Source organism: Ascidiella aspersa, chromosome 2 (assembly GCF_963924565.1).
Source record: "Ascidiella aspersa chromosome 2, kaAscAspe10.2, whole genome shotgun sequence".
NCBI classification, from domain to species: domain Eukaryota; kingdom Metazoa; phylum Chordata; class Ascidiacea; order Phlebobranchia; family Ascidiidae; genus Ascidiella; species Ascidiella aspersa.
The window spans coordinates 2,789,593-2,850,540 of NC_139448.1; the positions used below are offsets into that span (position 1 = coordinate 2,789,593).

A 60,948-nucleotide genomic window follows, 5' to 3' on the forward strand; every position below is an offset into this window, starting at 1 on the left:
TCCAAACACTAATCAAATCAATTCAAAACACATAAAAGACTATAAATAATACTATAAGTTGATTTGTAATAAATAACCTTCAAGGTTCAAACTAAACAAAATGAAAATTTTTGTCATTGGAAAAGCTCAGTTATCATATGATCTTTAGGCGGAAAATGTAATACTTTTATCAAGTTTTCTATTGAAAATACCTCTGCTTGATGAGCTCTCCCTAAAGCGCGGTGTTCGCCAATTTTTTTGGGCTTCCTGCTAGAAGTAATAAAGTGTGGCTTTGCTAACTTAATCCACTTCACTGAACCGTTTGAGCGTCCAATACTTGACGTAAATTTTCTTTGTATTGCTCGCAATTTTTCCAAATGTGTAAATTGTAAAATATCGGGGCTTTTATTTTGTTTATTTGTGATTCGACTAGAAGAGCCACAAAAACATGCCGAAGAGCCGCATGCGGCTCGCGAGCTGCAGTTTGCCCACCCCTGGCATAAACACTGTAAGTATAACAATAATGATGCAACCTATTGATGATATAACGCGAGCGGCTCGGTTACATGCAATTGTTAACCTTCTATTTTTGGTTACTTCACCTTTAAGGTAGAAAACGCTGATTTGGATCCCAAATCTTGTGTAGAATTCCAAATTCAATTTGGCATCGGATCGGCTTCGATCCCATAAATACCGATAATAACAGTTAGCATTGAGTATTGGCCCCGATTCGATATTATCGGACATCCATAATTATAGGTCTTAATTGTGTCCTCTCCAATTTATTTTCAGTTCCACGCAAGGGATTCTTCATCGGTTTAAAGCGAATTGCAAGTGGTGGTGAGTTCCGCTGGTTGGATGGAACAGCTTTGGTGTATACGTCGTGGTGGAAATCGCAACCTGATAACGGAGGAAGTGCTTTTGTAGATGAGAATTGTGTCACCATTGGAATTTCCTGGATTACCAGTTTACTGTGGTTTGACATTCCTTGTGGAACAACATTCGGATACATTTGTCCGAGAAGCCTGGGTTAGTGAATCTTAGAAGAAAAATACCTTTACTTTATAAGCAGTGTAAAATAAAAGATTATTTTTTAATTTTTTTACGGTTAATACGCAACTAAAACATGCATTATCAAAAGATAGATTTCTATTTGACAAAATAAATTAACTCATCATGCAAAAACAAAAAGTTAAAAATACATCACAGTTTCTAACGTAACTGTATATTTTAAAATATTATGCCGGTTGTTCCGACGATAAGGTTCAAATTTGTAAAGGTTTTTTTAATCCAATATGTTACAGAAAACGTAGCGACTACAGCAGCGGGCCCCGAAACCACTGCTTTATCTTTCCACCCCACAACTACTACAAAGAAAGTGTCAGCTTTTACTTCGTCTCATTTCACCAAATCTACAATGACGCAATCTACTCATCAATCATCGCCTGCTTTGTCAACCAACACAAACAACGTAGAACGTGTGGGTGTAACAACTCAATCTCAACAAACAGAAGTTCTGACAACATGCAACAGTAAGTTAAACTTGTATTAATGACAACAACAATATTAGTAGAAGTTTTTATATATGGCATCTCATAAATTACAATGAGAAAAATTGAAGTGACATTTTTATATTGCGATTTACTTGTATTTAAAAAGTGAAATAAATCCGAGCGATAAATTAAATATTTTTAAAAACTAAAATTTTCAACTAATGTCAAAACCCTTTAAAAAAAGAATTTTATTTTTTGCAAACTAAATGTTAACAACAAAGTCTCGCCCTTGCAAATTATTCACGACAATAACTCGTAATCAAAGTGAGATTTCCTCGACAAATCTAAGCAATATTTGCTAATCTTAACCCTAACCTTGTTTAGGTTGCTGTGTGTCAGCTTCCCAAAGCAACACACCAATTGCTTTACTTGTAGCAGCTCTTGTGATCATCTCCGTTCAACTGGTCGCTGTTGTTTACTACAGAATGTAAGTGGGACTCAAAAATATGTGTTTGTTGTTTTCAACTGACTCTATTATACACGTTTAAACATTTTTAAGCCATTTATTTATTACATTCAATATAAATTTATTTTTTTAGGAAGTTGTAGAAAAAAATGCGATCCGAACCAGCACAAGAAAGTCATCAAGGTTAAGAATAAACAGCGATATTTTTTTTTGGTTTCTTTTCTCTCAAAGTCTAAAACACACATAGATAAACCACTGATTGTTAAAAAATCTACGAGTAAAAAGAAACTAAATTAATTTCTAGAACAATTGTAAGGTACTTCGTCGACCGTACAATACTTTTATATGAGCTTTAATATTGTAACTACGTCTTACCACAACCTCAAAGCATTTTGCTCCAAATAATTGTTTTTTATTTCGATTATATACGGTTGATTTTGATTTACAGAGCTTCATATACAATCGTCACAATACGCCAACGTTGATTTGGGCGTCGAAGAAAGAAATCACAATGCCGAATATAGTAAAATTGGTGACGTCATTTCACCACAAGACATGGCTCGTTTGTAAAACTATTCGCACACGTAACTCATAGACAGTGGATTTTTTTATAATTTGATTGACATTTATAGTTTAACCGAACCAATGACTTTTTATTTGTGTATATCACTTTAAATAAAAAATTGGTTGTGGTAAAATTGGTGAACTAGTTTCTCCAAAGTAAAACCAAAGTAAAAATATGAATTGACCAAATAATTATTTTACTGAAACTAATTTTACAAACTAAAAACAAACATTATACACAAACTAATTTGATAAACTGAAAAAAAACTAATTTGTCAAACTATCTGGCACAGGTATTTTATATAAATTGTGCAGTATTTTTTTAATAAATTGATTTACTACGCAAAGTTAGATCAATGTAATGAGTTTTACTATGTGTAAAGCCATATATAAATTAAACAAAAAGCTTACTTCAACATATTTTAGTTGAGTCTTTTTAAATATATTTTATACGTCGTAAATAAGGATGTCGGATACTTTTTATCCCAAAACCGATATAATTTTGTATAAAAATCACTTTTAATACCAAATAATTCATTTCTATGTTTAAACAAATTGAAACGTTCAATTGTATTTTACCGCTGATTAGGCCACAATTTGCTTAAACGTTAAGAAGCTTAGTTTACTTCAATCTACTATTTTATACAAATTTATATTTTAAGATAAAGATTCTTGTGTTGGATCGCAAACCATGAGCTAGAATTTCAATATTAACTTGATATTGGAAGCGATACAGTATCGGACATGTACCGATATTGTTACCTGGTAAGGAGTATCAGCTCCAATCCATATTATCGGACATCCATACTCGCGTGTATAACTTTTATCGCCAACTAAGCCGGTTGTATTAGGCTCCCTCTATCAGTAAGTAATACAACGGCGTTCTTGTACTTATTTCATAAACTTTTCTTCCGTAAAAACTTTCACTTGTCATCTTTTTCGTCATACTGTCCTGTTAGTAAGTCGTAGTGTAATATAGACATTTAAAAACGACTTAAAGCAAAGTCAAGCCTTTTTAAAACATAACAAGTCAAGGTCCAGTCTAAGTCATACGTGCGTCAAGTAAACCCATAAATCATTAAAATTAGAAAACTATCCCGAATATATGACCAATAGCAACCAAAACAAAAAACATTTGGGTGCTAGCTAGAGTAAAACTCCGCTATAGTTGGTACGTGTCTATAAAAGGTTGAAACGTCTGGGTAAAAGAAGTGCCGCAAACCAGAAAAACACAACAACATGGATTTAAATTAAAACAACAAAACAAGCTTTAAATATGGATTCAAATCGTAGCAAACCGAATAAATATTTCACACAGTAGTTTTTATTCATGACTTACACTTAGTTTGTTACCACAGTATTTTTTATTGGTTTGTGGAAATAACCGCATCGAAGTTTGAATTATAACTGAAAATACTTTTATTATTTTAATTACTTATGTATAATATCTTCCAGGGAAAGTCGATCAATTTTAGTTTACAGTTTAAGTTCACCAGGATAACGGACATATTCGTTAAACGCTCGTTAATAAAATAACATAAACTCACAAGACTGAAGTTCATTCCGGTTTCAAAATTACATTTGCACTCACAAACAGGTTGTCAAACTCAGGCGACACTTTTGTATATACAGCGGAGCCGAAAATAGTAAACGAAAAAGTTTTCTGCGTTTAGATTCATTTTTGTTTATAGTTTACATTTACTGCGTTTGTGAGTTGCTTTAAATAACATGTGGTTGTGGGCCGCGTGTTAGTCGCACATTCAGTGCACTATATTTTAAAAGTTGGTGTGGCTACGATTTTTTATATTGTCTCATCGTGGTTCAGGCCCACTTGCCAAATGGCTTTGAGAGCGCCTGTCAAACTGTATTTTTTGTCAACTTTAACTATATGTTAACGCAAAATTTTCACGCTTCGTGCGTATATTCTTCGTTGTATAGTGTATGCTTTACATTATGGTATGGCGTATTTTCTGCATTAAGGCGCCGTGTAGCATTTCGCCTTTTCTCGGTGTCAAGAGCCTAGGCTGACGATGTGTGAACTTAGACTCCCTGCTAAATGCAATTTCTACCAAAATATATCTAGTTAAATTTAATTTTCCATTTAACTTTGCAATATGGCGATTGTAACATGAGTAACTTCTATTTAAATTTTAACACAAGATTAACGTAATGTATCCCTCTTACGTGTTTCTTGCGAACGTATTACATGATTGCGGGTGCCGCCATCCAACCAAGGAGATGATATAGTGTTAAACTTTTATGTATTAGGTACACGTCTAAGGCAAGCGATTATCAACTAAAAACAAATAGACGCAACGTTTTTAGTTACTTGTGACGTCACATGTAAGGATTTTTATGTACTTTAATAAGTTTTATACTTAAATCTATTCAGCCGAAAATCGATGTTCTATAATTTCTTGCGTCGTGTGACCCATAACTGTACAGTCCAACTTCTGTTAAATTATATTATAAATTCCGTTATTTTAACAAAAATTCGACTCCTTTGTGGGCCATATACGTCACTTACCTTTTAATCGAAGTTTTGTAAATTTAAAACTCGTCAATCCAATTTTTTATTTATTTTTTTTTATGCGACAATTTTGCGCACGAGTTCGTTTGAGAAAAACAAGTGTTTCTAAGTTTGTGACGTCATTATAATGACTCTAACTTAAAACATATATCCTGACACTGCTTTCATAGTGGTTTCATGTGGCTGGCCTTTAATAGCTCCGAAAAAAGTATTTGGGCCGCGACGAAAAAAGTTCGACCACTGGTCTAACCGGTTTTAATCATCCATGCTGTGTATGATTTTCTTTCTCGCGTAGACTTAAGTGTCTGCACAGGAAATCCAAGCTTAAAGAAAAAATGAGTTTAGAAGAGTGCCGGACACAGCAGTGAAGTGTTTGAATGATTCGGCATCATGAAACTGAAATTCACTTTTTGGGGACGTGTATTTTAACACAACCGCAATTTTTACATTAAGGTCGTGGGAATATGTGTTTCTCGTAGGGCCAGAGAAAAGCCACCTTTTTGGCGGAAAGGTGGCTTTTTCGGAGGCAAAGGTGGCCAGGCCACCTTTGAAGCGGCCATGTGGAAAGTCTAATGATGTCACACTTTGCGACTTCATCGTTAAAATTTTCACGCCTCGCCCTATACAAAAAACATTAAACTGCCGCGGGCCCCTGTCAACGCAGCATTAAAATTTTCTTGCGCACTAAAAAAAATGTTTGCGCAGTGGAAGATTTTCTTAGAAGGAACACCGGTTCTTAATGTTGCATCTTCCAACAAACATTTTTTCAATACAAAAAGTGGTAATAAAGCTAAACCTTAGAAACAATTTATTAAACAAGGTTGTCTAGTTAAATATTTTACCAATTGGTTTATAAACCAGAGAAAATTTGTTCACGAACAGCCTAAAAAATTTATCAGCAATCAAAAACTCACACGTTTCGCCAATTCGTTATAACGAGAAATATTTCGCAACTAGGACGTAACTAAGGCATTCTTCACGTGCAGTCAACCGTATCATACGACCAAAACAAAAAGCATTGGTAACCGCTGTTTTGTTTAAATCTTTGTTATATGTTCAAAAATCCAGTAAGGAAATTTAATGATGATAGTGACTATGGAGTTCCCACTCATTTGTTTAAATATTTGTTTTATATTCACCTGTAAATCTTTCACGACTTGTACATTCTTCCTTTAATAATAGTTTGTGAGCAATGTAAGACATAACAATGATGGCTTGTGGTTAATTGATGAAAAGTTAAACAACCTTTCAAGATGGCTGACCAGGTATGTTTTGGTATTAACAGTTTGTTTATTAGTTTAAAATCTTCAATAATCCTGCACTTTTGAATCACAAACAAATGTTAAGTTAAAGCCTTTAGAACACCTTTGTTAATCCTTTCACAACTTTTCTACAAATTAAGCCTTTAATACTAAGATGCAACAGGACCCAAAACAAAAAGTGCACTTTGTATGCAAATTATGCAACATAAAGTGTTTTAATGCTGAGTATGTGGTGCACGTTATGCAGCAACAAGAAAATACTTTATATTTAAACAATTTTTGGCACTGGTCTAGAATCCAGCTTTTTTACAGTAATAAAACAAAGGTATACAGCTACTGGGTTACTGCATATTGTTAGTAAAAATACATCCAATTTTCACCTTGGTCTATTCTTTGAATCTCTTCAGTATTTAACTTTTTGTATATTTGTTTCAATTGTCCTATTCAGTCCGTGCTGTTAGATCTGCTTTTATGCTGTCCTGTGTATACGCATGTATAATTAACTAAATTCACAGGTTTTGGGGATGCTAATTTTTGACGGTTTCTCGGTATTGCGTCATTTTATTTGTATTTGCTTCCTAATATGACTTTGAGCTTTATTCATTTACAACCTCTGTTGTACAGAGGGTGCAACCAATCTAATTATATTTGCTGCCGTCAAGCAGCAACTGTATTTTACAAAATGGTTTTAAATCTTTGTCACATGTCTCACCATGCCAAAATGCTTCAGTTCACATAAAATCAATCTAATAGGCTTTAAATCCTCCAGCTCATATTCCTTGCTGCCCCTCAATGTGTTTTGTAAATTTAACTATTGTTAATGATTTATTTGAGGTATGGCATATCTCAACAAGATCTCGCAGGTACACGGCCAAAAAATAGTGGGTTGTCAAGACATGTCACAAAAAAATTTAGGAACCACTGGCTTAATTTATCCATTGCATAGACTTCAATAAAAAACTATTTGTCAAATGTAATTTTTTTTATAAATAAGGGTATTGAAGAGCAAAGGTTGGTAGGCAAACTCAACCTTAATAGGGCTTCGTCTCTTTTAAGTATTTGATTGGTATCATTAATGATTATGAAACTAACATGGCAACATTTGCATTTACAGAACCTGTCATTCTCTTCCAAACTTCCAGTATTTGACCCAAGTGAGTTTTTAACCAGCAAAGATGAAACTCACTACATTGGCTGCGGAGGTTTTGCTCATGTTCGAATTTGTGAACATCCAAAGCTCGGAAAAGTTGCGGCAAAGTGTTTCGCAATCACAGGAACAAAAGATGTTATAAACAAACGCCTCAATGAGTAATACCATTGTATTGTCATCCTTTAATGCTTTTGTTGTATGTTTTTTTCATAAAAAACCCAAAATGCACACCCTATATACAGTGGCGTATCCAGGGGGTGGGGGGGGGTTGGGGATTCGGACCCCCCTTTTCGTAAGTGACATTATAGTTTTTGTCGAAGTTTTACTCACCGTCCGAAGCTGCGTGCCCCTGCCTATATATCATTTCTACCAAAATGCAAACCTTCTATTTCTTTGTCAAACCATGTTTCATTTTGTTGCTCAGCTTTAAAAGAGAAGCAGAAGTGTTGGTTCGAATGACTCATCATCATATTGTAAAATTATATGGCATCGCAAACTGGAGTAGTAACATAGTTGCCATTATCTTGGAGTATATTGAGTGTGGAAATCTTGATGGTTTACTCCAATCAAGTGAGGAGATAAGTTGGGATCAACGACGCCTAATTGCCTCCCAACTTAACTCAGCTCTTAGATACCTTCACAACCATCCAGATGGTAAAAGTTTTTACCATGGAGATATCAAGCCAGTTAATGTGCTTCTTGACAAGCGCTTAAATGTAAAATTGGCTGACTTTGGTTCTGTAAATGTGGTCACAGCTAGTGTGTGGGACTCTACAACTTTAGATGTAGCGGCAACAACACAACATACCTTGAGCTATTCAGCCCCTGAAGTGATAAAAGGTGGAAACATTGGACCTCCTGCTGATATATACAGGTGGACAGGTTATTAAGTGTGTGTTAGTTACAGTAGGAGGAGACTTGAGTATGTTACATACAGGGGCGTAGCATGGGGGGTATTTAGGAGTCTTGACACCCCCCCTTTGAAATCTCAGTAAACAATTATCACAAAACTAAAACCGTGATTGCTGCAATGTTACATCGATAACATTTTTTTACATCGGAAACATTGCACCTGGCATTGGAAACACGTTGGTCGTCGGTGCTTATCGCCGATAACGCCTAATCACGCTCATTATCGTTGTTTCATTTAGCAGTGGCCTGTCACCGACTCAAGTATTCTCAAGCAGGCCTGTTACCGAATATATATTTTATTGATAAAATGAACCGTCTTCTCAACCACGTAGAGAAAACAGGCGTGTAAGCTACAGCAAACGTCTTCACCTCAGATCGCTCTAGTTTGAATGTTTTTATTAGCCTAAATCTCGAAAAGGAGCGCTTGACCGTCGCATTTTGAAACTTCGATTAAAACGTCGACGAACTATTTCCCGATAAACTGATAAAAATTTTGCTGACAACGAAGTCCAACAGTTGGTGATTGATACGTCACAGAGGCTGTTCTTACACCGAAATTCCATAGCGTTTCGCGCGCAATTAAAATCACTTGACAATCGGACTTGAATACGAGGTGTTGCAAATTTTCTATCGTAAGCTCATAGTAACTAATCGCCGTTTTTAGCGTCTAGAATACACGAAACGTAATTTTTTTTCGGGCCCCGCACGTACCTCTAGGGGTGTTTATAACACATCTCCCCAGACCCCCTAGGTGATTAAGAGTAATGATCATGTTGCACAGTGGCGTATCCAGGGGGCCGGGGTTTGCTACCCCCCTTTTTGTGAGTAATATTATTGTTTGTTGTTCGTTTTGGTCAGGGTTAAGCAAACTGTCCGAAGCGGCTATGTTTTGAATCACGCGTCTTAAGCTAATGCGTAACCAAAATCTAACGCAAAACTTCGTTTTTGTCTTTTTTGGTCGACCGTAAAACGCAGTATATTTTTTCTCTTTTGTTATTTGTTTAGGTTGGCTGATTATATTATCAAGTGTAAATTCGACAATTAACAACGCTAAGACAAACCGTCTTTCCTTTTTATTGCTAAAACGTCAAAGGCGCAGTTAATGTTCCTCGCTGTTCGCAGTCTGCTTTAAATATTCGATATTAGTCAACAACGGATGTTTTTTGAAACAGATTCTTAAAAGGTGGTATAATGATGACTGTCGTGCGCATTTCAAAGTCCCCCGTTTTTAAGTTACGTTAGTTAACAAAATTATTCTCTATAAGCATATTCTAAGTCTAAGACCACGTGTTTAGTGTGCAGTTGACACAACATATTTCCCCTAAACTGCAGCTTGTATTTTAACTGACTAGGCACACAGCTTGGCGCAGATGTTGCGCTATTCATGGCATAATAACACCCGGGGGAAAACGATCTTTTTTTAGTAATGCACGTGGCGAAAGGCGTGCCCGTAATTTAACGCTAGTCCCGTACATAGATCTTAGGAAACCGCGCTGTTGATAGTTTATGATTCTTCCAAAATCAATCACACATATTTCACGGTATTGGTTTAGTTTTCGCCTGGCAGGAGTGTCGACGACGCACCTGTTCGCATTTGCTGGACGTTAGTTGTTTCTGATTAGAATGTTTTATGACGTCATTACAATCACTATTTTATGACGTTACACCGGTCACTGTTTTATGACGTCATTACTCACGTCAGACCGCAAATAGGGGAATTCCCTAGGTTGGAAATTCGGAACACCCCACTTTGAAACGGTCACGCTACGCGCTTGGTTACATATAAACAACAGTCCAAACGTGGACACTCTTGGTGGCAGTATCATTTAAAACAAGCAGTTTCCGGTACTTTCAATCTGACAAATTATTATTGCGTACCATTAAATATTTACAAGGCTGCAAAATGATGGAATACAAATTATACAGTGTATGTGTATCCTACACTGAATAGTGAATAATACATATTTATATAAAAAATCAACATGCAAGATTTTTATTTTAACGAACTATTCTATATACCCGGTTAAAACATAATTGCATTTTCCTACATGGCTTGTTTCTGATTTATTTCTTGCAATTACATTATAAATTTGTTTAAAAATAACCATATTAGGAAATGTTGTAACCCCATTCCTATTGTTATTGGCAGTTTGGGCATGATCTTGTATGAATTGACGACCAGAACAAAAGTGTATTCAGGAACCAAGCTGTCAATCATTGGTGCTAAAATTTTAGCCGGCATCAAACCAGATATTGCCAAAGTAGAAGAGGTTAAAGCCTCTTTGACAAACGACAGAGATCGAAACATCGTCTCTCTTATGATTAAACTGATGCAGAAATGCTGGAATGGAAACCCAACAAAAAGACCAACTGCCATAGAAGGTAATTTTGCAATCTTACTACTAACAGTCGGTAACTATATTATGGTTTCTGTATTAAACATTTTAGTTGGAAAATCTTTGGAAAGCGTAAATGAAAAGGATTCTCGATTAGAGAGAGAAAAAAGGGCAATTTCCAAGAAGTTAAGACGACCTCACCAAACAGCTGAACAACTGACAAGTCTGTCAAGTTTCCTTCCACCATTTAGGGAAGCCCCAAATTCCCCCACAGTAACAATGGAAGGGAAACGTAAGTTTTGGGCTATTTATCTATTTCAGTGTCGAGCAAATTGGTTAATGTAAGAGCCATTACAAGGAAATGCAAACAACAGTGGGCCGCAAAATCACCAGAATCAATATCGTATGTGATGTTTTATCACATTGGCATCAGAGTAGGTACATTATATGCCACAATGTTTCATATTTTATCCTAAAGTGTTGTATTAAGCCACTATATGTAATAACACAACTATGTACTTGCATTTCCAGCTGGAACAGTTATACATCCGACTCTATCAAACCTGAACTTCAATCAAAGTACCAACATACAAGAAAGTACCAACATACAAGAAAGTACCAACATACAGGAAAGTACCAACATCCAGGAAAGTACCAACATACAGGAAAGTACCAACATACTGGAAAGTACCAATATCCAGGAAACCACCAACATTCAGGAAAGTACCACCATACAGGAAAGTACCGTCACGGCCTCGCACATTGGATTACAAAAAGCTGGTAAATATTGTTTTATTGTTGTTACAAGATTAAATACCCAGCGTTGCCCAGGTTAAATAGATTTTCTGAGTGATAAAAGACTAGTCAATAATGCATAGTTGTGTACCTGCTATATAAATACACTACACCCGCAATACGCGCGATAATTTGTGAAATCAACCTGACTTTTGCGTGGTTTAACAAAATAAAACAATCTTTAATGCTGTGGGCTCTTCGTCACTATTATATATCACTGTCTTTAAAGGTGCACTACATTACACGGTCAGTAAATGCCACACAAAATAGTTAAGCTTGTACCCCTGCTATATATAATACATTACACCTGCAATACGCGCCATAATTTGTTAAATCAACGTAAATGATACACGGTCAGTAAATGGAAATTTTACATTAGGCCAGAGTAAGTTTTTTAAAGCCGCGTATTATAAACTATTCGAAAAGCCGCCACTAACAAACTAACCACCAAGACTTTTTTTACAGTTATTTTTACAGCTACGAAAGAAAAAAAAGAACCTACAGTTTATTAAGTGTTACCGCACCTTGGACAATAATTACGAATTACAAAAGCTATGTTCAATCTAAACAAAAAACATAGCATCAAACCGAGATAGCTTACTAGAATCAACTGAACTATGGACAGAAATTTCATACAATATATACACACAATCTAACTGCTTCTCCATGTAATCTTACACAAAAATCAACGCTCTCTCAAGAGCGTCAGTTAATAACGGTCTTTCCAAGCGTCACGCGAGAAATAACTTCACGCGTCCATAGATTGAAAGGGCAACTAAATATTTACACAAGAAATGGGTCGCATTACGTACCTTAATTACCAGCGCCCCCACAACAGACTGTTCACAAATTATAGGTTAAATGTCAGAGGGAAACGCAGTGACAGTACTTGACGAAAACTCGTGATCACACGCAAATCATTACTTCATAAAATAATACATTATGCAACCAATAAAACATTTAACTATGCGAAAGCTAGAACGCGCTGGTCTAACATCCTATTTATCTATTCCTAACATAACTTAGTGATAATAAGAACTCTGAGATATGGCTTATGGCAATTGATCGATTTAGGTGTTTAAAGTGTTAATGGACACGTAACAGTAAAAAGCCATTGAGCTTTGGCGTAAATCACTGTCAATTTTTTCTCGCGGATCAAAGTATGTTTAGGATACGACCCGTGACGTGTAGCAGCAGTATTTGTTCGAATTGTGTAATAATTAAGCAAACACGTAAACCCGGTACCAAATGGCGTACAACGTAAAAAAAATCCATGTTTAAAAATAAAAATAGCTAAGTGATGACATGAATTTATTTTTACTGTTACGAAAAAGCTGCGTCCAACGTCAGACAAAGCCGTAAACCGTTTAAAATATAAATTGCTTACCGTTCAAACTGCGACAACAAACGCGATATTTTGCGAATTCTGTCCTGTTTAAACAATTTAAACAAACTGAAAGAAGTTTTAAACTGAAAGTCTTTACTTGGAACGTTGCACTATACATGGCGCTATACGATCGGTAAGGATAAATTTCATATATGTGATGTGTTTTTGGCGTTCACGTGTAGCCTTTTGTAAAAGAGCAAAGGCGTTGGTCGTTCCTTGACTGTTTGCATTTTTAAATTAAAGAGTATTATTAAATTACTCTTTATACACAGTTTTGTGTAGAATGCAAAAAAGTATGTACCCAAAAAGCAATGTTATGCACTACCAAACTGCATTCAACGTAAAAAAAACGCAAAATAATGCGAAATCTATCTAAATTTTGCGTGCTAAGGCCTATACATAAAAAATCATTATGATGCGGGCTCCTTATCACTACCGGTATTGCATATTACGTCCGTTAAAGTTTGCCTCGTGGATAGACCATGACTATGAAAAATGAATGTGTCAATTCACATGTAACCGAAAAGTGATGTTACGGATTCGTCAGAGCGCTAATAAATATGAAAATATGTTTTCAAATCGCATAACAGTTTTACTTATGCCTAAACGTTGCACTACGTAGCTACACTTTCGGTAAATATAAATTCCACAACATATTTGATGTGTATTATTTCGCTGTGATGGAACAACATGTAACGTACATTGTAGAACAGAAAAGGTGATGATTTTCCTTTTGACTATTGACCACTGATTGTGGCTGAAAGGGTTTAACTAAATGCTTTCTCGACTGGCGTAATATAAAAGTTTGCTGAAGCCGCCTGTTCAGCCATTTGTTTGAACAGTTTGGCATGCAAACAAAGTGCGGCGTTGTATTGTTTCTGTAATGGTACGACAAAATACTCGACTATAGGACACAACACTTGGCTAAGCGTGTAATACAACTTTTAAGTGACGAAACCCCGAGACATTTATCGGTCCTGAATTATTAACAAACGTAACCGCGTGTTATTGCTGATGATTTATAAAAGGCAATTTAATATGTTACACAAAAATAATGTTACGGATAGACTAGTTAGATCCTGGCTAGAGTGCTAAATAGTGTGAAAGTGTTTAAACATTTTAATTTTTCTAATCGTTGCACTACGTGGAGCTACATGTTCGGTAAAAGATATTTCGTGTTATGTGTTATTTGGTATGAGCTTATAATAGTAAAACAGCAACGGCACTGGCCACTGGTCATCCCTATGCTTTTAGCCGCAGATTGGATTTCCCACAATACCAGTAAAACCTCACATGGAAACGGCCTGTGTGAAAGCAGCAATTAATCGATTGGCATCATTTAAGGGATATGTAATCCCGGTGCCAAATCGTTCTCGGGTGGCCATCAAGTTGTTTCCTGTTAATCACCATTACATATTATGTTGACCCATAACGTGTCAGTGTGTTCATATCTCGCTTTATAACCGATGAAAACATAGTTGTGGCAATGTCACATGTAACCGAAAGGTAATGTTCTGTATTGTGTCCAAAATAGGTTATCGAAATACACATTTAAAATAAAACTTTTTAAGGATACAGTCAGTGTTAATTGTAGTGGCAACACTATTAATACTTAGCGAAGGTGATGGTCGGCCCTAACAAATAATTTCCGGCGCCACATCTTTCTCGGAATGGTTTAGTAAATAGGCGCTAACATAACCGGCTCCAACGTAACGTAATGCAGTTGCAGATTGTTTGCAGCTCTCTGATTAAGTTAAGAACTTCTGTTTATCATTGTGTCACTAATTGTTGTGTTTTATGTTAAGCTCCATCTAAGAGTGATGACGTCAAGAAAAGCACTTCAAAAGGAAATGTTGGGAGATCAAAACCACAGAGTCAAGGTAATTTGCTTCCATGCATGTTTTCTTACATCCAATTTGCTATCAGCGTTATTTAATATTAGGATTTCCGATAACACTGCACCTCCGAGCATATCACCAACATGAGTTTGTTGTATTGGTATTTGTCCAATGATAGGGTAGTACGCTGCCGATCGGATGTTAAATGAAATTCAGCATTTCATCCATGGTTATTTAACTTTAACACAGGAAAAGGTGATTTTTAAAAGCTATTTTTGTCAGTGTTGAATGAAATATTCCCATGTTTTTAATTGTTAATTAAACTGTGATTTGTGAGAGAAATCCTTGGTAAGTTGGAGAAATGGATTGTGGCAACTTTTAACAAATTATATGGGCCGAAAATTTATTTTCGGGACATATCTTGTTTTTGCCGTTATTATATGGGCCGAAAATTTATTTTCGGGACATATCTTGTTTTTGCCGTTATTATATGGGCCGAAAATTTATTTTCGGGACATATCTTGTTTTTGCCGCTATTCTTTTTTGGTTTCCTATGGTATGTTTCAGACCGAGTTTTGTCCGAAGCTTTATAGAAAAAGTAGACATCGTAGAACCTTCAAATTTTCAGACATGGCGTAGAGTGGTATGTAGGTGCTTTGTAAAAGTTTATGAGGCTGCACTCCCAGGGGCCTTTGCTTGGGGGGTAAAAACCTGAAATATTGCGTTTTAGCACTTTGTAGCTAACGACAGCCATCTAGCAGCAGAAAAACTTTCATACAGAATTCGCTCATATTCGCTTGCTTTGTCCAGCTCGCGTCGCGACGAGGCGGCTGCTGGCATCCCTGCTGCGCCCTATTGTCCCGCGCGTGCAACATTTGTGTTGGAAGTGGCTTGCCTAGTAAAACTATGCACATGCGACTTGCCTTTCATAAAGAGGCCTCTCTAAGTAAAAAAACCTATTGCTCTTACAACACAAAATATTTTACCACCGCAAATTTAAATGCGAATCCTACAGGCAGTGTACACATCTCTGTTAGCACATGTTGTAATTGTTGCACCATTCAAACATATCAACACCAGGTCTAAGCAAATATAATTATACAAGGGCCGCAACAACAAAAAGCTTAAGTTTAACGCATTCTTAACGACGACGTTACAAAGCTACGTCATAACATGGCGTCATAAATAAATAAATCTTGCGTTTATTGGATTTAAATTGGCAAAACTTTCAATATAAAACGTGGCTTATTAGGCACATAAACGTGTTTGCATATTGCTCAAAACTACAGATTTAAACTCTGTTTCAACAGTGATTGCTCAGACCAAGGCATGGTAAAAATTTACACAGTAAAAGTAGGAAAAAGTATAGCAAACCATAGACGTTAAATCATTTAGAGAGAATGAAAATATTGACTTTTTAAACATGCTAGCTGACCAAAATGTAATAACATGGCCGTAAGCATTATCTACGTAAATTTTTATTGATCAAATGTATGTTTCGATCATTTGCCAAAATCTACGCCATATTTGAACCCCCTTCGCTTCAAAGCCATAAGTTATTATATTATTATACACAACTTATAATTGTGTGTAGATATGTTGGATTGGAGTAACATACAGAACAGGTGCAAATAGCAAATATTCTCCAAATCGTATTTCATCGTATTGTCGCGGTAATACACAAAGAGGTAAGGCCGTGAATAAAGTTTCACCCACCGTACAATTAACGGAGGGAAGCATTGCGAGTAGAGATGTTCAAAGCAGAATATCGGCGACACATTTATAATGCTTGCTTTAAATGCAGCGTCAGCATTTTTTGGGGCGACCAATTACTTCGCGATAAGCTTCGCCTAATAATTAAGTGTCAATAGGGTGTATTTACCGCCGCAAGTTTAAATGCGAAATCTTAAGGCAGTCTACGCCTCTCTGTTAGCACCTGTTGTGCAATTTGCTCCAACCAGCATACCAACATCAGGCCTAAACTTATCTAGCAAAACTTTCGATTTAATAGTTTGCGTATTAGGCACGTAATAGTGTTTTTCATATTGTTTGAAACGACAGATTTAAAGCCTGTTTTAACAGTGATTGCTCGGACCAAGCTATGGTAAAAAATTACCTAGTGAAAGTTTGCAAAAGTATAGCAAACCATAGGCGTTAAACCATTTTTAGTCTTTAAGAGAATGATAATATTTGATTTTCAAACACGTAAGCTGGTCAAAATTTAATAGAATAGCCATATGCATTATCTAAGTAAAGTCTATTTATCAAATATATGTTTCGATCATTCCCCAAATTCTACGCCATATTTGAACCCCTTTCGCATCAAAGGCATATTTTAAGTGGGGAAGTTTTCGGCCCATATCTGTTTTTGCTTGCAGAAACAAGTTAAGGAAAATGAAAAACAAAATATATAATATAAAGTACACAATACAAAATATTAAAAAAAAAAAAAAAAAAAAAAAAATTAATATAAAGTAAAAATTGAAAATAAACACCAAGCCCTGAAAATATATCCCCTGACAAAATATACAACAACCGCACCCCCGTCTAGTTCTTTTTTGGTTTCCTATGGTTTCCTATGGTATGTTTCAGACCGAGTTTTGTCCAAAGTTTTATAGAAAAAGTAGACATCGTAGAACCTTCAAATTTTCAGACATGGCGTAGAGTGGTATGTAGGTGCTTTGCAAAAGTTTATGAGGCTGCACTCCCAGGGGCCTTTGCTTGGGGGGTAAAAACCTGAAATATTGCGTTTTAGCACTTTGTAGCTAACGACAGCCATCTAGCAGCAGAAAAACTTTCATACAGAATTCGTTCATATTCGCTTGCTTTGTCCAGCTCGCGTCGCGACGAGGCGGCTGCTGGCATCCCTGCTGCGCCCTATTGTCCCGCGCGTGCAACATTTGTGTTGGAAGTGGCTTGCCTAGTAAAACTATGCACATGCGACTTGCCTTTCATAAAGAGGCCTCTCTAAGTAAAAAAACCTATTGCTCTTACAACACAAAATATTTTACCACCGCAAATTTAAATGCGAATCCTACAGGCAGTGTACACATCTCTGTTAGCACATGTTGTAATTGTTGCACCATTCAAACATATCAACACCAGGTCTAAGCAAATATAATTATACAAGGGCCGCAACAACAAAAAGCTTAAGTTTAACGCATTCTTAACGACGACGTTACAAAGCTACGTCATAACATGGCGTCATAAATAAATAAATCTTGCGTTTATTGGATTTAAATTGGCAAAACTTTCAATATAAAACGTGGCTTATTAGGCACATAAACGTGTTTGCATATTGCTCAAAACTACAGATTTAAACTCTGTTTCAACAGTGATTGCTCAGACCAAGGCATGGTAAAAATTTTTACAGTAAAAGTTGGAAAAAGTATAGCAAACCATAGACGTTAAATCATTTAGAGAGAATGAAAATATTGACTTTTTAAACATGCTAGCTGACCAAAATGTAATAACATGGCCGTAAGCATTATCTACGTAAATTTTTATTGATCAAATGTATGTTTCGATCATTTGCCGAAATCTACGCCATATTTGAACCCCCTTCGCTTCAAAGCCATAAGTTATTATATTATTATACACAACTTATAATTGTGTGTAGATATGTTGGATTGGAGTAACATACAGAACAGGTGCAAATAGCAAATATTCTCCAAATACGATGTTTCCAATATTCTCCAAATCGTATTTCATCGTATTGTCGCGGTAATACACAAAGAGGTAAGGCCGTGAATAAAGTTTCACCCACCGTACAATTAACGGAGGGAAGCATTTCGAGTAGGGATGTTCAAGGCAGAATATCGGCGACACATTTATAATGCTTGCTTTAAATGCGGCGTCAGCATTTTTTGGGGCGACCAATTACTTCGCGATAAGCTTCGCCTAATAATTAAGTGTCAATAGGGTGTATTTACCGCCGCAAGTTTAAATGCGAAATCTTAAGGCAGTCTACGCCTCTCTGTTAGCACCTGTTGTGCATCTTGCTCCAACCAGCATACCAACATCAGGCCTAAACTTATCTAGCAAAACTTTCGATTTAATAGTTTGCGTATTAGGCACGTAATAGTGTTTTTCATATTGTTTGAAACGACAGATTTAAAGCCTGTTTTAACAGTGATTGCTCGGACCAAGCTATGGTAAAAAATTACCTAGTGAAAGTTTGCAAAAGTATAGCAAACCATAGGCGTTAAACCATTTTTAGTCTTTAAGAGAATGATAATATTTGATTTTCAAACACGTAAGCTGGTCAAAATTTAACAAAATAGCCATATGCATTATCTAAGTAAATTCTATTTATCAAATATATGTTTCGATCATTCCCCAAATTCTACGCCATATTTGAACCCCTTTCGCATCAAAGGCATATTTTAAGTGGGGAAGTTTTCGGCCCATATCTGTTTTTGCTTGCAGAAACAAGTTAAGGAAAATGAAAAACAAAATATATAATATAAAGTACACAATACAAAATATTAAAAAAAAAAATTAAAAAAAAAAAAAATTAAAATAAAGTGAAAATTGAAAATAAACACTAAGCCCCGAAAATATATCCCCTGACAAAATATACAACAACCGCACCCCCGTCTAGTTCTTTTTTGGTTTCCTATGGTTTGTTTCAGACCGACTTTTGTCCGAAGCTTTATAGAAAAAGTAGACATCGTAGAACCTTCAAATTTTCAGACATGGCGTAGAGTGGTATGTAGGTGCTTTGTAAAAGTTTATGAGGCTGCACTCCCAGGGGCCTTTGCTTGGGGGGTAAAAACCTGAAATATTGCGTTTTAGCACTTTGTAGCTAACGACAGCCATCTAGCAGCAGAAAAACTTTCATACAGAATTCGTTCATATTCGCTTGCTTTGTCCAGCTCGCGTCGCGACGAGGCGGCTGCTGGCATCCCTGCTGCGCCCTATTGTCCCGCGCGTGCAACATTTGTGTTGGAAGTGGCTTGCCTAGTAAAACTATGCACATGCGACTTGCCTTATATAAAGAGGCCTCTCTAAGTAAAAAAACCTATTGCTCTTACAACACAAAATATTTTACCACCGCAAATTTAAATGCGAATCCTACAGGCAGTGTACACATCTCTGTTAGCACATGTTGTAATTGTTGCACCATTCAAACATATCAACACCAGGTCTAAGCAAATATAATTATACAAGGGCCGCAACAACAAAAAGCTTAAGTTTAACGCATTCTTAACGACGAAGTTACAAAGCTACGTCATAACATGGCGTCATAAATAAATAAATCTTGCGTTTATTGGATTTAAATTGGCAAAACTTTCAATATAAAACGTGGCTTATTAGGCACATAAACGTGTTTGCATATTGCTCAAAACTACAGATTTAAACTCTGTTTCAACAGTGATTGCTCAGACCAAGGCATGGTAAAAATTTACACAGTAAAAGTTGGAAAAAGTATAGTAAACCATAGACGTTAAATCATTTAGAGAGAATGAAAATATTGACTTTTTAAACATGCTAGCTGACCAAAATGTAATAACATGGCCGTAAGCATTATCTACGTAAATTTTTATTGATCAAATGTATGTTTCGATCATTTGCCAAAATCTACGCCATATTTGAACCCCCTTCGCTTCAAAGCCATAAGTTATTATATTATTATACACAACTTATAATTGTGTGTAGATATGTTGGATTGGAGTAACATACAGAACAGGTGCAAATAGCAAATATTCTCCAAATACGATGTTTCCAATATTCTCCAAATCGTATTTCATCGTATTGTCGCGGTAATACACAAAGAGGTAAGGCCGTGAATAAAGTTTCACCTACCGTACAATTAACGGAGGGAAGCATTTCGAGTAGGGATGTTCAAGGCAGAATATCGGCGACACATTTATAATGCTTGCTTTAAATGCGGCGTCAGCATTTTTTGGGGCGACCAATTACTTCGCGATAAGCTTCGCCTAATAATTAAGTGTCAATAGGGTGTATTTACCGCCGCAAGTTTAAATGCGAAATCTTAAGGCAGTGTACGCCTCTCTGTTAGCACCTGTTGTGCATCTTGCTCCAACCAGCATACCAACATCAGGCCTAACCTTATCTAGCAAAACTTTCGATTTAATAGTTTGCGTATTAGGCACGTAATAGTGTTTTTCATATTGTTTGAAACGACAGATTTAAAGCCTGTTTTAACAGTGATTGCTCGGACCAAGCTATGGTAAAAAATTACTTAGTGAAAGTTTGCAAAAGTATAGCAAACCATAGGCGTTAAACCATTTTTAGTCTTTAAGAGAATGATAATATTTGATTTTCAAACACGTAAGCTGGTCAAAATTTAATAAAATAGCCATATGCATTATCTAAGTAAATTCTATTTATCAAATATATGTTTCGATCATTCCCCAAATTCTACGCCATATTTGAACCCCTTTCGCATCAAAGGCGCCGCAAATTTAAATGCGAAATCTGGTGGCAACTCTAATCCAACATATCAACACCAGGCCTACACAACTTAAAATTGTGTGTTGATATGTTGGATTGGAGTAACATACTATACAGGTGCAAATAGCAAATATTCTCCAAATACGATTTTTCCAATATTCTCCAAATCGTATTTCATCGTATTGTTGCGGTAATACACAAAGAGGTAAGGCCGTGAATAAAGTTTCACCCACCGTACAATTAACGGAGGGAAGCATTGCGAGTAGAGATGTTCAAAGCAGAATATCGGCGACTCATTTATAATGCTTGCTTTAAATGCGGCGTCAGCATTTTTTGGGGCGACCAATTACTTTGCGATAAGCTTCGCCTAATAATCAAGTGTCAATAGGGTGTATTTACCGCCGCAAATTTAAATGCGAAATGTTAAGGCAGTGTACGCCTCTCTGTTAGCACCTGTTGTGCATGTTGCTCCAACCAACATACCAATATCAGGCCTAAACAACTAGCAAAACTTTCGATTTAATAGTTTGCGTATTAGGCACATAATAGTGTGTTTCATATTGTTTAAAACTACAGATTTAAAGTCTGTTTTAACAGTGATTGCTCGGACCAAGCCATGGTAAAAATTTACCGAGTAAAAGTTTGCAAAAGTATTGCAAACCATAGGCGTTAAACCATTTTAAGTCTTGAGGAGAATGATAATATTTGGTTTTCAAACACGTAAGCTCTGGCCAAAATGTAATAAAATGGCCATGTACATTATCTACGCAAATTCTATTTATCAAATATATGTTTCGATCATTCCCCAAATACTACGCCATATTTGAATCCCTTTCGCATCAAAGGCATATTTTAAGTGGGGAAGTTTTCGGCCCATATCTGTTTTTGCTTGCAGAAACAAGTTAAGGAAAATGAAAAACAAAATATGAAATATATAATATAAAATACACAATACAAAATGCAAAATATTAAAAAATAAAAAAGTGTAAAATAAAAAAAATATTAAATAAAAAAAAAAATAAAAAAATAAAAATAAAAAACACACAAAAAAAATAAAAAATAAAAATTAAAAAATGAATATGAAAAAAAAAATTGAAAAAAAAAAAATAAATAAATAAAATCAATTTAAAAAAAAAATTAAAACTAAATAAAAATAAACACTAAGCCCTGACAATATACCCCTGACAAAATATACAACAACCGCACCCCCGTCTAGTTATATGGGCCGAAAATTTATTTTCGGGACATATCTTGTTTTTGCCGTTATTATATGGGCCGAAAATTTATTTTCGGGACATATCTTGTTTTTGCCGTTATTCTTTTTTGGTTTCCTATGGTTTCCTATGGTATGTTTCAGACCGATTTTTGTCCGAAGCTTTATAGAAAAAGTAGACATCGTAGAACCTTCAATTTTTCAGACATGGCGTAAAGTGTTATGACGGTGCTATGTAGAGGTTTATGAGGCTGCATCTCTAGGCACCTCCAATTGGGGGACAAAAAACAAAAGTGTTACGTCATCGTTTTAGTTCATAACAGCTATCTACTACTATCTAGCGGCAGAAAAACTTCAATACAGAATGCTTTTATTCACTTGCTTTATTCAGCTCGCGTCGCGACGAGGCGGCTGCTGGCATCCCTGCTGTGCCTCATTGTCCTGCGCGTGCAACGTTTTTGTTCGAAGTGGCTTGCCTAGTAAAACTAGGCGCATGCGACTTGCCTTTCATAAAGAGGCCTCTCTAAGTAAAAAAACCTATTGCTCTTACAACACAAAATATTTTACCACCGCAAATTTAAATGCGAATCCTTGAGGCAGTGTACACATCTCTGTTAGCACCTGTTGTAATTGTTGCACCATTCAAACATATCAACACCAGGCCTAAACAAATATAATTATACAAGGGCCGCAACAACAAAAAGCTTAAGTTTAACGCATTCTTAACGACGACGTTACAAAGTTACGTCATAACATGGCGCCATAAATAAATAAATCTTGCGTTTATTGGATTTAAATTGGCAAAACTTTCAATATAAAACGTGGCTTATTAGGCACATAAACGTGTTTGCATATTGCTCAAAACTACAGATTTAAACTCTGTTTCAACAGTGATTGCTCATTCCAAGGCATGGTAAAAATTTACCCAGTAAAAGTTGGAAAAAGTATAGCACACCATAGACTTTAATCATTTAGAGAGAATGAAAATATTGGCTTTTTAAACATGCTAGCTGACCAAAATGTAATAACATGGCCGTAAGCATTATCTACGTAAATTTTTATTGATCAAATATATGTTTCGATCATTTACCAAATCTACGCCATATTTGAACCCCTTTCGCTTCAAAGCCATAAGTTATTATATTATTATACACAACTTATAATTGTGTGTTGATATGTTTGATTGGAGTAACATACAGAACAGGTGCAAATAGCAAATATTCTCCAAATACGATTTTTCCAATATTCTCCAAATCGTATTTATCGTATTGTCGCGGTAATACACAAAGAGGTAAGGCCGTGAATAAAGTTTCACCCACCGTACAATTAACGGAGGGAAGCATTGCGAGTAGAGATGTTCAAAGCAGAATATTGGCGACTCATTTTAATGCTTGCTTATAATGCAGCGTTAGCTTTTTTTCGGGCGACCAATTACTTTGCGATAAGCTTCGCCTAATAATTAAGTGTCAATAGGGTGTATTCACCGCCGCAAGTTTGAATGCGAAATCTTGAGGCAGTCTACGCTTCTCTGTTAGCACCTGTTGTGCATGTTGCTCCAACCAACATACCAACATCAGGCCTAAACATCTAGCAAAACTTTCGATTTAATAGTTTGCGTATTGAGAACATAATAGTGTTTTTCATATTGTTTGAAACTACAGATTTAAAGCCTGTTTTAACAGTGATTGCTCGGACCAAGCCATGGTAAAAAATTACCGAGTAAAAGTTTGCAAAAGTATAGCAAACCATAGGCGTTAAACCATTTTTAGTCTTTAAGAGAATGATAATATTTGATTTTCAAACACGTAAGCTGGTCAAAATGTAATAAAATGGCCATACGCATTATGTACGTAAATTCTATTTTTCAAATATATGTTTCGATCATTCGCCAAATTCTACGCCATATTTGAACCCCTTTCGCATCAAAGGCATATTGTAAATGGGGAAGTTTTCGGCCCATATCTGTTTTTGCTTGCAGAAACATGTTAAGGAAAATGAAAAACAAAATATATAATATAAAGTGCACAATACAAAATATTAAAAAAAAAAATTAAAAAAAAAAAGAATAAAAAATTAAAATAAAGTAAAAATTGAAAATAAACACTAAGCCCTGAAAATATACCCCCTGACAAATTATACAACAACCGCACCCCCGTCTAGTTATATGGGCCGAAAATTTATTTTCGGGACATATCTTGTTTTTGCCGTTATTATATGGGCCGAAAATTTATTTTCGGGACATATCTTGTTTTTGCCGTTATTCTTTTTTGGTTTCCTATGGTTTCCTATGGTTTCCTATGGTTTCCTATGGTTTCCTATGGTTTCCTATGGTTTGTTTCAGACCGAGTTTTGTCCGAAGCTTTATAGAAAAAGTAGACATCGTAGAACCTTCAAATTTTCAGACATGGCGTAGAGTGGTATGTAGGTGCTTTGTAAAAGTTTATGAGGCTGCACTCCCAGGGGCCTTTGCTTGGGGGGTAAAAACCTGAAATATTGCGTTTTAGCACTTTGTAGCTAACGACAGCCATCTAGCAGCAGAAAAACTTTCATACAGAGTTCGTTCATATTCGCTTGCTTTGTCCAGCTCGCGTCGCGACGAGGCGGCTGCTGGCATCCCTGCTGCGCCCTATTGTCCCGCGCGTGCAACATTTGTGTTGGAAGTGGCTTGCCTAGTAAAACTATGCACATGCGACTTGCCTTTCATAAAGAGGCCTCTCTAAGTAAAAAAACCTATTGCTCTTACAACACAAAATATTTTACCACCGCAAATTTAAATGCGAATCCTACAGGCAGTGTACACATCTCTGTTAGCACATGTTGTAATTGTTGCACCATTCAAACATGTCAACACCAGGTCTAAGCAAATATAATTATACAAGGGCCGCAACAACAAAAAGCTTAAGTTTAACGCATTCTTAACGACGACGTTACAAAGCTACGTCATAACATGGCGTCATAAATAAATAAATCTTGCGTTTATTGGATTTAAATTGGCAAAACTTTCAATATAAAATGTGGCTTATTAGGCACATAAACGTGTTTGCATATTGCTCAAAACTACAGATTTAAACTCTGTTTCAACAGTGATTGCTCAGACCAAGGCATGGTAAAAATTTACACAGTAAAAGTTGGAAAAAGTATAGCAAACCATAGACGTTAAATCATTTAGAGAGAATGAAAATATTGACTTTTTAAACATGCTAGCTGACCAAAATGTAATAACATGGCCGTAAGCATTATCTACCGAAATTTTTATTGATCAAATGTATGTTTCGATCATTTGCCAAAATCTACGCCATATTTGAACCCCCTTCGCTTCAAAGCCATAAGTTATTATATTATTATACACAACTTATAATTGTGTGTAGATATGTTGGATTGGAGTAACATACAGAACAGGTGCAAATAGCAAATATTCTCCAAATACGATGTTTCCAATATTCTCCAAATCGTATTTCATCGTATTGTCGCGGTAATACACAAAGAGGTAAGGCCGTGAATAAAGTTTCACCCAGCGTACAATTAACGGAGGGAAGCATTGCGAGTAGAGATGTTCAAAGCAGAATATCGGCGACACATTTATAATGCTTGCTTTAAATGCAGCGTCAGCATTTTTTCGGGCGACCAATTACTTTGCGATAAGCTTCGCCTAATAATCAAGTGTCCGCTGCAAATTTAAATGCGAAATCTTAAGGCAGTGTACGCCTCTCTGTTAGCACCTGTTGTGCATGTTGCTCCAACCAACCTACCAACATCAGGCCTAAACAACTAGCAAAACTTTCGATTTAATAGTTTGCGTATTGAGAACATAATAGTGTGTTTCATATTGTTTAAAACTACAGATTTAAAGTCTGTTTTAACAGTGATTGCTCGGACCAAGCCATGGTAAAAATTTACCGAGTAAAAGTTTGCAAAAGTATAGCAAACCATAGGCGTTAAACCATTTTAAGTCTTTGGGAGAATGATAATATTTGTTTTTCAAACACGTAAGCTGGCCAAAATGTAATAAAATGGCCATACACACTATCTACGTAAATTCTATTTATCAAATATATGTTTCGATCATTTCCCAAAATCTACGCCATATTTGAATCCCTTTCGCATCAAAGGCTTAAGTGGGGAATTTTTCGGCCCATATCTGTTTTTGCTTGCAGAAACAAGTTAAGGAAAATGAAAAACAAAATATATAATATAAAATACACAATACAAAATATTAAAAAATAAAAAGTATTAAATAAAAAAAAAAATGAAAATAAAAATAAAACATAAAAAATTAAAAATTAAAACAAAAATAAAAAAAAATAAATAAAAAAAATAAATAATAAAAATAAAAACATTAAAAAATAAAAATATTGAAAAATAAAAATAAATAATTAAGTCAATCAAAAATATTAAAAAAAAAATTGAAAAAAAAAAAAAATTAAAAATTAAAAAAAAATAACACTAAACCTTGAAAGTATACCCCCTGACAAAATAAACAACAACCGCACCCCCGTCTAGTTCTTTTTTGGTTTCCTATGGTTTCCTATGGTTTCCTATGGTTTCCTATGGTTTGTTTCAGACCGACTTTTGTCCGAAGCTTTATAGAAAAAGTAGACATCGTAGAACCTTCAAATTTTCAGACATGGCGTAGAGTGGTATGTAGGTGCTTTGTAAAAGTTTATGAGGCTGCACTCCCAGGGGCCTTTGCTTGGGGGGTAAAAACCTGAAATATTGCGTTTTAGCACTTTGTAGCTAACGACAGCCATCTAGCAGCAGAAAAACTTTCATACAGAATTCGTTCATATTCGCTTGCTTTGTCCAGCTCGCGTCGCGACGAGGCGGCTGCTGGCATCCCTGCTGCGCCCTATTGTCCCGCGCGTGCAACATTTGTGTTGGAAGTGGCTTGCCTAGTAAAACTATGCACATGCGACTTGCCTTTCATAAAGAGGCCTCTCTAAGTAAAAAAACCTATTGCTCTTACAACACAAAATATTTTACCACCGCAAATTTAAATGCGAATCCTACAGGCAGTGTACACATCTCTGTTAGCACATGTTGTAATTGTTGCACCATTCAAACATATCAACACCAGGTCTAAGCAAATATAATTATACAAGGGCCGCAACAACAAAAAGCTTAAGTTTAACGCATTCTTAACGACGACGTTACAAAGCTACGTCATAACATGGCGTCATAAATAAATAAATCTTGCGTTTATTGGATTTAAATTGGCAAAACTTTCAATATAAAACGTGGCTTATTAGGCACATAAACGTGTTTGCATATTGCTCAAAACTACAGATTTAAACTCTGTTTCAACAGTGATTGCTCAGACCAAGGCATGGTAAAAATTTACACAGTAAAAGTTGGAAAAAGTATAGCAAACCATAGACGTTAAATCATTTAGAGAGAATGAAAATATTGACTTTTTAAACATGCTAGCTGACCAAAATGTAATAACATGGCCGTAAGCATTATCTACGTAAATTTTTATTGATCAAATGTATGTTTCGATCATTTGCCAAAATCTACGCCATATTTGAACCCCCTTCGCTTCAAAGCCATAATTTATTATATTATTATACACAACTTATAATTGTGTGTAGATATGTTGGATTGGAGTAACATACAGAACAGGTGCAAATAGCAAATATTCTCCAAATACGATGTTTCCAATATTCTCCAAATCGTATTTCATCGTATTGTCGCGGTAATACACAAAGAGGTAAGGCCGTGAATAAAGTTTCACCCAGCGTACAATTAACGGAGGGAAGCATTGCGAGTAGAGATGTTCAAAGCAGAATATCGGCGACACATTTATAATGCTTGCTTTAAATGCAGCGTCAGCATTTTTTCGGGCGACCAATTACTTCGCGATAAGCTTCGCCTAATAATTAAGTGTCAATAGGGTGTATTTACCGCCGCAAGTTTAAATGCGAAATCTTAAGGCAGTCTACGCCTCTCTGTTAGCACCTGTTGTGCATCTTGCTCCAACCAGCATACCAACATCAGGCCTAAACTTATCTAGCAAAACTTTCGATTTAATAGTTTGCGTATTAGGCACGTAATAGTGTTTTTCATATTGTTTGAAACGACAGATTTAAAGCCTGTTTTAACAGTGATTGCTCGGACCAAGCTATGGTAAAAAATTACCTAGTGAAAGTTTGCAAAAGTATAGCAAACCATAGGCGTTAAACCATTTTTAGTCTTTAAGAGAATGATAATATTTGATTTTCAAACACGTAAGCTGGTCAAAATTTAATAAAATAGCCATATGCATTATCTAAGTAAATTCTATTTATCAAATATATGTTTCGATCATTCCCCAAATTCTACGCCATATTTGAACCCCTTTCGCATCAAAGGCGCCGCAAATTTAAATGCGAAATCTGGTGGCAACTCTAATCCAACATATCAACACCAGGCTTACACAACTTAAAATTGTGTGTTGATATGTTGGATTGGAGTAACATACTATACAGGTGCAAATAGCAAATATTCTCCAAATACGATTTTTCCAATATTCTCCAAATCGTATTTCATCGTATTGTTGCGGTAATACACAAAGAGGTAAGGCCGTGAATAAAGTTTCACCCACCGTACAATTAACGGAGGGAAGCATTGCGAGTAGAGATGTTCAAAGCAGAATATCGGCGACTCATTTATAATACTTGCTTTAAATGCGGCGTCAGCATTTTTTGGGGCGACCAATTACTTTGCGGTAAGCTTCGCCTAATAATCAAGTGTCAATAGGGTGTATTTACCGCCGCAAATTTAAATGCGAAATCTTAAGGCAGTATACGCCTCTCTGTTAGCACCTGTTGTGCATGTTGCTCCAACCAACATACCAACATCAGGCCTAAACAACTAGCAAAACTTTCGATTTAATAGTTTGCGTATTAGGCACATAATAGTGTGTTTCATATTGTTTAAAACTACAGATTTAAAGTCTGTTTTAACAGTGATTGCTCGGACCAAGCCATGGTAAAAATTTACCGAGTAAAAGTTTGCAAAAGTATTGCAAACCATAGGCGTTAAACCATTTTAAGTCTTGAGGAGAATGATAATATTTGGTTTTCAAACACGTAAGCTCTGGCCAAAATGTAATAAAATGGCCATGTACATTATCTACGCAAATTCTATTTATCAAATATATGTTTCGATCATTCCCCAAATACTACGCCATATTTGAACCCCTTTCGCATCAAAGTGGGGAAGTTTTCGGCCCATATCTGTTTTTGCTTGCAGAAACAAGTTCAAAAAAAAAAAAAAAAAAATATGAAATATATAATATAAAATACACAATACGAAATACAAAATATTAAAAAATAAAAAGTGTAAAATAAAAAAAATATTAAATAAAAAAAAAAATAAAAAAATAAAAATAAAAAACACAAAAAAAATCAAAAATAAAAATTAAAAAATGAATATGAAAAATAAAATTGAAAAAAAATAAATAAATAAATAAAATCAATTTCAAAAAAAAATTAAAACTAAATAAAAATAAACACTAAGCCCTGACAATATACCCCCTGACAAAATATACAACAACCGCACCCCCGTCTAGTTCTTTTTTGGTTTCCTATGGTTTCCTATGGTTTGTTTCAGACCGACTTTTGTCCGAAGCTTTATAGAAAAAGTAGACATCGTAGAACCTTCAAATTTTCAGACATGGCGTAGAGTGGTATGTAGGTGCTTTGTAAAAGTTTATGAGGCTGCACTCCCAGGGGCCTTTGCTTGGGGGGTAAAAACCTGAAATATTGCGTTTTAGCACTTTGTAGCTAACGACAGCCATCTAGCAGCAGAAAAACTTTCATACAGAATTCGTTCATATTCGCTTGCTTTGTCCAGCTCGCGTCGCGACGAGGCGGCTGCTGGCATCCCTGCTGCGCCCTATTGTCCCGCGCGTGCAACATTTGTGTTGGAAGTGGCTTGCCTAGTAAAACTATGCACATGCGACTTGCCTTTCATAAAGAGGCCTCTCTAAGTAAAAAAACCTATTGCTCTTACAACACAAATTATTTTACCACCACAAATTTAAATGCGAATCCTACAGGCAGTGTACACATCTCTGTTAGCACATGTTGTAATTGTTGCACCATTCAAACATATCAACACCAGGTCTAAGCAAATATAATTATACAAGGGCCGCAACAACAAAAAGCTTAAGTTTAACGCATTCTTAACGACGACGTTACAAAGCTACGTCATAACATGGCGTCATAAATAAATAAATCTTGCGTTTATTGGATTTAAATTGGCAAAACTTTCAATATAAAACGTGGCTTATTAGGCACATAAACGTGTTTGCATATTGCTCAAAACTACAGATTTAAACTCTGTTTCAACAGTGATTGCTCAGACCAAGGCATGGTAAAAATTTACACAGTAAAAGTTGGAAAAAGTATAGCAAACCACAGACGTTAAATCATTTAGAGAGAATGAAAATATTGACTTTTTAAACATGCTAGCTGACCAAAATGTGATAACATGGCCGTAAGCATTATCTACGTAAATTTTTATTGATCAAATGTATGTTTCGATCATTTGCCAAAATCTACGCCATATTTGAACCCCCTTCGCTTCAAAGCCATAAGTTATTATATTATTATACACAACTTATAATTGTGTGTAGATATGTTGGATTGGAGTAACATACAGAACAGGTGCAAATAGCAAATATTCTCCAAATACGATGTTTTCAATATTCTCCAAATCGTATTTCATCGTATTGTCGCGGTAATACACAAAGAGGTAAGGCCGTGAATAAAGTTTCACCCACCGTACAATTAACGGAGGGAAGCATTTCGAGTAGGGATGTTCAAGGCAGAATATCGGCGACACATTTATAATGCTTGCTTTAAATGCGGCGTCAGCATTTTTTGGGGCGACCAATTACATCGCGATAAGCTTCGCCTAATAATTAAGTGTCAATAGGGTGTATTTACCGCCGCAAGTTTAAATGCGAAATCTTAAGGCAGTCTACGCCTCTCTGTTAGCACCTGTTGTGCATCTTGCTCCAACCAGCATACCAACATCAGGCCTAAACTTATCTAGCAAAACTTTCGATTTAATAGTTTGCGTATTAGGCACGTAATAGTGTTTTTCATATTGTTTGAAACGACAGATTTAAAGCCTGTTTTAACAGTGATTGCTCGGACCAAGCTATGGTAAAAAATTACCTAGTGAAAGTTTGCAAAAGTATAGCAAACCATAGGCGTTAAACCATTTTTAGTCTTTAAGAGAATGATAATATTTGATTTTCAAACACGTAAGCTGGTCAAAATTTAATAAAATAGCCATATGCATTATCTAAGTAAATTCTATTTATCAAATATATGTTTCGATCATTCCCCAAATTCTACGCCATATTTGAACCCCTTTCGCATCAAAGGCGCCGCAAATTTAAATGCGAAATCTGGTGGCAACTCTAATCCAACATATCAACACCAGGCCTACACAACTTAAAATTGTGTGTTGATATGTTGGATTGGAGTAACATACTATACAGGTGCAAATAGCAAATATTCTCCAAATACGATTTTTCCAATATTCTCCAAATCGTATTTCATCGTATTGTTGCGGTAATACACAAAGAGGTAAGGCCGTGAATAAAGTTTCACCCACCGTACAATTAACGGAGGGAAGCATTGCGAGTAGAGATGTTCAAAGCAGAATAACGGCGACTCATTTATAATGCTTGCTTTAAATGCGGCGTCAGCATTTTTTGGGGCGACCAATTACTTTGCGATAAGCTTCGCCTAATAATCAAGTGTCAATAGGGTGTATTTACCGCCGCAAATTTAAATGCGAAATCTTAAGGCAGTGTACGCCTCTCTGTTAGCACCTGTTGTGCATGTTGCTCCAACCAACATACCAATATCAGGCCTAAACAACTAGCAAAACTTTCGATTTAATAGTTTGCGTATTAGGCACATAGTGTGTTTCATATTGTTTAAAACTACAGATTTAAAGTCTGTTTTAACAGTGATTGCTCGGACCAAGCCATGGTAAAAATTTACCGAGTAAAAGTTTGCAAAAGTATTGCAAACCATAGGCGTTAAACCATTTTAAGTCTTGAGGAGAATGATAATATTTGGTTTTCAAACACGTAAGCTCTGGCCAAAATGTAATAAAATGGCCATGTACATTATCTACGCAAATTCTATTTATCAAATATATGTTTCGATCATTCCCCAAATACTACGCCATATTTGAACCCCTTTCGCATCAAAGTGGGGAAGTTTTCGGCCCATATCTGTTTTTGCTTGCAGAAACAAGTTAAGGAAAATAAAAAACAAAATATGAAATATATAATATAAAATACACAATACAAAATACAAAATATTAAAAAATAAACAGTGTAAAATAAAAAAAATATTAAATAAAAAAAAAAAATAAAATAAAAATAAAAAACACACAAAAAAAATAAAAAATAAAAATTAAAAAATGAATATGAAAAATAAAATTGAAAAAAAAAAAATAAATAAATAAAATCAATTTCAAAAAAAAATTAAAACTAAATAAAAATAAACACTAAGCCCTGACAATATACCCCCTGACAAAATATACAACAACCGCACCCCCGTCTAGTTTTTATTGTTTAACCACAACAAGATAATTTGTTTGATTTTTTTTAACTATTTTAATCAAAATAGGTAATAAAAGATTAAAATTGTCATTCAAAACTTGTACTTTCATCCTTGAAAACTGGTCGGTCATAACTCATGACTGCCGGGTTTTATGATTCGATTAAATAGGGGCGTATCCAGAAATCCAAAAAGGCGGTCCCGAATTTTCAGTTTAGGGAATTCCGTACTTAGACGCAAAGCGAACGCGTGCGTCGTTGACACTCCTGCCAGGCGCCAGCTGCAAAACCGCTTGTTTTGCAACAATTAACTTAAGGCGAGAAACTAAACCAAGACCGTGACATTTACCGGGTGTTATTATGCCACAATTAGCGCTAGGTTGGGTCAATTGAACACTAAACACGTGGTCTTAGAATATGCTTATAGAGAATAATTCTGCGGTAACTATCATTTTTTTAAAAATGGCGACTTTGAAACGCGCACGACAGTCACAGTTATACCGCGTTTTAAGAGAATCTTCAGTTGAAAAACTCAACGTTTTTTTGTTGTAATAATAATAATGCGACATCTACCTAAATTTTGCATGGTTAGGCCTAAACATAATGAAAAATCATTATTATGTGGGCTTCTTATCACTATTGCATATTACGTCCGTTAAAGTTTGCTAGCCTCATAAAAATGTGTTTGCCTCGTGAATAAACCATGACTATATGAAAAATAAATGTGTCAATTCACATGTAACTAAACAGTGATGATACGGATTTGTCAGATGGCTAATACATATGAAAATATGTTTTCAAATCGCATAACAGTTTTACTTATGCCTAAACGTTGCACTACGTAGGGCTTCACTTTAGGTAAATATAAATTTCATAACATATTCGATGTGTGTTTTTTATTTCGCTGTGATAGGAGAACATGTAACGTACATTAAAACAGAAAAGGTGATAATTGTCCCTTGACAATTGACCACTGATTGTTACTGAAAGGGTTTAACTAAATGCTTTCTTGACTGGCGTGGTATAAAAGTTTGCTGAAGCCGCATGTTCAGTCATTTGTTTAAACAGTTTGGCATGCAAACAAAGTGTAGCGTTGTGTTGTTTCTGTGATGGTACGACAAAATACTCGACTATAGCACACAACACTTGGCTAAGCGTGTCATACAACTTTTAAGTGACGAAAACCCGTGACATTTATCGGTTCTGAATTAATAACAAACGTAACCGCGTGTTATTGCTGATGAATTTAAAAAAAAAGGCAAATTAATTTAAAAAAGGCAATTTAATATGTATGTTACAAAAAAAGTAATGTTACGGATAGCGCAATATTCTGGTTAGAGTGCTAAATAGTGCGTAAAGTGGTTAAACATTTTAATTTCCCTAATCGTTGCACTAGGTGGAGCTACACGTTCGGTAAAAGAAATTTCATATTACGTGTTTTTTGGTAGCTTATAATATAAAAACATCAATGGCACTGGCAGCTGGTCGTCCAATGCTTTTGCCGCTGATTGTGTGTAAAATGACAAATATTTAGCCACAATACCAGTAAAACCTTATATGGAAACGGCCTGTGTGAAAGCAGCAATTAATCGATTGGCATCATTTAAGGGAAATATGTAATCCCGGTGCCAAATCGTTCTCGGGATGGTTTAGTAAATAGGCGCTAACATAACCGACTACAACGCAGCTCTGTGATAAACTTTAGCACTTCAGTTTTAAACATAATTATTGTTAAATTGTGTCACTAATTGTTGTGTTTCATGTCAAGCTTCGTCTAAGAGTGATGACGTCAAACATCAAAGCACTTCAAAAGGAAATGTTGGGAGATCAAAACCACAGAGTCAAGGTAATTTGCTTCCATAAATGTTTCTTACACCCAATTTGCTATCAGCGTTATTTAATAATTAGGGTTTGTGAGCATATTACCAACATGAGTTTGTTGTATCGGTATTTGTCCAATGATAGGGTAGTACGCTGCCGATCAGATGTTAAAATAATTTCAGCATTTCATCCATGCTTATTTAACTTTAACACAGGAAAAGGTGATTTTAAAATATATTTTTGTCAGTGTTGAATAAAAATTCGCCATGTTTTTAATGTTTAAGTAAACCGTGATAAATAAAAAAAAACTCCTAGGTTAGTTGGAGAAGTGAAATGTGGCAACTTTTAACAAATTTGTGATTGTTTAACCGTTTTAACCACAACAAGCTAAGTTGTTGATTTTTTGCAACTATTTTAACCAAAATAGGTAATAAAAGATAAAAATTGTCATTCATAATTGGTACTTTTATCGTTAAAAACTGGTCGCTCATAACTAGAGATGTTCAAAGTAGAATATCGAATCCAATTCTGCCGTTTATTTCGGGTAATTGGAACCGATATAATTTAACGTTTTACCGCCGACCGACGCGTGTGGTAAGTTGGCCAGTCGCTGCGGCGACCAATTTATAGTGATTGCTAAATGTAGCCAGTTAGTGTAGCGTCAGTCGGGCGACCAATTACCGCGTCTCGCGATAACGTTCGTCTAATAATTAGGTGTCAATCAAGCATTATTGGGCGAGCGACCAACGTGCAATTTCAGGTGGGGAGTTCCCAATTTCCCAAATGCGTTAAGTTGCAAACGTAACATTACGTTGTAAGAGGTGCTGGATGTAACCAAATGCGCTCTAGCCTATAGGGTTACTTAAGGTCAACTTTAGGCCAATATTCAGCGAGGTTATACAGTAATTGTCCAGTATTCGTTATGTCAATAGTAACTTATTCTTTGCAGTACATTATTTGACTGCATAACAGATCATTTTAGTCAAAAAAAGAAGCACAAAAACCCAACAATGCTTTAAAAACAGGGCCGAATTGCTAAAGAGTTCTGTGTTCGGTGTTGCATTGTACTCACTATTGGCAAAAATATAAGTTTTGGCAACAACCTGGACAGTGGACATATTACAGTTTACACAACTGCTTCAAATGACAGTTGTTAAGAATGTTAAACATATGGAAGATTTTTTTTATTATAATGTACACATGTTAGCAAAAAATCCCTTCCCCAAACAAATTCGAGGTTAAATAATTTAATAAAATTATACTAGGATTCGATATTCTGGATTCGTTATTCTAGATTCGAAACCTATTATTCCAGAATACCTTGGTATTCTACTTTGAACATCCCTACTCATAACTCTTGAGTGCCGGGTTTTATGATTCGCTTACCCTACTTTCCGTCTGACGTTAATGAATAATGATGTCATAAATAGGGTAAAATAATCAAAAACACCCAATTGCAACCAACAAAGCGAACCTTGGACGCAAAGCGAACACGTGCGTCTTCAACACTCCTGCCAGGCGCTAGCTGCGTAACTGATTGATGTGTGTTAACTTCAAAAAAGCTAAAAACAAAAAAGCCAAAAACTAAAACAAGACCCTGAAATATATGTGATTGATTTTGGTAGAATCATGCTTCGACTATCAGCAGCGCAGTTTCAAAAAATGTACGGGACTGCGCTAAATTACAATCACACCTTTTGCCACCTGCAATACTAAGCAAAGAATGCTTTTCCCGGGTGTTATTATGCCACGATTAGCGCAACATCTGCGCCGACCTTTGTGCCAAGTCAGCTAAAATACAAGCTGCGCTTGAGAGAAAATAAGTTGTGCCAAATGCGCACTAAACACTTGGTCTTAGAATATGCTTATAGAGAATAATTTTGCGTAAACTATCATTACATAAAAATAGCGGCGACTTTAAAACGCGCACGACAGTCACAGTTATACCAGGTTTTAAGTTAAGAAAATCTTCAGTAAAAAACTCAACGTTGTTACTCAACATCGGATATGAGCGCAGACAGCGAACAGCGAAAAAAATAGCTGCGCCTAACTTGATGATTTTAAAGACTTTAGGGTTGTAAATTTTCGAATGCACACTTGCTAATCAGCCAACCTAAACGAATAAGTAAAGAGAAAAAATATCCTGCGTTTACAGTCGACCCTTGTGGTTTCCCTTTAGCTTAAGACGTGCGACCGAATGACATTAAAAACATTGCCGCTTCGTACAAAAAAGGGAGGTCCGATAAATTTGTAGTTGCGCAAGTGTGTATTATAAGCATTTTACGCAACAATTGGGCTTTCTGGTTTTAAGATAATTTGTTGCAGATCAACAAATTGAGTCCAGTATCAATCATCACTTGCCCGAAGCGAATTAGGAGCGCGGTTTATGAACAAATTAATTTTTTGTTAACTTCCATCACGCCATTTTAAGTAAAATTTCAAATTTGTTCAAATTCACTAATATCAGGGATCTCAACCAATCAGATCGCTCCAAACCAAGTTTCAAACCCGATGTTGTTTTCAGATCTGAAGCAATTTCTCCAGATCGGAGGTCACGGGTCAGAACGAGACTGCACGAAGTATGACGTCACCAATAATGACATCGCAAGAATGCCGGTAACTTCTTTGTAGGTTATATGCTGAAACGACAACCTCTATAGAAGTGGTCTTCAACCTTTTTAACAAGCGGCCCCAATTTGAATAAAATGAAATCAAAATTCACGTTGCGACCCCATTTTGTGTCAGATACAGATACAAATAATTCAATTATCGCTGATACAAAGTAACTCAAGCAAATATGCGTAAATTATACACAATTCCAGAGAACTGTGGCTGCACATGTGCACAAAAAATGATTGCGGTTAGGACGTTTTAGTTAACATTTAAATTTGAGTTTAACAAACGAACGATCACAAAATTTCAATTGGTTTGAAATTGCATTCAGTGCGATAAATGTTTTTGCCACTAGTTTTGCAAACGCGGCTCCACTTTGCATAAGCATTCCCATATGTCATGTTTACTTCCAAGCGATTCAATGTTACGTTTTTAATATTATGCTAATTACGCTAAATCCAGCCCCACAAAGCCATTTAGGTAAACACGGAATAATTGCTTCAATAATATAATTAAAATTAGATAGAGTGGGGTACGTGGTGGATTGCATCAAATTGTATAAGCAGCTCTTAAGAGACTAAAATAGTGTGTGACGTAATCGTAAAGAAAACGAAATACATCAATCGTACTAAAACACTAGGAATATAATGAGTTTGGCGACCCCACAAAATTTCTAGGCGACCCACCGGTTGGAGACCACTGCTCTATAGTGAGTGGCACAAGGTGAGTTACTTAAGGTTATTTGTCTGGTTAATAAAGGTGAAACCACTGTAATGATCGATTGTAAACACACTCAAAAAGTCATAACAGGCGAATACATAAAGTTTTACCACTATAACCAAACATAAAAAGAAATTGATTATTATTTTTTAATGTGAAACCAAATCGCTGGGTTCCACTTTAAAAGTTCATAGAAAGTTGGTTTATATCGGTTAAAGGTCAAGCTTTCACAAATAGCTCGATTGTCGAGACACAAGCATTATTGTAAATGTTGAAACGATTTCGAGCAGAAACTGAACGAGGGGAGGATTGGATCAACTTCGGTGAAGGTTGGGGATTGCGTTTTCACATGCGGTGGATGGGGTCATGGTAACACAAGTATCACAACTTGTGAAGTGCTCAACGTTATCACTGGAGATAGTTGGGAGTTTGTGGCTCCAATGCCCGAAAATCGATGTTACGCCGCATCTGCTGTTATCAACGGTGAGACATCGTTTGTACTAACTAAACTTTGTAAATTTATGGGTTTAATGTAAACATACGGAGATTATGCGAATCCACCATAACATAAGTGTGGCAATATTTAAACTATGTACGCCCGATAAAAATGCAACAACATACCGCCAGCCCTTTATTTAAGGTTAAACACATCAGTATAATAACGTCACAATTACAAAGTCACTGATCTGATTAATGTCGAACTCAAAGTTACTGAATGAGTTTTGTTGTGATCAAAACCACCGCTTGCTTCTCAGGTTCAATCCTCGTCTCTGGTGGTGGGGTTAGGTTCGATTTTCAATCCACGTGCTTGCTGTATGACGTCACACGAAACTCGTGGTCCAAGTCACGTGACATGAATACTGCGAGGGCACAACATGCAATGGTGGCTTTGGATGGTAAGATGACTGTTGCGTCATAATGTAACTTGATACTGTTACCTTAAGCGAGTAACCGGTTTGAAATATTAAAGGCAGGTTTAAGTCGGTTCTTGAGGTAATGTCTGCAGTTCAAATATAAATGTTAACGATTTAACGAACTTAGTGTGGTGTGAATTTTGTAATGTAATTATTGTGTTTAATTCATTATAATCCCAGGTTCATAGTTTGGAATGCAGACCACCTTAAAGAAACATATAAACAAACTTGGTCCTGACAAAAACAACCACCAAGTTTTGTGGCACTGAAATCCACTGCTGGCAACTCGTATGTTTAATACCTTGGGCCTTGGGCAGCTGGTGTTTTGTGAATAATTAGCAAAGAAGTTGTTTGCTAAAAGTAAATATTTTACATTAAATCGAGTTACATGGCAATTGTATTCGCCGTTATACGAAACATCGTATTTTTTCTGGAAAAGAACAAAGCAAAAAAGATGCGAACAATATACGCGCTTTGCAAACATTAATCTTGGCAGCTGTTTAACTTGCGTATTACAAACAACTAAATAAACAGTACAAGGTATGTGGGGCAATATGAAAAACAGGCATCAGCTAACACCTAAACAGAAACAAACAGACATCAGCTAACACCTAAATTAGAAACACTTGTTTAAACAATATGGAAATGGTTTGGGAATGCCAATAATACAGCAAAATGTCTTATGTTAAATAACAAATTTATCTCAGAAAAGCTTTAATCTTCAATACACTACTTGTTTCAAAGACATGATTAAAATTCGGTACTTTGCGAATATTAGAAATACAGAATTCCTTTATTACGAAGTGTAATGCCAATTAGAGGTTGAGAACCACTGTGCTAGGCCTTTTCGTTTCATACTATCTATATAATTTTTTTCGCTGAACGTATTTCACCAATGGGTTGTTGGAAAGCTTGTTGTTCTTTTTAGTTTGGTAACGGTAAAATTAATAAGGCCATCTTGAGTCTGGTTAAAACCATGGATGCGGAGTTGGTTAAAAACAACCAGAGTCTGATTACTGTTAAAGTTTACCACCTTAAAGTCGGCAGTGGACTTATATCAGGTTAAACGGGATTCATGCACATCGAAGGTTATTGTTCGCAGTTTATATAACTGCAAATGAACAACCAACAGAAGACGTCCATTTGTGGTCGTGTCACAATCGCTGCAACAACGTGACGTCATTATTTGTCTTTTAACTCCTTACATTTCTTATTATGTCATAAAGCAGAATTGTTGTTTGTTTCACTTCCAGATGTAGCCTATTCTATCGGAGGGTGGAACAACTCATGCCTCAGTTCATGTGAGAAATACCAGGACGATCGCTGGTTGGAAGTTCCATCAATGAACTACGCAAGGACCTCATTAGCAGCTGTTGCATTCGATGGATGCATTTACGCAATCGGGGGTAAGCAATGTGTACGCAATAAGAACTAAAAAGCAACAATACCTAAAGCAGAAAAGTCTATAATACCATAGTAATAAAACCGTCTTAACAGAGCCATATACGCAGTAATATCCACGACAGAATAGGACATAAACTTGCCGGTTGAGTTCTAAATTCATCGGAATAAAGCCTAATTGGCCAAAATAACGCCTGAAACTGTAAGAAGAGAGTATGGGACAATCGGGGGCCATCAGTCTGGCATCGGCCGTTTTGGTGACTACATTTGGACGCCCTAGTTTGAACGGCGTCGTTGGGGCGCCGCTGTTTTGGCGCCTGATCTTAGGGGATTGATGCGGCAGACAACTTGAACTTCTAAGTCGCTCTGCTACATTGTAACCCACGGACAAGAAGAGAAATAGGGGTCGTGCGCGATAAAACATTGTGCTCGAATCTGACCGACTGAATTTCTACCATCTTATCTCTCCCCTCTTTTTTTCTCCCATTCTATCTCGCTCTATATATCTCTCCATATACATCTTGTTCGAGCTCTTTTGATCTGACGTCGGGTAGGTAAAATGTTGTATTGGCATGATTCTGACCATTTAGGTCTTATTTCAACGAATTAATGACTTATTCCGATTTAAACGTTATTACGACTATTAGGTATTAGTCCTATTTTGGTTTGTTCCGAACTCAGTTTTATTCCGACCTTGCTGTAGTTTTTATTTCGAGCTTATGAGTCATTTGTAGCATGTTAATGAGATCTCTACAAAATCAATTTTTGTCTATATATGGTGATGATATTTTTACTTGTGCTCATCAAAAGGAAACATTTGTTGTCATTTGTTTATTTTTCTGAGGCTACATACACTTATTTTAGATATCTTAAATTGATAAAAGTGTATTACATTTATTGCAATTATAACGTTATCCAGTACATTTCTCGCTTGTTTAGGATATCCCAACAAGGACACAGTGGAACGTTACGACCCAAGAACGAGCAAGTGGAGCGAGGTTGCATCAATGAACGTTGGACGTTATTATCACGGAGCGTGTGTTTTGCAAGGGAAGATTTACGCCGTCGCTGGGTGAGAAACTTGTTTCAGGATTAAGTGTTTATAGATGAGAAAAACCTAATGAGAAATTATTGACAAAGTAGCTTTCAAATATGAGTCATAGCTTTATAGTATTATTATGTTATGGAGTCTACTATACGTTTAACCAACCACATAATCGTTTTTAAAGAAATTAAATGCCGACATAATAATGCGTGATTTTGAATCGACGTATGACATTACTCTCGGCGTTGGAAATTAAAAAAAAAAATTTCTAAATTGCAGTTTTGTTATTTTTATTGTGAATATTTCTATGTAATGTAAGCCCAACATAAGTAAGTTGTATACATTGCAGGTGGGACGAGGAATCTGTTGAAGTTTACGATCCACGCGCAGACAGATGGACTCATTGCTTCGACACACAAGTTGTTCGCAACTTCTGCAATGTTGTGGCCGTTTAAACTAAACTTTGTCAAAGTTTCGTTCGCGGAAGACACCAAGTAACATTACTAGTGTCTATTCAAAATTTATCAGTTATTTGCGGTTTGTACTAAATCATTCATTATCAAATGGTATCTGTGAGGCAAGCGCGAATTATGGGCAATTTATCGCAGAAACATTCGACGTTATATTTTAACAGGGGACACTGACCACCATACTCTGACTTCATCAAAATCGATACTAAACAAACCGCCTCGACAATTCAACGTGCAAGTCGTGCATATAAGCTCACAGCACAAGTGTTCATTTTACCTTAGAAAGAACAGAAAAAAAAACACTGCGCTTTAAACGAATTAAGCTCACAGCACAACACGTAAGTGTAGCGATCGGATAGTTAATAGTTGGGTGTTTTCTATCGCTCTGGCGTTAAATTATTATAGCGCAAAAGCGACTACATTGGGGATTTGGTTGTCATCAACGGTAGTAGGACGCATACTGGAGAAATGAAAATATGGGAAACGACTTTAAACAGGTTCTCTTTACTTGTCTAACAAACAGGTTATAATCACACGCACAAACATGTAGTGCGTTACAAAGTAAAGAAATGCTCGTAGTGACCTTTTTTAAATTGCCAGTCTTAAGAAATAATCGTGTACCTTCATCGCTCATGCATTGTTGTACCTTGCACGTGCCAACATTTCCAAACCTGTCCTAAGTCAAACAATGTTATTACCACTAAGTCTAATTGTACGTGTTTAAATGCTTTTGGAAGAACAGCGACTATTCTATGGATTTTAACGTTTGTTATCAGCTTCAAAATGTTGATTTTTCCTATTCTTTTACATGTTTAACATTGCCTAGTATTTTTATACTTTTCATAAAATGCAAGTGAATACTTCGAAATTGTAAATTTGAATTGTAAAAAAATTCGTAGTATATACAAATATGCAAAAGTTGTTTGTAATTTCCTGCATCGCCTAATAAATGTTTTGTTGCAGTTAGATAAAAGTTTGGTTTTCTAAGCGGTAACAATAGAGTTTTAGTTACACCGGAGTAACTTTGAATTTATAGGCTTGCCATATTTAGCAGATTCAAAATATGACTACTTTCCAACCAACGTCATTTTAAGTCCTACGAATGAAGCTATCCGTGCATTCTATAAAACTTTCGTAAGTATTATTTTTGGCAACTTAATCTAAACAAATGCATTTTTCGCGCTTTACACACATTTTATTAAACATAAACATCACATATTTATCAGAACAGATGAAAGCATTTTATGCATTTTTTCGTGTCAAGTTCTTTTGTGGTTTTATACACCTCTTGGGTCATTAGCCCTCACAAACTGAACGAGAAATACCATTATACCAAGCAATAAGCCATTTCTCCTAAACAAAAATCCTGGATCCGCCCTTGCAAGGCACACTCATCAATCCTAAGCTTGATGGTTAATAATGTGAGTTTGTCCATCGTGCTGTTATTGAAAGCTCAAATTCTTTATTAGTTTAAATATTAGCAGCACAGCTTCAAAGTTTGACTTAAAATTTCTTAAATATTCCGAGCGCGGCTTAACTTTATATTTTAAACTTGACTTACATATCCTAAGCACAATTTCAGCGAGGCATAACTTAAATATTCTCAGCACGGCTGAACCTAAACATTCCAAGCAAAACTAAACTTAGGCATTTTCAAAACTCCTTCAATTATATCAACATGATTAAAGAGAGGACGAAACGATTGCAAGACAAAAAACTAAAAGTTTAAAACAGAGTTGTTCTTAATCTTTCATGAGTGAACGGTATTTATAATTGGGCTAGCTTACCAGTGTTTACACGGATAATATGACGTCAGCCGGGGTAATGTTTTGGCAACTTGCGATGATGGTACAGAAGATGACGTGTACTTACAGTAAAAGTGAAGGGTTAAATGAAATATCTCTGAACCAATCTTCTGACCTTTCTGCTTTCAGAAATACGATAATAAAAGTGAAAAACATCTACCACAGAAGGCGTGGCTGTCACGCTAATAAGCCAGTTGCGAATACCGAAGTGTATTAAATTTTCTTTAACAAAAAATATAATTAGTTCGCAATTAGCAACATCAACATTGACAGAGGAGTAACAAAAGCCTTTATAACAGGGGTCGGCAACCTACGGCCCGCCGATGTAATTCAACCGGCCCGCGAAGAAATGCCAGAATACCCTAAAAAATCGCGCTCATTTCGCTCGCCACGTGGGTCTTGACTTAAAAACTAACAAACACTGAGCTTTACTGCCTTCGTAAACGTAATTAACAACATTTTAAGTGCAGAAACGATCCGAGGCCCGGCTGATTCACAGTTGTTGTAAAATGAAAAGTACACAATTCTTAGTTATTATTTTGTGCGGCCTGCGGAGACCTTTCTGAGTTTGGTTTTGGCCCGCGACGAGAAAATGGTTGCCGACCACTGCTTTATAAAATGCTTCTGAAATAATAACGATAAGAAATGGAGCTCATGACCGGACGAGAAGCTTTGACAGAAAGACAACTCGTTGTTGGGATTTCTAAAATGGAAAACCAGAATTTCTGATATTCCTGGCCAAGCGCTTTTACAACCTTGTGTACAAGTTTTTAACCTTTCAGATTCAACTGGTTTTCAAGCGGCGTCCTTGCCCAGCAGTTTTATTGCTGCCTATTCACGGGGACAGAAGGGAAAATTAAAGAGTGGGAAATAAAACTGCAAGGCAAGGCCTGATTCTGCAACAGACCATTTGTAAATTACATCGGGCTAATCCCGTCAACTAACTTGAAAACCAGTTCCTACGGGGACCAGTCATAGCTCCAGGAAAAAAGAAAAGTAAGAACTAAATTTGAATTGAAGTCAACACGTTGTTTAAAAACGGTGTTAATTGCGAAAACCGAAAAAAGAAAACAATAAAGCACCGTTTCATTTTTTATTAAACACCCATTTACCAAATCAAGGGAGGTTAAAACTACTTTTGAAAACTAAAGCCAGGGTTGGGGAATCTTATGCCCTACGCGAGGTTTGGTGCCTTTACCGGTTTGTATTGACTTGCGTTACACGGACACAAGACAAGCCCGTGAACACAACCGTCGGAATCTAGCACGAAATTCCCTATTTAGTTGAAACCGCCACACATCTACGACATCCTACGCAACTTGGTGGCGGCTTATCCCACTATTTGCAACGCGAAGCTAAATGCAACCTATTTATTTGAAATGGTGCCACGAGCTCTTCTATGGGCCACCTACAACGCACCCTAACCTTCGTGGCACCAGAACTACGTTGCACCACCAAGATCAAGCAAGGTTCCCTGCCCGAACCTTGCTTTGACCCAAGCGGTTTCCCTGCCTCAAAAGAGGTTAACACTAAATCCTATAAACTCCACAGTCGAGATTGACGCGCGTGACAGCCTCTAGTTGTTACAGCACCTCGTAATAGTTGTACGCCCCAGTGGCGTATTAAACGAGATCATCCGAACAAAGTGTACCAACAGGATGCTTTCCAAAACAGCCAGTCTTCACCAGAGTAACGCTGCCATCCCAGAAATACCATTGTGACCGCAAAGAACTTTCAAATCCGTGAGCTGCTGTTTTAAGCAGTCAGTATTTTTACCTTCGATCAGCTGATTTTTAATCAACGGAGAAATTTGGTAGCAATAGTGACCCAATCAATTTTTTTCACGTGATCTTGTATCCACTCATGCGTTACGTTACTTTTACCGCGTTTACCACTTTTTTGACCCGAAAACGACGAAAGCACATACTCTTTCAAATACGAATTTTAAGAATATTAAAATGTTTTCATGTTTGATGAATTTCTTTGAGCCCAGAGAATATCGCAAATGTCGAATGTGTGTACCCACTCCGCGACAAATGCTGATGCAAGAAAGGTTGTCCTCAAACCCAGAGACACAGGTACTTGGTTTTAAAAATCACTTTACCTCTAAAGCAGCCTTTCTCAACCTGAAGTAAATCCTCGTTTTAGGGGGTAAATAATCTATTAATTAAATTATCCACATTAGTTAAAGGGACAGAAAAATTGTGCCAGCTGTAGGTATTGATAGCCTGTAGACTTTCCTAGTCAAGATTAACTGCTAATTCTAAGTTAGAGAACCTATTTATTCTTTACCGTCTAGTGTCGGTAATGTGATGCTTCGCCATTGTTTATACTTTTTATTAGTTTATTGGCAACATCCTTGTCTCTTAGTTACTTCATTTGTCGTTGCCGAAAAACAAGGGCAGCCATCGCATTAAGTTTAACTGGTGTAATTTGTTAATTTCGTTTTTATTAATGAGAAACATTTTATATTTTGGGGTAAATTAAAAAGGTTAAACATACGTTAAAGGTTAATAACCGCTGCTCTAAAGTATATTTCTTGTTGATATAATTATTAATAATTTTACAGGTGGTTCTTATATTACAAAGAGTAGTTTCCATGAACCCCAAAATCTAACTTTTACTTTGCAGATTTTTATTAAAGTCAAAAGAACAAATGTGGATTGCCAGAAAATAAATCCTTGTCAGGTAACTAGAGCACCCACCCACTGTATAAAGTTTCAGGTAACTTTAACTACTATGTTTATCTTAAGTGGTTTGCTTCCTATGATTCAGCTGAGCAGGCTGTTGAAGATTTTGAAATATCAACTTTGTCAAAATTTATTTTTTATAACAGCCGTTCCTTTGGTAAGTATTATTTCTTATTTGAAGGACCATGAAAGTTTTATAATTGGTTGGCGCTCGTCTAGAATCCTACCATATGTATTTTAACAGTATAAAAACAAGTTGTATAAGTTTAAATTGCAAGAAATAGGTAAATATGTTGGGATTAGTTTATTAATAATACTTGACCCACCCGAAGCCACACCCTAACCCAAATATTGTTAGCAACATAAACTCCCAGACAAAAATGTGGTAGGATTCTAGACCAGCACCAAATTAATTTGTTTTGATTTATTTTATTTACTGGGCAATCAGATATTGCCAAAAGTTGTGTGGAGTGGAAAGAGGATAAAGTCACTCCATACATTGTTGTGAAGCAAAAAACTTTAATATGCCAGCATGGAAAAGATTATAATAAGGCAAAAAATGAGAGACGCCGAAATAAGATTCCCCAGCATGTAAGTGATGGTGATATTTCACACAGTTTTAAAAAAAATTTTAAAAAATAATAAAAACCACAGCTGTTAGATCACCCACAACCAACAAAGAAGCAGCTACTTATTCAAGGTTCCAAAAAAATGAATTGCAAAGCCAAAATCATTATAAAGGAGATAAAACTGCTTCCAGAATATAAGGTTTGTCACTTTTATTTACTACAGCAGGGGTCGGCAACCTTTCGTACTCAGTGTGCCAGTTTATAAATAGTGTCAAATTATCCACAACTCGCTAGCCAAACATTTTTCTATGTTTAGTTTGTCCAAAGTTGTCCATAAACTCTAAGTTATGTCACAATGCTGCAAATTACGGAACTGAAGTCTCTTAAGTTGATATAACATGCATGTTAAATCAATCGGCGTGCCCTGAAAAAAAATATCTCGCATAACACAAGTGGCGTGCATGTCAGGGGTGGCCGACCCCTGTACTACAGGGATTAAACTAAATTTTTAACTCATTATGTACTCGCCTCTAGACTAAATTACACTTGCTATAAACCCTGTAGTGTAAGTACTATTTTTCATTATCATGATTCCTCCACAGCAAGACAAAAATGTAACTCAACTGAAGCTTTCCAATTCGTCTGTCAAGTTATCAGAATGGGGTATATGGTTTCCCACAAGTCAAGACCATTCTGGACATGTTTTAGGAGAGGTATAAATATGTTACAGAATATCATTTGTTGGCTATGAAAATAATGTAGACCACAAGAGCTTCTTAGCCTTTGGTGAGCTTCTTGGCCTTTTATGCTTGGTCATTTTTCTTTACCTTTACTCTAATTAAAATATAGAAGTAACAACAACATGTTTACTCTTGTTCCTATATGTTAAAATGTTTTACATCCTGGACGCTAAAATAAAGTTCACAAGTAAATGTGGGTTATTTAGAGTTATGTAACACCCGACCAGTCCGACTTTAGTGCAGTTCTAAACAAAAAGGTGTGTGACAATTAGGGCATCCAATGGCTGAAAAGTCTTGACTTTTAGACCTTGAGGTTTTTGATGCTTTTCATGCACTAATTGCCGTGGACCTATTTGCTTAGAACTGCACTAATTTCTGACGAGTCCAGTGTATTTCAAGTTAAAAAAGTTTTTTTATATTGAACATATTCAGGCAGCTGGATTCCTTCAAACAGTTGATAAAAGAATCATTTTGAAAATAAGCCAGATGGTAGATGAGGGAATATGCAATATTCAAGAAATACGGAGAGGTCTAATTTTATTTGTACAAAACAATATTTTCAAAGGCAAAGAAACTCCACCTAAATCAAACAGGAGATTTTTTCCAACAATACAAGATATACGCAGTAGCTATTACAGTGCTTTTAAAAAGAGAAAACTTTCAAAAATAGACCAGTCTAATGTAGAAATGTTAGTGAACGAATGGAAGCAAGAAGCTGATCCACAAGATAATTTTTTATTTCGCCCTTACATTGCCAGCACTTCTACAAAACCAGAATTAGTTAATGACGAAACTGTTCCGGTAATTTCTGGTCAACAAATGTTGTTATTTGTGCATCAAATGGCTTGGCAAAGAAGACTTCTTCTGCGTTATGGACAAAATATATGTCTTTTAGATGCAACATACAAAACATCTAGATATGCTTTGCCATTGTTTTTTCTCTGTGTAAAAACTAATGTTGGATACCAGGTGGTTGGCAGCTTTATCCTACAAAATGAGAGACAGTCTGACATAGAAGAAGCACTAGGCGTTATCAAAAAATGGTGCCCACAATGGAAACCATCCTTCTTTATGACAGACAAGTGTGATGCTGAAATTAATGCCATTGAAAATGTTTTTACAGGTAGTTTTAACAGTTTGTTACAGTTGATTGGTCCAGGCTAATAATATTTTTACAATTAGTCATCTAGTCTTAATAAAAATGTGCATCTAATTTAAGGTAAAGTATTTAAAAATTTTTGCTTATCCAGACTGCCGGGTTTTGATTTGTGACTTTCATCGAGAGCAGGCGTGGGAGCGATGGGTTAAAAGAGCTGATAACAATGTTGGAGATAACAGAGACATAGTGCTAGGCCTTGCTAGAGATGTAGCCAATTCCGAAAGCGAGGCTGCCTATGTTAGGTCTATTGAAAATTTTAGAGCGAACAATGTATGGAAGAAAAATACAAAGCTTCAGAAGTATTTTGACAATGAATGGCTGAGGCAGAAAGAGGTTAGTAGTAAAAATAAAATATACAAAGCAAGTTGTAACAATATATTGCAATGTTTTTTTGTTAGCGATGGGTATGGCTTTATCGAGCTGACAATTTGAAAGTTCTCATACGAACTAATAATGGTGTGGAAAGGCAAAACAGAATTTTAAAAAAATGCCACATTCGATTCCGTACCGACAAATCACTGTCAGGCTTAGTAACTGTTTTGCACAAAGATTTTTTACCACAAGCCAAACAAAGGTAAATGATTCAAGTTTTATGTAAGTTAAAATAGCGAATATATATGGTAAGTCTTTTTTACTGTTCTAGATATGTGGAAACTAATCTACGATCTTCAAGTGCTTACAGAAAGTACAACGACAATGTTCCAACCTTTTTGCAAAATCGGCCTAAACAAATAGTAAAATTTTGCATGAAACAGCTTGCTGAATCAACCAGTGTGCCACTCAGTAAAATTGCAAAAATCGATAATTTATTTTCTGTGGGTAGTACATCTACTGATGAAGTATATTCTGTAAAGTTTGGTTCCCAAAATGAATTCCCAAAGTGTACATGCTGTGATTTTCGGAAACATTTTTTACCATGTAAACACATGTTTGCAATTTTTAATTATTTTGATGATGTTTCCTGGTATACTTTGCCAAAGTGGTATTCGGAGTCCGTATACCTAACGTTAGACGAGGAAATCGTTAACACTATTGATGCTCCTTTAAATAGTTTTGATGATATTGAAAAACAAACTTTCACATCCTATCAAGTGAAAATTGATAACCCCTTAAACGGCAAAGACATAATAGATGACAAGACAAGCAAGCATGAAGAAACTTCTGTAAAAGATTCCACTTTACCTAAAAATGATTTGCCAAATGTTGAAAATGTCAAAAGAATTGCAGATAAAGCCTTTCAAATCAAATCTTTAGCATATGATGTTAGTTCACAAAAAACTTTAGCTCAAGTGGAAACATATCTCGATGCAGCAATAGAAGAACTAACAAAGGCTTGCAAATATGAAGCTGGACTAAGAGTGACCAAAACAGAAGACAGATTATTAAAACAAAAACTTCCACAAAAAGGTCCCACAGTTGATTCGCGAAAATCTGAAATCTCTGTTCCTAAAAGAAAATCCCTAAAGGTGAAAAGAAGGAACCCCTTAACAGTTCCTCATAACGATGAGCTACCCAGAAAACATTCTAAACTGAATCCATATGTATCCAGATCTGGGGCTCATGCAAATTTAATGAAAAATCTATGTTCTGTCACAACATTATTCCCTTCAGTGTCAGTTCAGGAAAACGCTTCTTGTGTCACGAAAAAAACACCTTCTGAAAATTTATATTCAAAACTTTCCCCGAATGAGGTGGTTCATCTGAAAAAAAAAAATCTTGGGAAAAGAATTACACCACATTTTGAGATTATGAAACACTATTGTCGCATTGATCAAACTGTTTTAATGAATGGTCCACACTCTCTATCTTTGTTACAGCTTAAATCCATTGAGCCACATTTAAGCAAAGGGGAAAAGCTTGTTCTTCAATCTCATGATAAAATTTTTCGGACTGGTTGGCTGTATGATGAAATTGTTAATGGATTTATGTGGAAACTGAGTCAACAGCACAGCAACACCTTATATGTGTCTTCGATGGTCGCTCTAGTTTTACAGCAGAAGGGGTCAATCCAAAGATTATGGTCAGAAATATCACTTTCTGACAAAAAGTGGATATTTATTCCATGGAATCCCAGTGGTCGCCATTGGTTATTACTTGTTGTTAATATTGAAAAGCGAAGTTTATTGTACCTTGACCCAGCACAGATGACTTGCATCCAGACAAGCATATTTGTGAAAAATGCCATGGCATTTGTCAATGACCTTATGACTCAGAAGTTTGGCTTTTGTCTTACTTCTGTGGAAAGCAGCCCTCGTACCCTGCAGCCAGACACTGAGAGCTGTGGAGTTTATGTATGCATGTATGCAAGCTGGCTTTCCACCAATAAGAGTCTAGTGCAGTCTGGTACGGTACATGCATTTCGTCAGCAAGTATACAATGTAGTTGCTGGAGCATGTCTGAAAGGCAAACTGAAGCCTAACAACTGCAAACTGTGCAGCAACACTGAAAAAGTGGATTGGGTCAAGTGTACACGATGTCCTCAATGGTTCCATACTGACTGTACTGGGATGACATTGGAACAAGCAGCAAGTGAAAACTTCTTTGTATGTCCTAATGTAGCACAAGTGGTGGGATAACAGGTGAAATAATTTCAATCAATGTCACCTGTTAAGCCCAGTTTTTAAATATCTTTTGATTTCACAACCTTTACTCTTTGTCTGCAAATCAGCTTCTCTTTTCACAAATTTTTTTACAAATCTATTTGTTCTTTCTGCTCTTCGTTAGCAAATTAGCCTTGCTTCACCAATCAATCTTCAATCATCTTTTTACAAAACAATTGTTTTTTCAGCTCTTCGTCTGCAAATCAGCATGTCTTTTTATTCATTTTTTTACAAATCAGTTGTTCTTTCAGCTCTTTGTCCGCAAATCAGCCTTGTTCCACTAATCAATCTATTAATCAATCTCCAATCATTCTTTTGCAAATCAGTTGTTCTTTCAGCTCTTTGTCAGCAAATCAGCCTTGCTACACCAATCAACCTCTTTTCAATCATTCTTTTGCAAATCAATTGTTCTTTCAGCTCTTCGTCAGCAAATCAGCCTTGCTACACCAATCAACCTCTTTTCAATCACTTTTTTACAAATCAATTGCTCTTTCAGCTCTTCGTTAGCAAATCAGCCTTGCTACACCAATCAACCTCTTTTCAATCACTTTTTTACAAATCAATTGCTCTTTCAGCTCTTCGTCAGCAAATCAGCCTTGCTACACCAATCAACCTCTTTTCAATCATTCTTTTGCAAATCAATTGTTCTTTCAGCTCTTCGTCAGCAAATCAGCCTTGCTACACCAATCAACCTCTTTTCAATCACTTTTTGACAAATCAATTGCTCTTTCAGCTCTTCGTCAGCAAATCAGCCTTGCTACACCAATAGACCTCTTTTCAATCATTTTTTGACAAATCAATTGCTCTTTCAGCTCTTCGTCAGCAAATCAGCCTTGCTACACCAATCAACCTCTTTTCAATCATTTTTTTACAAATCAATTGCTCTGTCAGCTCTTCGTCAGCAAATCAGCCTTGCTACACCAATCAACCTCTTTTCAATCATTTTTTTACAAATCAATTGCTCTTTCAGCTCTTCGTCAGCAAATCAGCCTTGCTACACCAATCAACCTCTTTTCAATTATTTTTTTACAAATCAATTGCTCTTTCAGCAAATCAGCCTTGCTCCATCAAATCAACCCTTTTCTTAAAATACAGACCATCTTCACTACAAACGAATGCTCCTTATTTTTGTTCTTAAATCCAAAGTTCTACAATCTAAAGTTGTACAATCCAAAGTTCTACAATCCAAAGTTGTACAAGTTCTACAATCTAAAGTTCTACATCAGATCTGCAACTGGAAGCTCTGTATTCTGTGGAATAATACTTGTTTTTTTTTTATTGTAATACTTTTTGTTGATTTGAAATGTTGTAGTGTGTACACTTTCTATGTATTGCATCTTATATTTATTTGCTTGTTGTTATTTGAAAATATACAACTGTGTCGTATCGAAAATAAAATCCAAACTACCAAAATATGTGTGGAATTTAATACCCCTCGACAACTATTCAGTCAGATGGTAAACAACCGGATGTTGTACAGCTGAAAGCTCTATATTCACAAGTTCAACATTCTACAATATAATAAATAATTGTTTTGTGTATATTTTTGTTATTATACTTTTGTTTGCAATATGTCTTGTTTTATTATGTTCATCTATAAATTGAGGTGTAATTTTGTTTACAAAAGTTAATTTATTTATTTGCTGGTTGCTTACTTTTTTAAATTTTACAACTGTGTTGTATCGAAAATAAATGTCTATCTACATAAAAAGTGTGTTCAATTTTGATGCCTCTTATTCAACAACTCTGTTGGAAGTTCTATCATCCGAAGTATATATAACCAGAAGTTCTACAGTCAGAAGTTTGGGAATCAGAATTTCTACAATCAAAAGTTCTTTGGACCAAAGTTTTGATAATCAGAAGTTTTGCAATCAGAAGTTATACAACTGGAATTTCTACATTTGGAACTCTGCAATTGGAAGTTCTACAATTAGGATTTTCACAATCGGAAGTTGTAGAATTGAAATTTCAAAAATGAAATATATTTTTGGAAGTTCCACAGAACTAATATCTAAATGTTCTACAATGGAAAGATGTGAAACGCATCTGCATGTAAGTTTTATTATTGTATATGTGATGTAAATCAGGGTAATTTGTTAGTCACTGCAATTTATTTCAGGTATGAATGAGTCGTTGAAAAAGAGTAATTTATTTTGATTGAAGTTATGCTCTCACAGTCAAAATAGGTCATTCTCTGTGCACTTTAAATAAATATAGTCTACTCAGCTATATATTTGAAGTGAAGGTTTAATAACCATGTAAGTAATTAATTGTATATTATACAGTGTTTAAAACTGTACTTACATATTGCATTTATTTTACTTAGAAATGAGTTGTTGAAAAAAGGTGATTCATTTTGATGAAATCGTGCTATTGCTGTCAACATGGATCATTTTGTGCACTTGAAATATAGTATACTCAGCTATATGTTTTGAACTTGGATATATTTAGTCATGCATGTAAGTTGTTTTAATTTTATAAAATACACATGTAACAGGTTGATAACTTGATACTCTTTGCATATAAGATATAACGGGATAGGATTTTATTTTTTTACACTTTTTATTATAGGTCTCTAAGTGCCTGTGGCTTTAGGCAATGGTGTGATATATAGTTTTTGTCTTTGACAAACTAGCTAATTTCCTTTTTTCAAAGTGATATTTTTTTGAAGTAGCACCTTTTTGTATTTTTTCATTAGAAATACACTACCAGTCATCAGCTTTCAACTGAAAAGGGTCACACATCGACTTTGCAAATTTTCACAATGGGCTTTATAAACGGCTCTTTTTAGAGCCAAAACTACGAAACGGCTCTTTTTAGAGCCAAAACTACAAAACGGCTCTTTTTAGAGCCAAAACTACAAACCGGCTCTTAAGGGCCAAAACTTTTACTTCTGTTTAATAAAAAAAAATGTTTTTTGTTTATTTTCAAGAGCACTTTTTAAAAAAAACGTTTTTTGGGCAATTAAATAGTTTTAATCTACCTCTATCTTAACAAATTCAAATATATTTTCAATTTTTAAGTTTAAGATATGCAAATTAAATAAATATCTTTATTTACCTGGGTATATGAAGTTTTGAGGAGCATTGAAATACTTTGCATGATTTGTTTATTGATTTGCATTATGTTAGTTTGCTCTTGTCTACATAGGGTTTTAGTTATGCATGTTATTTGAGTTAATTATGCATGTTATTTTGGTTTTAAATCGTAATTTGTTGCATGATTAGTGCCATGGTGTTTAAACAGAGCTTGGGGGAACCTGCTTCTAAATATTTTTTGAATGCTGTTCAATTTTGAACAACTTTAAAGTGGTATGATCAGCAATGACACTGTAATGTGGAGCATAAACTGCATGATGATACTTTGCAAATATCAACAAAAAGTTAACTTTCATGGTTGCTGTGCAAATTTATATCTGACGTTTATGCCAATAAAACAATAAAAAATACTTTTATCTTTCAATGCATATTGTGAAAAGCTAATGACGCGATATGCTGTTGCAGCTGGATTAATTTTTGAAAAGGTGTACATATCTGTTGGATTTACATTAGTTTGTTTGGTTTTAATTTGCTGTTTACGTTTTTTTAAGTTACCTGTTGACATTTTAAAACCACTTTTGTGTACTAATTTGGTTTGTTTTTGAGGTGGCTGATTTACACTTCCATAACACCCGCAGTAATGTACTAATGTTTTTTTGAAAAAAACATGTTACAGTTGCATTCGTGTTGTTTATACAATCGTTTGTAAATTTAGAATCTTTGTGTTAATAAATTACCAAGCTATCGATTGGCTGCTGATCTTCTTTAAGTTAAGGTAGAGTAGACCCGAGGCTTGGTTCACCAAAAAGTATTGCTTTGTGCACCAGGGAAAGGGGTCACTACATAAATTGTCATCGCCGAATTTTCAGACCTCGATAGTGGTTTAAAAATATTTTCTTTGATAAGAATTAATGTTAACCTTCATTAATATTTGTAGGTATGAAACTATTTTCAAAACAAAAAATCATGGAAATTAATCATACTTGTCTCTCAATTAGTTGTAAAGGTATGAGTAGTAAAGCTTACTTATTCAATTTAAAATAACATGAGGTTTATGTGTTTAACGCACCAAAGTTTAAAATGCTTAGGACCTCAAAATGGCATGTTCAAGTCCGGAGTAGAACCTATCCTCTTGGACTAGCTTTAACGTTCGTGTATCTGAATAAAAAAAGTAGGATTTGTCAAGCACACTGTTTTGATAAAAATCGTTAACGTACAGAGGTTTAGTGGGGATTAGTCTACTGAAAAAGTTGTATTTATTTTAAGTATACTAAAATTATTACATAAATGTAAGCTTTCTCGATGCTATGTTGTTTTAAAATACCAGCTTGTGGCGCGTTTATGTAGACATAGCGTCGATAAAAATTTTTAGGGAAAATATTGCGTGACTGGAATAGCGAATATACCGATTCCCCAACTGGGAGTTTATTAAATTTGATATGAAAGTAACGTCACAGTTGAGTGGAAACAAGATCACGTGAAAAAAATTGATTGGGTCACTATAGCCACCGAGAAATTTCGAGCTGCGCCAAATTAAACCGTGGTAAACGGCCTTTGCAGACTGGCCATTATTTCTATGTTTATTCCATTTATTTATTTATTTCATTTATTTTTATGTGTATTCCTAAAGGGGTGTATTTACTGCCAACAGAGCACTGAAAAATAGCTAAAACAAACTATACAAGTTATTGTTCATTTTGGGTATTCTGAATAGGTTTACTGCCAATACCTCATGATGTCTACGTATTTTATGTACTGGTGGAAATTAAACTATTATTAGAAAAAACGTTTGGGCATTCACAAATGTAAGGTGTTGCTTTGAGTAATGTGTAAAAAATTCTAATCGATATCTTGTTTACTTCCGGAGATATTACGCAAAAAATTTCGAGCTGCAAACTTCCCTTTGGTGTGTGGAGTTTGGTTCATAATTTTTTTATTTTGTAACTTTTTTGTCCTAACTGTTTGTAAATGGTGCAAAATGTCAGAGAATATTTGTGACAGTTTTTCCACAGGAAAGATATATGGAAACTTTAGCAGCTTTTTGTGGGAAATTAGTGTAAAAAATGAAAAAGTTCAGTAACCCAGAAGATTAAGGTAATATCACAGTTCTGTTATTAGTGGCTATACCCACCACATACCTATCTGAAAAAAGTGGGAAGTTAAAATGCACATTTTATTGCAACATAATACACCAGTGGTTATAACAAGCTTAATAGATATTATAATAGAACGCTTAGCATTATAGAAGTTAAAACAAAAACAACTATACTGAAAGATAAATTCCTCCATCATAGATTGCCCACAACTTACATATCTGGAATAAGTGGGAAGTTAAAATACACATTTGGTCGCAATGCTAATGTTGCAACACACTAGATCCGATAAGAAAAGTTCGGATTACGAAACAAAGATGCCTTTTCAGCCAAAGTATATCTTCCTTTTCAAATTATCACCTTTAAAAAAAGTTAGGGATGAAATATGTCTTTAATATTAACTATGATAACACGGCCGCTTTTCTGAGAGCTTATTTCCTTCAAACTGGTTGCCCACGTCTTACGTATCTGGAATAAGTAGGAGGTTAAAACGCACATTTAGTCACAATGTTAGTATTGCAACACAATAGACTAGTGCTCTTATAAACAGTGTGTATTGTGCTGAGATCTTTAGTTTAAATATTATTGAAAATAACTGAAATATTTAAGAATAGACAAGGAATATGTTAAGTTTGAGCGATTAACAAAAGCCATAAAAAAGTACATACATGTTGAAGCCTAATTTAACAAGTAAATATTTAATCTACTTACGCCAGCAAGGTAAAAATGATAGAAAGTTGTTTTAATATTCAGAATAGATGTGAGATAAAAAAAACAACCTCGTCATTTAGTAACAATGTTGCTAGTCGTAATACTACTGAGTTGACGAGTCATTTATTTATTATATTACATTTAAATACGTATTTTCAGGAAATTGCAGCAGGAAAAGCGCTCCAAACCAGCGCAAGAAAGTCACCAAGGTTGGGAATAAAAAACGTTTTTTTTCTTCGTTTTTTTTTAAAGTCTCAAACATACATAGATAAATCACTGCTGGATAAGAAGTCTACGAGAAAAAATAAAATTAATTTTTTTCTAGAAAAAATATATGTGCTTTTTCGTTAAAATAAAGATGTTGAACATAAGTAAAGAGATATATGAAACATTCAAAATGTGCTACTTACCTACTTCTGTATGAGCTTTAACATTCTAACTATGTCTTACTACAACCTACAACCATTATGCTTCAAAAATAGTTGTTTCATTTCGATTATATTTGCTTGCTTTTGATTTACAGAGCTTCAAATGCAATCGCCGCAATATGATTTGGTCGTCGAAGAAAGAAATCAGAATGCAGACTATTGTAAAATTGGTGACGTCATTTCACCACAAGACATGACTCTTTATCAAAACGTACCAAAGTAAAAACCAAAAGTGTTTTATGTAAGTTGAGCAGTGGGTCTTTTTATAATTGATTTACTAAGCAAAGTTAGATAAATGTAAAGAGTTTTACTTTGTGTATAGCAAAATGTAAAGTAAAATAAAGGCATTTTTTTAGTATATATTTGATAGGTACGTCGTAAATAAGGATGTCGGATACTTTTTATCCCAAAACCGATATAATTTTGTATAAAAATCACTTTTAATACCAAATAATTCATTACTATGTTAAACAAGTTAAACAAATTGAAACGTTCAATTGTATTTTACCGCTGATTAGGCCACAATTTGCTTAAACGTTAACAAGCTTATAGTTTATTTCAATCTACTATTTTATACAAATTTATATTTTAAGATAAAAATTCTTGTAAATATTAACTTGATATCGGAAGCGATACAGTATCGGACATGTACCGATATTGTTACCTGGTAAGGAGTATCAGCTCCAATCCATATTATCGGACATCAATACTCGCGTGTATAACTTTTATCGCCAACTAAGCCTGTTGTATTAGGCTCCCTCTATCAGTAAGTGATGGCGGCGTTCTTGTACTTATTTCATAAACCTTTTGTAAAGACTTTCACTTGTCATTTTTTTGTTATACTATCCAGTCAGTAAGCCGCAGTGTTATAAAGACATTTTAAAATGGCTTAAAACAAACTCAAATATTTTTAAAATATAACAAGCTCCAGTCTAAGTCATACGTGTGTCCAAGTCAACCCATAAACTATTAAAATTGGAAAACCAGCCCGATTATTTGACCAATAAATCGTTTTACATGCGAAAAAAGTTTCGTACTCAAGTATTAGTTAAGTCATTTGTCGAAAACAGTAAAGTCAATTAAAGTTATTTCACCAAAGTGCCCTTAAGTTAAGTCATTGACTTAAGTCGGCACAATGGTAGTAAAAATATGCATTTGATGCAAAGCATCTCTGGTAAGTTGTATTAATTTGGCAAACAACATTTAATACTTAATTGCAATAAAAAGTTAAAAGCGACGACAGAACTGACTGATATTTTTATGGACCTTGCTGTACTGGATTTAATGTTGAGGATGCAGGTTTGTTATGTGTTCGACAGTTTGTTTATTTGTGCTTATGTGTAGCCAGGGAGATTAGACAATATAAGTTTACAGTTTAAGTACACTGCCAGGATAACACACAAAATCGTTGAGCGTTAGTTATTAAAAAATATAAATACACAGCGCCAAAAGTTCAAGCGGTTTTAAAACTTTGCACTCACAAACAAATTGTTAAACTCAGGCGACACTTTTGTATATAGAGCGGAGCCGGAAATAGTTAACAGCAAGTTTTTTGCGTATGTGGTTTGTTTTCTGTTTATAGTTTACAATTACTGCGTTTGTGCTTTGCTTAAATAATAATGTGTATGGCTTGTTCTTTACATAATAATGTGCCTGTCAGCAATATGATTCTAGATCAGGGGTGCTTTACCTTTGTTTTTCATCCGTCAGTTTAATAGCTGCTATTTAAGATCCGTCAGAAAAGTTTCCAGTCGTTATGCTACACGCACTTCTGTTATGTTTAGCTTAAAGCAAGCAAGAGTAATCATAAGTGTATTTCAAGAAACACGCATCATAACTTAATAGTAGGCCTACACTTTAATAGTACCTATGTGCGTGTAGATTTCAGTATTTACTATTTTAGTGCTTTATTTAAGAGTGTTAAATCGACTTTTTGAAACTAAAAAATGCATATAACAAAGCCGCTTGTCCCAGAAACGACCAATGCTAGCGCCACTCCGACAAGCTTGGATGCTAATACAGGCACAACTATGCAGACAGAAGTTTCCCCAACCACTGGTAAGTCTACTAGTTTGCATGTTTTATCAATATATTGTCAATCTACTCGACCTTTTGATGGACTTTGACATTCATTGTTAAGCTACATAACAGATCCGTGCAAAATGCACAGAAGTAATATATATATAAACCGTTGCTAACAGGCATGGTTATATAAATCAAAAACAGCTCCTTTGGTAATTGTAATTGTTAACCAACGTTTCGGCAACAAATACAAGCCGCCTTCGTCAGGGTGAATGACACTGTTCACCCTGAAGAAGGGGGCTTGTATAGGTTGCCGAAACGTTGGTTAACAAAGTAATATATACGTTTTATTAAATCAGGTGGTACGCAGTGGCAGTAAACTGTGTGGTATGTGGCTGAAAACATTAAAAACCATTTCTTTAGGAAATCCGAAACTTAATATATACGATGTAATGTATATTGTTCCGATAGCGATAGCGATATTTCGGGCGGATGGACGACCAATCCGATGGCAAATGACGTCATTACTGTTAAAAAACTTACGAAATCTCAACGCGCAAATGTTTTTTTTTCGCGTTGTTCAAAACTTACTTTATCTTGAAAAAGTTACATTAGCGATGTCCGATAATATCGGATCGGGGCCGTTACCCGATGCCAAGTGATAGTATCGGTACTCGTTCGATACTTGGGTGGTATCGGTGCTCGTCCGATACCAAATTAATTAATGCATTTCAGCCATGTTTTGCGACCCAATTTAGATTTTTCCACCAAATGACCAATTTCTAAAACTATTTTAAATTAGGAACACTATATACGGATCTGTTCATAAGTTTAATGGTGAAAATTACGGGCATATAGACGTTTATCATTCCTTTATGCGACTAAAGTGTATATAAACGGGTGTAACTGATGTGGTCTTCATATCACTGATGATGGCATGAGCATTTGCCGAAACGTTTGAACAATAAAGCATGTCGCTTTTTACGTCTAGTTTGGCCGTTATTTTCACCATTATATTAAATTAAATTTCGAAGATAAATAGATTTTCTTGCGCAAACGCTAATTTCGGCCTAATACCCTGGAAGTCATTAACATTGCACTTTGCCAATAATCAGGTTTACTTTATTATATCATAGTAATGACGTCACTTCGTACCGGATCGCAAAATTTATGCTCAGAATATCGGGTATCGGC

The 60,948-nt window shown here is 35.5% G+C and overlaps 2 protein-coding genes across 2 annotated transcripts; both read left to right on the plus strand.

Moving 5' to 3' along the window:
- Positions 1-6,103: 6,103 nt before the first annotated feature.
- LOC146163134 (uncharacterized) lies at positions 6,104-41,884 on the plus strand. Its single transcript, XM_083382910.1, has 13 exons — positions 6,104-6,297; positions 7,409-7,602; positions 7,869-8,318; positions 10,506-10,738; positions 10,805-10,984; positions 11,224-11,472; positions 14,680-14,754; positions 37,261-37,352; positions 38,360-38,552; positions 38,825-38,965; positions 40,237-40,389; positions 41,324-41,456; positions 41,779-41,884. The coding sequence occupies exons 1-13, from the start codon at positions 6,286-6,288 to the stop codon at positions 41,882-41,884; spliced, it is 2,211 nt and encodes a 736-aa protein (XP_083239036.1). The 5' UTR covers positions 6,104-6,285.
- Positions 41,885-47,550: 5,666 nt separating this feature from the next.
- On the plus strand, positions 47,551-52,231 carry LOC146163135 (uncharacterized). The gene is made up of 5 exons (XM_083382916.1): positions 47,551-47,676; positions 48,136-48,826; positions 48,954-49,195; positions 51,007-51,205; positions 52,038-52,231. The coding sequence occupies exons 1-5, from the start codon at positions 47,551-47,553 to the stop codon at positions 52,229-52,231; spliced, it is 1,452 nt and encodes a 483-aa protein (XP_083239042.1).
- Positions 52,232-60,948: the final 8,717 nt, after the last annotated feature.

What these genes read in the sequence shown, in the direction of transcription:
- LOC146163134 (XM_083382910.1), top strand. An exon ending in CCTCCTGCTGATATATACAG is followed by an intron (nt 8,319 to 10,505) that starts GTGGACAGGTTA and finishes TGTTATTGGCAG; the next exon opens with TTTGGGCATGATCTTGTATG. An exon ending in AAGACCAACTGCCATAGAAG is followed by an intron (nt 10,739 to 10,804) that starts GTAATTTTGCAA and finishes TAAACATTTTAG; the next exon opens with TTGGAAAATCTTTGGAAAGC.
- LOC146163135 (XM_083382916.1), top strand. Translation starts at nt 47,551, where the DNA reads ATGATTCCTCCACAGCAAGACAAAAATGTAACTCAACTGAAGCTTTCC. An exon ending in CTGGACATGTTTTAGGAGAG is followed by an intron (nt 47,677 to 48,135) that starts GTATAAATATGT and finishes GAACATATTCAG; the next exon opens with GCAGCTGGATTCCTTCAAAC. An exon ending in TAAGAGTCTAGTGCAGTCTG is followed by an intron (nt 51,206 to 52,037) that starts GTACGGTACATG and finishes TTGCTCTTTCAG; the next exon opens with CTCTTCGTCAGCAAATCAGC.